The following is a 72,089-nucleotide window of genomic DNA, read 5'->3' as shown; positions in this document are numbered from 1 at the left end:
TTTCAGCTTTTTAAAAATCTGTTTCATGGGATATGGGTGCCAGCATTTATTGCCCATCCCTAATTGCCCTTATTCAGAGGGCATTTAAGATCTGGAGTCACATGTAGGCCTGACCAAGTCTCCTTCCCTAAAAGGCATTAGTGAACCAGATGGGTTTTTAACCACAATCAGCAATGGTTTTGTGGTAATTATCAGACTTTTAATCCCTAGATTTTTGTTGAATTCAAATTTGCTGAGATCCAAACCCAGGTCCTCAGAGCATTACCCTGGGTCTCAGGAATACTAATTCAGTAACAATACCACTATGCCACCACCTCTCCATAATGATACTGTAGCAGGTTGTCTTATCTCACTAAATCTGTTAAGGTCTGATCAATCTAAAAACAATTTAACAATCTTGTCCATAATTTGTTAAACAGGAGCTCAAAAAGAAATATCTCAGAAGACCTCATGAAGGCAGAAAAGATTTTGTCAGGTTAGAGCAAATAAACCTCAAACAAGTCTTTCAGATACGTTAACGCAGAAGGACACAGGAGTGTTATGAAGGATAAATTTAGGACAGAACTCAAAAGATTCTTTGTTTACAGCAAACAGTACAGCAATTAGCAAAATGGACAGGCCAGGACAGTGAACCATAGAATAATTACAGCACAGAAAGAAGCCATTCGGTCCACCATGTCGTTGCCGGCTCACTGCAAGAGCAACTCAGCTACTCCCACTACTCCTGCCCTTTCCCAGTAGCCCTGCAAATTTGGTGTCTTCAAGTGCTTGTCTTTAGAAAGAGAGGATTGAATCTGCCTTCACCACACTACCAGGCCATTCATTCATGATCCCAACCACTCACCTGCATAAAAAAAAGCTTTTCCTCGTTTCGCCATTGCTTCTTTCGTCAATCACCTTAAATCCACATCCTCTGGTTTTCTACCTATTCTTTCCAGACCCCTCATGATTTTGAACACCTGTATCAAATCTCCTCTCAACATGCTCTTCTCTAAGGAGAAGAGCATCAGCTTCTCCAATCTATCCTTGTAACGGTGGTAACTATGGTTTTATCTAATGTGTAGTATACCTTTAAGAAGAATGTTACAAAGGAAGATCACATGATCTTGTGTAACCAATAGTGGAGTAGCGCAGGCTAACTCTGTAGTTAGTTGGAAGTCAGTAGTCTGCAAGTGAGCAATGGAAGAATATAGATAGAGATTGGTGTAGAAACACACATGTAGCAGTTGTAAATATGTTGAACACATATGAATGTGTTTCACCTAGAAGTGTCTGCAGAACCACTCTATCTAAACTACCAACTCAGTCACCTCACAACAAGCACGCAATTGGAACTCACAAGTCACAACAGTAACTGTAATCCATCATCTCCTGGAACCACTCTCATCAATCTTTTCTGCACCCCCTGGCTTTCACATCCTTCCTAAAGAATGGTGCACAGATTTGGACACAATATTCCAGTTGAGGCTGAGCCAGTGTTTAATAAATGTTCATGACTTTTGTTCTGGAAGATGAGGTCAAACCGCCTGAAGGACTTTTTTAAATCTCAACCCATCTTGTGATTAAAAATAACAAAATCCAAAAATGGCTTTTACCCCTATCTTAAGGTTGTTCCAATTAGTTTCTTTTGATGTACAGTCATTGTTATAATGTAGGAAACAAATGCCATGGGACTGCTTATTTGATAATCCATCTCCCCCAACATTAAGTAGTTTACTTTTGTTATCTTAGGATAATGATGTATTGGTTCTTCTATCCATGATTTGTATAATATAAGCTTCACAGTGATAGGATTTGCCACCAACTCGGACTCAAGCAGCTATTTTGAGAGTCTGGTGTTGATGCTGCCCCAAGGAGACAATGTTGAATATATCGGTAACAAGACTGTATCTCTGCAAAATGCCATTCAGCCATTCAGCTATCATTGAAACACAATAACTTAATTTGCACTACTCACTACACCTATTAGGTTCTGATAAATTTAGAAAAACATCTAAAACATAACTTGATAAACTAGGACTCTTCAGCCTTGGAAAGATGTTTCAGAGGAGACCTTATACAGGTTTGGAATATACTTAGTAGGATAAAAAAAAGTGCACAGCAAACAATACTTTTAGGTACAGAAGACTAAGGAGCACAGTGTTGGGGTAAATTTAGGGCAACATTCAATCCATAAGATCCACGGAACAAGATCTCCCTCCCATGGACCAGATGGGCATATGTTGCTAGAGGCTGAGAAGGAATTTGCCTCTGGAAGTCCATTCTGCTCTCTACCTCTTGCCAAGTTTTGTGCTCTCTTCTCCTATATGGAGAGAAAGCAGAGGTGTGAAAGCTGGTAAAGGCTTGTGTACAGAGGAAGGAAGGAGAGTGATTGTGAGGCAAGGGAGCGAGAGGACAACAGGCTGAGGATAAGTATGAGTGCTGGCTGCTCAGATGGGGGTGTAAGGTGTCTGCAGAGAGAGGAATGAGTGGAGCTGCAAGGTGTGTTTACGTGAGGCATGCTATGTAGGAAAATGCTGGGCAAGTCTGAATGTGGCACTTGGAACCTGAAATTGTTATACCACTCAACTATCCTGCTCTCCTCAGGTGCTGACCCTCTTGGTGCACAGTCTCCAGGTTGGAGAAAGCACAGTTGCTCAGTCACTTCCATCCACGCAAGCTTGGCTGGAGAGGCCGTCCTCCTCCTCCCGTTCTTAGGAGGCCTCAGCTCACTGCAGCCCCTCAGTTGGACCCTCAGATAAGTGAGACACTTTGGGAGGGTGGGGAGAATGGGATGTTTCCCCCTAGGTCTCCTCTCCATTCCTGTGGCTGCTGCAACCTGAAAAAGCCAATTGCTGCTAAGATTTTCTGAAACATGCCAGGATTGCTTCAAACAAAAATCCTGCCTCTGACAGAATATCATCCCACCCACCCTCCTGCATGCTCACCCGCCCGCCCTCCTGCCTGCTTGCCCTAATTTGTCGAGAAGCCCAGAGCAGGCTCTCAATTGGTTTGCTCTGGTAAAGAGTAAATCAGAAGCCCGTTAATCAGTAGTGTTAGCATCTAATAGATTCTGTTTAATGAATGTTAAATACCCAGTTTTTGAAGGTAATAAGGTGAATATGCACTGGGTGTTGGTTTGTTAACTATGCTCAATTGTATATAAGAAAGAGTCAGCCAGCACTGGCTGTCTCCCTTTAAGGGGCTGCATCTTATGTCCCTTGTTTTTCCTCATTTAGTTTAATTGGGTTCAGCAAAAGAAAAGCACTGGCTGTCTCCTTCTATGCTCGGTGGGCACTGCAGAGACTGGGGTGCTTTGTAGATCCTTTTGATCACGTTTTGGTTTGATGTTTATATGGTTCCTTTAACATTTGACTTTTTGTTTGCAGTATCCCTTTAAGAGACTGCATCTTGTTTTGTCCTGCATTTTTTCCTAATTTAGTTAAATCGATTTTCTCAAAAGAAAAGCATTGGTTGCTGGTGTGTTAAGAGGGAAGAAGTTTGCTCTGTAGTAGGCAATAAAACTCTCTACTTAAGCATTCTAGTCTTTGTGTATCCTTCACATCCAGGCTTGGGAGATAACCAACATTGGTAGCAGAGGATGGTTGCCTGAAAGTGAAAATTAGAGACTGAGATTTACTTCCAGACAGTAGGTTAGACTTACAGTTATTTTTTGTTGAGAGAATTCAGTAATTGAAGGCTATTTGAAGGAAGATGACTGAAACCAGGTGTAAGGTGGCAGGATATGATTTTCCAACACTGTTTTGTGAAACAGAACCTTATGATATATGGAAAAATGAGGGTGAGGCATGTACACGGGTTACATCTCTGCCAAATAGTCAGCAAGGGATAGCTCTGGCTTTCTCGCTTCTCTTTAGCTCTTTAGCTCTGAAGAAGGGTCATACGGACTCGACATATTAACTCTGTTTCTCCCTGAACAGATATTGCCAGACCTGCTGAGCTTTTCTTGCATTTTCAGTTTTTATTTCAGATTTCCAGCATCTACAATATTTTGCTTTCATATATGCCAGATTGCAGTGATTTCACATGGAAATTACTAAATCAGTACATGGCTTTAACTTATTGGATTGTGCTAGGATACCAAACATGGACAGGCTCTTGGTTTTAACTGGAGTTAGATTCAAAGAGAGATAAATGTTTATGGGTAAGTGTCCAAAGCTGTAAAAAAAAATTATCCCAGAAAGCATTCATTTCCAGCCACATTTATGACGAACGTGGGCTCTGCAGGTGTGACGCCAAAGATGGAGGATACAATGCTAGCAGCAATTTGGGATCGCTCGAATATAGGGCCCAAACATCAGTACGACAGAAGAATTACAAACAATGGCAATGAGGATAGAGACCCTTTTGGGAGCTATAGCAGCTGGCGGAAATTGGGCAATAATGGAAGGAGGATGAACCCCAGAAATAACCAAGGGGTGGTCAACAATGTGAATCTAAGTTATGCACTGTATTGCCTGGAAATGAAAGTCAGAGTTTTTGATCCGACACATGGCATACGGAAGGCGAGGAGGACGGTACTGACTAATCAGAAGGAATTGTATTAGTTACCAAAAGCTTCAGTCTGGTATTGAGTATCCTAGTTGCAGATTCGTTCAAATGCACAGTTCCAGATAGTGGGTGTACATCCACGGTATGTGGAGTGGACTGGCCAAACTTTAAATGGATTCTCTAAGTAAGGAAGACCGGAGTAAAGTCAAAGAATATGACAGTTCTACTTGTTTTGCCAATGGTAATACTTTGAAATCACTAAAAAGAATTGTAATTCCGTGTAAAATAGCAGGGGTAAATCACTTTGTCTGTACTGATGTATCGAGTGAAAAACCTGTACTGTTAAGTAAGCCTTCAATGAAAAAGGCTCAAATGAAGTTAGACATGGAGCAAGGTAAAGCCATTGTCTTTGGAAAATCTGTAGGTTTGCAATTCTCACAGTCGGGACATTATTGTAATCTGTTAAGGCCTACTGTCTCTAGACAAAATATTAACGAGGTATTAATGGCAGCAGGGGATAAGGATTTAAGGGAAAAGAAGCAAATTATTGCCAAACTACATCAACAACTGGCGCATCCCTCTGGCCATGTGTTGAAGATTCTGTTAAATGATATGGGGGTACTTGTTGAGGATATTAGTGAAAAATGTGATATTTGTAAAAAGCACAGGAGAACACCATCACAACCAATAGTAAGCCTTCCGTCAGCGGAATATTTTTCTTCTACATTTTGTAGATGTAGCGACTAGATTTAGTGTCAATGGAAATTTTTAGCAAAGACAAAAAAGTAATTATCGATAAAATAATGGAAAGATGGATAAGAACAGGATGGGAGTGTCAGCTAAATTCTTAATGGACAATGGAGGATAATGTGCCAGTGAGGAATTCAGGAGAGGAGAGGCCAGCGAGAGTGGTATAAAAGGGCGTGAAGAACAGAAGCTGAGACTGGAGAGGAAAGGCGTATCTTCAGGACCTTCAGTCGGTGGAATTCAAAGTGACGTCGTGATTCAAAAAGTGACACGACACAGGGGAAGCAGCTGATTTGTAAGTAGGGTCAGGTGAGTACTTCTACTTCTATTAATTAAACTGCTGCTATCCATTAGCTTAAACAAAATAAGGTGAGGACTTTGAACTTTAGTGGAATGTTTGGAGTGGAATAAGGCCCCTAGCATAATTAGCATTCTTTAAAGGGAGTAACTAACGAGCTTAATCTAAAGGGAAGTCATGGCAGCAGAGCCCACACCCACGATATGCTCCTCTTGCACTATGTGGAAAGTTGTGGACACTTCCAGTATCCCTGGCGACCATGTGTGTAGGAAGTGTGTCCAGCTGCAGCTACTGGCTAACCGCATTTTGGAGCTGGAGCTGCGGGTGGATTCACTGTGGAGCATCCACGATGCTGAGATTATCATGGACCGCACATTCAGTGAGGTGGTCACACCACAGGTAAAGACTGAACAGGCAGAAAGGGGATGGGTGACCACCAGGCACAGTAGAGGAAGGCAGGTAGTGCAGGAGTCCCCTGTGGCCAACCTCCTCTCTAACAGATATACCATTTTGGATACTGTTGGGGGAGATGACTTCTCAGGGGAAAGCAGCAGGAGCCAAGTCCATGGCACCACTGGTGGCTCTGCTGCACAAGAGTGGAGGAAGATGAATGAAAGGGCTATAGTGATAAGGGATTCAATAGTAAGGGGAACAGACAGGCGTTTCTGCGGCCGCAAAAGAGACTCCTGGATGGTATGTTGCCTCCTTGGTGCCAAGGTCAAGGATGTCTTGGAGAGGCTGCAGGGCATTCTGATGTGGGAGGGTGAACAGCCAGTGGTCATAGTACATATTGGTACCAACGACATAGGTAAAAAAAGGGATGAGGTCCTACAAGCTGAATATAGGGAGTTAGGACGTAAATTAAAAATAAGGACCTCAAAGGTAGTAATCTCAGGATTACTACCAGTGCCACATGCTAGCAATAGTAGAAATAACAGGATAAATCAGATGAATATGTGGCTGAAGAAATGGTGTAGGGGGAAGGATTCAGATTCCGGGGACATTGGGACCAGTTCTGGGGCAGGTGAGACCAATTCAAACAGGACAGGTTGCACCTGGGCAGGACCAGGACCAATGTCCTCAGTGGTGGGGGTGTGGGGGTGGGGGGGTGGGGGGGTTTGTGGGGGTGGTAGTGGTGTTTGCTAGTGCAGTCAGGAAGGGTATAAGCTAGAATGACAGGGGGATGGGAACCTGAGCAGGGAGACAAAGGAGAGGGAAACAAGGATAGAAACGAGAGACAGAAAAGCAAGAAGCAAAAGTGGAAGGCAGAAAAAACAAGGACGAGAAACAAATGGGGTCATAAAGCAAAATAAAGCTAAGATGACTAACAAGGTTAAAAAGGCAAGTCTAAAGGCATTGTATCTTAATATGCAGAGCATTCGCAATAAGGTAGATGAATTAACAGTGCAAATAGATATAAACGGTTATGATATAGTTGCAATTACGGAGACATGGCTGCAAGGTGACCAAAGATGGGAACTGATCATCCAGGGGTATTCAACATTTAGGAAGGACAAACAAATAGGGAAAGGAGGTGGGATGGCATTGTTAGTAAAGGAGGAAATCAATGCAATAGTGAGGAAGGATAGTGGCTCGGAAAATCGTGATACGGAATCTGTTTGGATGGAGATAAGAAACACCAAGGGGCAGAAAACATTGGAAGGGGTTGTCAATAGGCCCCAAACAGTAACAGAGATGTAAGGAAAGGCACTAATCTAGAAATTAGAGACGCATGCAATAAGGGTACAACTGTAATCATGGGTGACTTTAATCTTGGACAAACCAAACTAGCAATAATACTGTGGAGGGTTTCCTGGAATGAGTACATGATGCTTTTTTAGACCAATACATTGAGGAACCAACTAAAGAGCAGGCTATCCTACTCTGGGTATTGTGCAATGAGAAAGGATTAATTAACAATCTTATTGTGCGGGGTCCCTTGGGGAAGAGTGGCCATAAAATGATAGAATTTTTCATTGGGATGGAGAGTGAAAAAGTTGAATCCGAAACTAGGGTCCTGAATATAAATAAAGGGAACTACGAGGGTATGAGGTGCGAGTTGGCAATGATGCATTGGGGAACCTTCCTAAAAGGATTGATGTTGGATAGGCAATGGCTAATATTTAAGGAACATATGCATGAATTACAACAATTATTCAATCCTGTCTGGCACAAAAATAAATCAGGAAAGGTGGCTCAACCATGGCTTACAAAAGAAATTAGGTATAGTATTAGATCCAAAGAGGAGACATATAAAATTGCCAGAAAAAGCTGCAAGCCTGAGGATTCGGAGCAGTTTAGAATTCAGCAAAAGTGAACTAAAAAATTGATCAAGTATGGGAAAATGGAGCATGAGAGTAAACTTGCAAGGAACATAAAAACTGATTGTAAAAGCTTCTATAAATATGTGAAGAGAAAAAGTTTAGCGAAGACAAATGTAGGTCCCTTACGGTCAGAAACAGGGGAAATTATAATGGGGAACAAAGAAAAAATAGGAGAATTGAACACATATTTTGGTTCTGTCTTCACAAAAGAGGACACAAATAATTTCCCAGAAATATAGGGGAACCAAGAGTCTAGTGAGAGGGAAGAATTAACGAACATCAGTATCAGTAAAAAAAATGGTGCTAGAGAAATTAATGGGGTTAAAGGCTGAAAAATCCCCAGGGCCTGATAATCTACATCCCAGGGTATTAAAAGAAGTGGCCCTGGAAATATTGGATGCATTGGTGGTAATCTTCCAAAATTCTATAGACCCTGGAGCAGTTCCTACAGATTGGAGGGTGGCAAATGTAACCCCACTATTTAAAAAAAGAGGAAGAGAAAAAAACAGAGAATTACAGACCAGTTAGCCTAACATCAGTAGGAGGTAAAATGCTAGAGCCTATTATAAAAGACGTGATAACAGAACACTTGGAAAGCATTAACAGGATTAGACGAAGTCAGCATGGGTTTATGAAAGGGAAATCATGCTTAACTAATTTACTAGAGTTTTTTTGACGATGTAACTAGTAGAATAGATAAGGTGGGTGTGGTGTATTTGGATTTCAGAAAAGCTTTTGATAAGGCCCCACATAAGAGGCTAGTGGGCAAAATTAAAGCACATGGGATTGGGGGTAATACACTGGCATGGACTGAGAATTGGTTGACAGACAGGAAACAGAGAGTGGGAATAAATAAGTCATTTTCTGGGTGGCAGTTGGTGACTAATGGTGTACCGCAGGGATCAGTACTTGGGCCCCAGCTATTCATGATATAAATAAATGACTTGGATGAAGGAATCAAATGCAATATTTCCAAGTTTGCTGATGACATAATACTGGATGGGATTGAGAGTTGTTAGGAAGATGCAAGGAGGCTTCATGGTGATTTAGACAAGTTGTATTTGTGGGCAAACACATGGCAGAAGCAGTATAATGTGGATAAATGTGAAGTTATATGCTTCAGTGTGAAAAACAGAAAGGCAGACTATTATTTAAATGGTGATATATTGGGAAATGTGGATGTACAAAGGGATCTGGGTGTCCTTGTACATCAGTCAACGAAAGTAAACAGGCAGGTGCAGCAAGCAATTAGGAAGGCAAATGGTATGTTGGCCTTCATTGCAAGAGGAATTGAGTTCAGAAGTAGGGATGTCTTACTGCAGTTATACAGGGCCTTGGTGAGACCACCCATAGAGTATTGCGTGCAGTTTTGGTCTTCTTACCTAAGAAAGAATATACTTGCCATAGAGGGAGTGCAGCAAAGGTTAACTAGGCTGATACTTGGGATGGCATGACTGATGTATGAGAAGAGATTGGTTCGACTGGGCCTGTATTCACTAGAGTTGAGAAGAATGAGAGGGTGTCTGATTGAAATGTATAAAATTCTAACAGGGCTAGACAGACTAGATGGAGGGAGGATGTTTCCCCTGGTTGGGGGCTCTAGAACCAGCGGTCACAGTCTCAGGATACAGGGCAGGCCATTTAGGACTGAGATGAGAAAATATTTCTTCACTCAGAGGGCGGTTAACCTATGGATTCTCTACCACAGAAGGCTATGGATGCCGGGTCGCTGAGTATATTCAAGAAATAAATTGCTAAATTTTTGGATATTAGGGGCATCAAGGGGTATGGAAAGAAAGCGGGAGTATGGCATTGAGATAGAGGATCAGCCATGATCATATTGAATGATGGAGCAGGCTTCAAGGGCTGAATGGCCTATTCCTGCTTCTGTTTCTATGTGTCTAAGTGTGTGCGAAAATATGAATATAGTAGTAATGCATACAGCAGCAGAAAGCTCGCTTAGTAATTGGTTATGTGAGAGAAATCGGCCATGATTAACAAAATGCTTTGAAAAATTTTGGCAGACCAACCAAATTGTAAATTGTCACTGCTTTAGCGTTGGAAGTTCATGCAAAAAAACATGCTTCAGATAGTTAGGGGCTACAGCCATTATCAGTTAGTTTATGGCAGGAATCTGAAGATACCTTCAATAATGTGGGATCGTCCCCCAGCTTTGAAGGGAACTACCATTAGTTCCATTTTTGCAAAACATTTGAATGTTCTGCTGCTATGATGCGACAGATGATGTGTGCCAGGCAGACCGAATCCATTTGGGAAACTTGGTGGTGCTATTACAATTTTTCAATTTGTATTTATTACAAGATGTGTGCACTGAATTCAGAAGCAATAAGTCTACCAAGACCTTTAGAGGTGTTAAAATTTAAATTAAAATATTTATTAATGAAATAAAAGACATCAAGCACATACATAATTACTACATAATAACTCCTAAAATTCCTAATTAACCTGACTCCCAGTTACACTCTCTTTAAGGTAACTGTCCAAAATAGAACTTAGATTTAAAACAAACTCAGCAAGTTAACACGATACCCTGGACAGCAAAATTCCAAATGGCTTTTCTTCAGCTTCAGTTCCATTAAGACAGCAGATTTGTGCACAAATGGTGGAGGCTTCATTAAGGCTTTTCGCACACTCCTGTTAGATCTTACATGGCCTTCTGCTGACACATAGCTTTCATTTTTTTCTCTTTTTAACATGGTAAATTCTATTGTACCAGTATTTTGTTTTTACGTTATGATATTTTAAAGTTAGGTCCGTTCTATTAAAAGTTGGTTGTGTTCAGCTAAAAGTAGATCCAGCAATGTTTTAAGGGTACTATGAAGGAAAGCTAGCAGGCATCTTATTGATGCACATGGATGATTTCCTGTGGGCGGGGGATCTGAGATATTTGAGAAATTTGTAATGGGTAAAATTATAAAGGAATTCAAAATTGGAAGTCAGGCTTCTGGAGTTTTTAAGTATATATGGTTGGATACGAGGCAGACTAAGTTGGAAATAAACTTGACTCAACGGTCTTACCTAGAGAATGTTAATAGGATCCTGTCATGAAAATATAATAATTTTCATAATACTATTGTGATTTATTGGAGAGATGGGTTAATAGTGGGGTTTGGATTAATTTCTCTGTGTGGATGTGTGCAAGGTGGGGAGGAGGTGATTTAATTAAGTTGTAGGCAGCTGGTCGGAGCTTTTGAGTTATCAAGAGGGAAATTAGGTTTGAAAGATGTAAACATGGCTGAAGTTTTAGCATCCGAGGTGTGAGGAATATTTGCACGTTTAGATAAATTAAGCTAGTTTGAATTTCAAAGAGATGGTAAGAGGATACACCTAGCTATAAGAAACTAAACCAAACAGTGTGTTTATTTTTCCCAAAGGTTACTGATAATATGATTACTATGACAGATTTATACTATGAGACAAATAAAGTTGCAAATACATATTGGAACAATGGAATTTACATTAAAAAGGGAGAAACATGTATAAAGTAGATGAGGTTATGTGTAAGGAGAAGGAATTCTAAGATCTAAAAAGTGTGAAAAGCCTCCAGCCTCTATGCATCAAGTTGCTGTCTACAGGAATTGAAGCTAAGAAAACTCACTGTGAATATCACTGTCCAGGCTATTATGTGCTTTGCCTGGGTCTGTTGAAATGTATTTGTTTTTACTGTTGCCTTAATAGAGGTATAACTCAGAATCAGATTAATAGAGGTTTTAGGAGTTATTATAGTAGTAATTAGTAGACTCATGTATGTGCTTAAAATCTTTTCTTCTATTAATAAATGTTTAATTTAGTTTTGTAAAAAAACCTCTTAAGAATTGTTGGAGTTATTATTACTAAATTCAAGGCATGCATCTCGAAATAAAATACAAATTGCAAAACAGTTGTGGCAGCTGTTTCAGGTTTTCCTCTGGGATTTGAGCAGCTCGGCATTTACCATTCTTTGTGTCATAACAATCTCGATAAATTGGGCCAGATCCTTACAAAAGGAAGACTTTGCAACTAGGGAAGAAGTAAATTAGTTTAGAAGTTAAAATGGATAATTAAACTGGTTATGCATGCAAACTAGACTGGCCATATGCTATGATGTATTAGAATTGAGCACCATAGTAAAATATGCTACTGTTGGAGAAGTGCTAAAAGCAAATAAGACATTGAAGAAATTAAGTTCAGAGGAATGTACGATCAGGTTTCGAGACCTGGGTGACCCAGAAGAAATAAAATTAGTTATTTTTAGTGACGCCTCACATTCTAACCTTCCCAATGGTTATTCGAGTACAGTGAGATTAATTATATTTTTAGTGAGAAGTAACGATAAATGTTGCCCACTAGCTTGGGAATCAAAGGTGATAAAGAGAGAGTTAAAAGCACCTTAGCTGCGGAGATACTTGCGCTGGTAGAGGCAACAGATATGGTGATATATTTATCAAGTATTTTAAAGGAACTCCTGTACAAGGAGCAATCAGGGAAAATTGTCCCCTTAGAATGCTACATAGATAATCTTTAGCTTTAGGACAATGTCCATTTAACAAAGAATGTTGCAGAAAAGAGGTTGAGGATTGATCTTGCGAGTATAAAAGAGATGTTGGAAAAGAAGGAAATTTCCAAAATTAAATGAGTTGATGCAAGTCACCAGTTATCTGATTGTTTCACAACAAGAACTGCTTGTCCCAAGAAATTGTTGAATATCCTCAAAGATGAATGCCTTGTATTGTAATTGATTGTGACAACATGATATTATGATCCCAGCTGGTGTTACTACTGGACAAGTCAGATCCCAGGGTGGAACCCATCTTAACTTTTTATTTTTCATTTATAAATGTGGAGAGTAGCTACTGAACAGAGTCACAAGAGTCAGCAGATGAACTTTTAACAAAAGAGTACAACAGTTAATAAACAAGAAAAGATGAACTATATTACAATACTCTTCCATCCACAACTATACCTTTGCAGATATACACAGATTTGTAAGGATAGCACAAGTTACAAAAGCTATCGTATATTCTTGTGCTCACAGTAAATACACAGTCCATGTAAACCAGGAGCACCAAACTCTGAAACCAAGTGACAGATGCCACCCCAAACAGATGCCCTGGATCTCTCATCAATTCCGCACCCCTCTAACCCCGCAGACGTTTATCACACCATGAGCCTACTGGTCTCATTGAACTCCGTCTTTCACATGAGGATTTTCAATCCCCACTCTCAAAGAACCTGTTTTGGGATCTTCTCCCAAATGAAGCTTTCTCTTGAACGCCTTCCACAGGGTCCACCTCCAGGGTTTTGAACTCTCCTTCCGATGTTCCTCTCCCTTGAATGGCCATGTGTATTTAAGCTTCACCTTCCACACACTGTCTCTCAGCTACTCAGCTGTTTCAACATAACACGACTGTCTCACATGCTCATAATAAGGGGTCACCAATCTTGACTGTCTCCTCAGATCTTCTGGCTTCTCACAAGCCTACTTTGATTAAAGTCTGCATCCTGCAGCTTTCTCCTTTTAAACTTGGAGCCTTCATCTCTGCTCCTTACTTTCACTTCTACTGAATAGCGTCTTGTTCCACATTCCAGCTCTTGTCATTTGACTTAACTTAAAGGGCTTTTTTGGACCTATCTTTTTATAATTTAGGACCTGCTCCCTGCAGTTCCCTCTCCCCACAGACTGCTGACAACTTGGTATCCCATTTGAGATCCAGAACTCACTTGACATTTACTGTTACTTTAACTTTAGAGCAACTCATCTAAGAATCTTAAAATTAATTTCCTCAGCAATCTGCTAGTATGTCCAGCTAGAGAGAGACTTAAACAGCTTCCTCCACCTTAGGGCATAATCACCAACTGAACTTAAAACTGCTTTCAGTTTCTGTGTCTGTGGGTCCCTGTGGAGGGATGGAGGAGGAGGAGGAAGAGGAGGGGGAGGAGGGAAGGGAAGGAGGAGATAGTGGGGAGGAGGGGAGGAGGACTGCCTCACGAACCTGGGCCTAGCCAAACTGGCCATCAACAGGTCTGTCCTGACTGCCCTTCTACTGCGGCTGGGTGTCCCTGGAGAGGGAGCACAGGGTGTCTACCAGCACCATTCGAGGCCTTCCATACTCCTGTAGTTTCAATTACAGATAAAACCACTTCTGATCATTTCCACATATTGCTCACTACCCACACCGTCCTTCCACGGTGACTGAGTCGCTTCATAGACCCCTTTAATCACATCTTGGTTTAATGTTTGTAAGTTTCCTTTATCATTTGACACTCTGTTTGCAGTGTCCTTTTAAGGGGCTGCATCTTATTTTGTCCCTCGTTTTTCTCAATTTATTTTAATTGATTTCATCAAAAGAAAAGCATTGGCTGTTTGTTGTGTTAGAGGGAATAAGTTTGCTCTGTAGTGGGCAATAAAACTCTCTACTTAAGCATCCTAGCCTCTGTGTAACCTTCACATCCAGGCTTGGGGAGGTAATCAACATGTAGGTTGGGTTTGTGAGCTGAAAATGGTGTCATCATTGCAGCAGGGACTAAGGCAGTAAAATTCTATAAGTAACAGTTATGAATTGATTCTGTCCTTTGCTTTTTTATTGTGTTTTTTTTTCTCTCCTCCATGCCGTCAGTTAGCTGCAAACACTCTTTAATGATATTTTTAAAGTCAGTTTTTTTGACTGATTTAAAAACCACAGGGTTTTCAGTTTATTTTACTTTTATTAGCAAAAACATGAAAAATCAGAAGGGGAAAATTAGAGCCAAAAATACTTGGGTAAAATCAGAGAAATTAATAAAAATAATTTATTTCAGTCATCAAACCTCAACAAGGCGCACATAAGCTAAATGACAGACCACAATTACAGTTCTATAGCCTCAATGGCAGTTCCAAAGCGCAGTTGTAAGTGATTTGGAAAATAACTTTTTCCAGGGAGTGATACAGATGGAGGTAGAGCTGGGTCATGGAAGGACGACGTAGGTAGTGAGCAATACGAGGAAATGATCAGAAGTGGCTTTATCTGTAATCAAAACTGCAGGAGTAGTGAGACTACATGAGATGGCAAGGTCAGGGAGGTGGCCATGAATTTGGGTTAGGGAGGGAAGGGATTTACAGAGGATAAGGGGGAAGTAAACGCAATGAGAGAAAATATGATGCGTTGAGGTGGAGGTTGAAATCATTGAGGACGAGAAGTCATTCAGCGCAGACGGCTGAGGGAGGAAAGCTGTGAAAAAAAATCACAGGGAATATTTTTATCAGTATCTGAAAGAGCAGTACAGAATAATTATTTTAAGTGAGAGGTGTGCAATAATGCGAGATGCTAGGGGTCAGGACAAGGTGTGATCTTGTGATAAGTACCACACTGCCACCACGACAGCTTTAACAGGGCAAGTGGTGGAAAATGTAGCTAGGTGAGGAGGCTTTTCTAAAAATTCATTTACGGGATGTGGGCATCGCTGGCTAGGATAGCATCTATTATCCATCCCTAATTGACCTGGAGGAGGTGGTGATGAGCTGCTTTCTTGAACCGCTGCAGTCCTTGTGGTGTAGGTACACCCACAGTGTTATTAGGGAGGGAGTTCCAGGATTTTGACCCAGCAACAATGAAGGAACGGCGGGCGATATATTTCCAAGTTAGGATGGTGAGTGACTTGGAGGGGAACTTCCAGGCGGTGGTGTTCCTATCTATTTGCTGTCCTTGTCCTTTTAGATGGTAGTGCTCATGGGTTTGGAAGATGCTGCCTAAGGAGCCTTGGTGAGTTTCTGCAGTGCATCTTGTAGATGGTAAACACTGCTGCTACTGTGCATCAGTGGAGGAGGGAATGAATGTTTGTGGAAGGTGTGCCAATCAAGTGGGCTGCTTGTCTTGGATGGTGTCGAGCTTCTTGAGTGTTGTTGGAGTTACACTCATCTAGGCAAGTGGAGAGTATTACATCACACCCCTGACTTATGCCTTGTAGATGGTGGATAGGCTTTGGGGAATCAGGAGGTGAGTTACTCGCTGCAGGAATCCTAGCCTCTGACCTGCACTTGTAGCTACAGTATTTGTATGGCTAGTCCAGTCCAGTTTCTAGACAACAGTAACCCTAGGATGTTGATGGTAGGGAATTCAGCGATGGTAATAAAATTGAATGTCAAGGGGTGATAGTTAGATTCTCTGTTATTGGAGATGGTCATTGCCTGGAGCTTGTGTGGCATGAATGTCACTTGCCACTTGTCAGCCCAAGCCTTGATATTGTCCAGGCCTTGCTGCATTTGGACATGGACTTCTTCAGTATCTGAGGAGTCCCAAATGGTACTGAACAATGTGCAATTATTAAGGGGGAAAGTTGATTGGGAGTGTTAGAGAGAAGGGTGAGGCAGGGGGAGGAATTTATGAAATGTGTTCAGGTGAACCTCCTTCAACGGTCCAACTAGAAATAGACATTGTTGGATCTGATGCTGGGAAATTAGATGGGGCAACTTTTGGGAAATGGGAAAACTTTATGAAGAAGGGTAAAGTCCGAAGAATTTTTATGCTGACGCACTGGTGTTCCTGTATGCAAAGATGGATTGCTGGTCACAGTAGTTGTCTGGAAGTTCTTTCCAATGGAGCTTCAGTGTGGAGAAGAACAGAGTGGGATCAATGTCCTTTGGATCTCTCTGTCATTTCAGCTTGTCAGGTTTCCAAATACAGATGAGTTATACTGAGATAAGCCAGATACTGAAAACCATAGTTCTTATCTCCTCAGGTGCCTTGCTGATCAGTTAGCTAAAGCCACGTGACTTCTTCGAAAAGGCAGTTTTGTCACAGTCCAAAGTGAACTTTATAACCTTTTTTTCTGAAAAGGACCCAGGTCAGTTCCCAAGAAAGTATCTAAATTATTCAATGTCCTTCCAATTTCTTAAAAAAAACATAGGTTTGAATATTGCCGTCAGCGCACAGAGGCGGGCCCGACATACCGATATGCAAAGTGACGTGCTATGATGTCGGGCATGCATCCCGACGTTACCGCGTGTCAGTTAGGTATTTCGCTTGGCAGGTGTGTGCCGGAGGCGGCTGCGCACCCGCTGAACTGTCAATGGCCTATTAAGGCCATTAAAAAACCAATTAAAGTTGTTACCAATGCTGCCCATCCAATGTTAAGGTTGGCCCACCCACGTAAATTGTCAGCGCGATCAGCTCCACTCCTGTCCCAGCCCGCTCCCGCTGGCCCACCCGACATAGGTAAGTTTCTGGCCATATAGTTCTTGGAGATATGTATTGATAACATGCCTCCACCCTTAGGAATGAAATGCCGTTTCAAAATGCATTTCCTTAAAAAACGTACAGGAAAAAGATATACAATATATGAAAAAAATAAACATGCACTCATTCTCATTCACTCCTTATACAGAGCCTGTATAGTTTTCTCTGACCTTTTTGATAATGATAACAAAATTACATTCCTGACAATGCATCAGCAATTATATTACCCTTCCCAGCAATGCAAACAACCTTTAAGTTATAAGGCTGTATTAGCAAGCTCTGTAGGAACAGTGCAGCATTCTGAATCTTAAATTTTTCCATAAAGGCCAAGGGAATAAGGTCAATATGTATTAATGTTTCTTTATAGCCATGATGGACATGTATCTTAAATGTTTAAGTTAGTAATACTGCCAGGCTTTCCTTTTCTGCTGTGGAGTATCTCTTTTGATGCTGATTTAAATTTTTTTCACTAAGTACTTAATTGGCTTCTCTATGCCCAATTCATCTTCTTGCAATAAGATTGCACCCATCCCCAAGCCATGGGCATCGATTGCCACCTTCAGGGTTTAGTGAAGTTAAAGGTGACCACCAGTTCCCCCAAGCCATGGGCATCGATTGCCACCTTCAAGGGTTTAGTGAAGTTAGAGGTGACCAACACCAGTTCATTAGTTAGGATTGCTTTCAGCTTCTCAAAAGCTGTTAAGCACTCTCTTAACCATACTACCTTCGCCTTCTTTTGCAACAATTCTGTTGGTGGACCAGCTATTGTGTAGAGGTTTGGCAGAAACTTATGATAGAAGCTGCACATCCCCAAAAATCTCATGATTTCCTTTTTAGTTTTAACATATTGATATGACACAACTAATTCTTTCTCCTGCGATCTGGGGTTTTTATCAAATAATTTACTTCATCAACCCTCCTAGTTACTTTTTATGGACCACTGAATTGTGCTTTCAGAGGTACCTCTTGTAAAGGCAATAACACTAACACTTCATCCCCCAGTTGAAATGTTTGGGTCTCAGATTGATTATCTGCCCATTCCTTCATCTTTGTTTATGAAACTTCAAGATGTTCTTCAGTCACTTTGTAGGCTCTCATGGTCCGTTCCTGGAACACGGACACAGAGCAGGATTTTTGGGTCAGCAGGCGAGCCAGGTGGGTGGGCCCAGGAGTGGTTGGAAATGGGGCATCTGTCCATGATCGGACCCCAACCACAATTTCACGTTCGCTGGCCAATTAATGGCCAGCCAGTGTGAAACATGCACTGAAAGGCTCAGCGCTTCTGGGTTGGGGCTGGAGGACAGCAAGTGCTGAAGTCAGTGTGGGCGCGGTGGAGTGTGCAATGAAAGCTCCCTGAAGGCAGAGAGCTGGTTCAGGGAGCTGAAGAATTTTAAACCATGAAATAAAGATTTGGAAATGCTGGAAAAATGTCCACACATCAGACTCCCTCACATGAACAAATGAATTATAAAAATTCTGTCAAAACATTTTTTTTAAATTAATATCGGAAACCTCATCCCACCCATGGATGAGGTTTCCTCAAGAATCCAAAGGTTGCCTGGCCAATTCGCCTGTCCGCTAATCATAATGTTGGTCGGGCAGTGAAAAATCGCACTGAATTAATACATTAATGGCCTTAATAGGCCTCTTAATTGTCGGTGGTCACACTGCTGACTCTCGCGTGCCCGCTGACCAAAATATCGCACAAGTGCATGTTGACATCGGGACACTTAACCCCACATCATTGCACACAATTTTATGCTCGATTGGGTCGGGCACATGCCTGCCCACGGGACATAAATTTCTGCCTATAATCTAACAAAAAGGATATGTCCCTCTGTTCTAAAAACTTTTCTTTAATTAATTTCAGAGGACCTCTTACCTCATGTCTATAAATTAATTCAAAAGGTCTAAAACCAGTAGATTAATTTGCTACCCAAGATTCACCAAATAAAAAGAAAGTCCAGTCCTTTGTCCCAATCATGGGGATATTTATGACAATATGCTTTCTTCATTGTTTTGAGTTTGATGGTACCTCTCCAAAACTCTGTCTGTGGATGATATGCTGTGGACTAATTGTTTATACCCAAACTACTCATCCAACTGGATCTCCTTCAGTAATCCATATCGAGTAAAAAATTAGGTTAATTTCTCTATTGCTACCTTTCTGTAATTGTTCTCAAAGGGATGGCCTTTGGAAATTGAGTTATCATATCCATAATAGGAAGGACACACTGGTGTCCCACTTTCATTTTTGGTAACGATCCCCCACAGTCTACTAAATGGTTTTCCAAAAGCTGGTATGGGAAATAAAGGTGCTGGTTTAATTGCATGTTGTAGTTTTCCCACCATCTGCCATATATGGGACATTCTACAAAACTGCACACGTCCTTGTGAAGACCTGGCCAGTAAAAATGTTGGTTTATCTGCGCTTGAGTTTTCCATATCCCTAAGTGTCCTGCTATTGGAATTTTATATGTGATCCATAAAATCTCTTTATGAGATTTGGGCGGTACCACTGTCTGATGTACAACTGTCCACTCTTCTTCTACAGGTCTGTGAGGAGGGCTCCACTTTCTCATCAGAATATTTTTTAACATATTAACATTCCAGAACTCCCTCAGCTTCAGTTTGGGCTGATTGTACTACCTTACTTAACTATGGATCAGTTTGATGAGCCTCAATTAGAGAAGATTTACTAAACATTTCATTCAGATTATCCAAGTCTCTAAAGAAAGTTTTAGCTGACCAAATATCTGTCTGTAGTATCACTTTGACCTCCAGTGGTGGACTTGGCTCAGGTCACCATGCATGAGGGAAAAATTCCTGGAACCTTTACCCGTAACTGTTCCGTCTCTTTAACCTCACTTAGGCCTTTCAAAATTAGGGGAGAAGCTACTACCTTCTTTCCTGCTAAATCATTTCCTAGGGATAAGTTAAATCCGCCTACAGGTAACTTCTGGATAACCCCTACTCTCGCTATCCCAGACATTAGGTCACACTCCAAGTGCAGCTGCTAAAAAGCCATGGGTATATACTCCCTGCCAATACCATTTATTAAAAATTTGGCTTTGAAAGCACTCTCTGGTGGATAAGTTATGCCTTTCCCCAGCAAAAGTTTTTGAGCGGTTCCCATATTTCATAGGTTTAGCTGCCTCGTTTGAGGAATAAAGTGTTACTTTTCCTCTCAACAAAATTCTTTATAACCCTCATGTATCTTAGTCACCGCCCCTGAACTCAGCAGTGTTCACACTTGGTTTCACAGCTGTGATTAACGCTACTTGATCTATTGTATTCTCAGTCAGTACTTTTTTTGCTGCATCGCCCTTATGTAACACAATAAGTCCCATGGATTTCTCACGCAACTTCTAGCAGTGTGCACAAAGATGACCTTGTTACAATAGAAATACTTAGTCCTTTGAATATCACTTCCACCCTCAGCACCTTCCTTTCTGGTCTGAGTTCCCAGGGCATTCCCAGCTGTGCCTTCTGTCCCCCAGCTACTTGCCTACTTTTCACCTACGCACCTTCTATCCTTCTTGGGCTTGTTGGGGTGATGGAAAAAGGGTTTGCATTTACAGACTAGCTCAAAATTGTCAGCCATCTCGGCTGCATGTCTAGCTGTTGCAACCCTCTGGTCTTCGATGTGCATTCCAACAGCTGAAGGAAGTGAATTTTTAAATTCTTCCGGGAGAATTATTTCCCTAAGAGCTTCATATGTAGCATCTCCCCTTAACACCTGTAGCCAATGGTCAAAATTACTTTGCTTTACCCTCTCGAATTCAATATAGGTCTGCCCAGGCTGTTCCCTTATGTTTCAAAATTTCTGCCTGTACGCCTGACTCATACACACTAAGAATAACCTTTTTGACTACACCATTATTCATAGAAACCTTTTCTGAGAGTGATGCATAAACCACAGGAGCTCTGTCCGTCAATCCCCTTTGCACAAGCAGCGTCCAGTTTTTTTCTGGCCAATTCATTTGCTTAGCTACTTTCTCTAATGAAATGAAGAATGTCTCTACATCCCTTTCCTCAAACTTTGGATGGGCTTGCACAAATTTAAACATTTCCCTACTGGGCTTTGGGTAAGAGGTAGTTTATTAATCATCATAATTTCTCTCCACACCTGAGGCCTTTTTTATTAATACCAGCCTCTAAGCTGATATTCCCTTTCTCGTTCCTTCGCTCTCTCCTTTGCCTCTTTCTTTACCCATCTCCCTTGCCTGAAACTCCAGTTCTAACGGCTTAAATGCTCTTTCACAGAACATGCAAAATAGGAGCAGAAGTAGGCCAGTCAGCCCCTCAAGCCTGCTGCGCCATTCAATAAGATCATGGCTGATCGGTTTGTGTCTTGAGTTTCACATTGCCATCTACCCCTGATAACCTTAGATTCTTGTAGTTTGATTTCCCTGCCTAACATCTATCTTAAAAAATATTCAATGAACCCACCTTCACTGCCTTCTGAAGCAGAGTTCCAAAGTCGAACAACCCTCAGAAAAAATTTCTCTTCACCTCTGTGCTATAAAGGCACCTTAATTTTAAAACAGTGCCCCCTAGTTCTGGTCTCACCCACAAGAGGAAACATTCTTTCCACGTCCACCTTGTCAAGATTATTCAGGATCTTATATACTTCAATCAAGTCACCATTCACTCTTCTAAACACCAGTGGAAATAAGCCCAGCCTGTCCAACCTTTCCGCACACGACAACTCACTCATTCCAGGTATCAATCTAGTAAACCTCCTCTAAACCACCTCCAACGCATTTACATCCTTCCTTAAATGTGACCTATACTGCACACAGTATTCGAGATGCAGTCTCACCAAAGCCCTGTATAACTGAAGTATAACATCCTTACTGCTCTACCTTTATTTTCCCCTCTCAAGCTTTTTCAGTTCTAATTCCCTTTCATATCCAAGCTGCTTTTTCAACTGAATCCTCACTAACTCAATTGATTCACCCCTTGGAGAACGTGGTCTCTTTGTATCCCCTCCAATTTCAAATGATGCACTATTTCCTCAATTACATCTGCTTTCCTCATCCCTATGGTTAATTCTAACTTCAACTTATCTGCCAATTCCATTAACTTTGCCTTGGTTACTTTTTGTAAACCAGACAGAGATAAAGCTTCCATCTTTAGAAGTCTTAGAAACTTCCAACACCATTTAGGTTTACTAATGTATAAGGAACTTGTCATCTGTCCTTTTATCCTATACAAATTGTTATTCCCAGTCCAATTATTTGTTGTCTGCATTTGATTTCCTGGACGAGCTCCCAGTCTATGTAACAACCAGGATGAGAGGAGTGCCTTCTTGAAACGCTGCAGTCCACGTGGTGTAGGTACACCCACAGTGCTGTTAGGGAGGCAGTTCCAAGATTTTGACCCAGCGACAGTGAAGGAACGGTGATATATTTCCAAGTCACGATGGTGAGTGGCTTGGAGGGAAACTTCCAGGTGGCGATGTTCTCATCTGCTGCTACCCTTGTCCTTCTAGATGGTAGGAGTTGTGGGTTTTGGAAGGTGATGCCTAAGGGGATTTGGTGAGTTCTTGCAGTGCATCGTGTAGATGGTACACACTGGTGCCACTGTGCATGGTGGTGGGAGTGAGTATGTTTGTGGATGGGGTGCCAATCAAGCAGGCTGCTTTGACCTGGATGGTGTCAAGCTTGAGTGTTGTTGGAGCTGCACTCATCCAGGCAAATAGAGAGTATTCCATTACACTCCTGACTTGTGCCTTGTAGATGCTGTTCAGGCTTTGGGGAGTCAGGAGCTGAGTTACTCACTGCAGGAATCCTAGCCTCTGACCTCAGAAAAATCCTAGTCTAACTCCTAGGTAACTATGCAACTGACCACTTAATCATGCACTGACCCACCCTCGACTTCCCTCTCGACCATCCTACCCCTTTTGAACACCCCCGACTTAATCTAACTAGCCCCCACCGCCTGACTACCCTGATCCACCTGCCACCCTATCACTTATCTCACCCATTTACCCAGTCATTTACTCATCTACTCACCTGTTTAATAATACACACTGGACATTTAAACTTACCTTATGGCAGCTAGTGCTTCTGTGCCGATTCTCTTCACCGCTCTCTTTGTGGATTTCCACACTGAGGGAATTCTTCTGCATCGTGTATCAGAAGTCTGGCCTTTTTAAACAGAATCAGGTAAATGGATAGTTTTTGGTCTGATCAGCGCTGGACTAAGCAGATCAGATTTGGGCCAAAGCACCTCAAAAATTTGAACAGGTTACAGAAGCCATTTCACGCTGCTACTATGGAGTGGCATACAAGTGGTATTTTCAATTAACAGGTGCTGCTGTCAGTCCAATAAGATATTGTGTCGACCACACAATTCAGCAACATCTTGCAAGATGATTAGTGCTGGTGCGATGCTAATTATGTAGGCCATATGCCCTAGCGATTGGCTGATCACATCAAACAGCATGTTCCTTCAGTTGTTCGTATTAAACAGAGTGCAGAGCACGCTCAGCCAGCTCACGCTTGCAAAACCCAAAACAGATTACTGTCGATGACATTCATATGCAGGGACCTGTTTTCTGCAAACTAAAGGAATATGTTCAACCCTTGGGCCTTTTTTGAATTGACTGGAAGCTTGGGGAGCCCATAGTTTCTCCATTGCACCAGAGTTAATTTGCCAACCAATCAGCACCTTTATTCTACTAAATTGTTGAGATTTTAAAAAAATGTGTCATTTTTGCCTTTGTCCTGATGGGTGCAAGATGACAGCTTCAGCAACACATCTCTTTCCAGCCATATTCAGTTTTTTTTTTGACATGGTGAATAGTAATGCTGCCCACAAAGAATGGACACTCAAAAGAAACAAACTTGTGGGCTTACAGGGATGGAGAGAGGGGAAATGGAATAACTGGCTTCCTCTACGGAGAGCCAGCATGGACGTCATAGGCTCAATAACCTCCTTTTCTGCTGTAAATTACTCTATGACTATCTCTGGATTTGACAAGGAAAAAATGTGAATTGGCTTTTAAAAATTCAGCACCCAAACTGTGGTGGAAATAACTATTTATTACTAAAAACTTTCTCAGAAACTTTATTTACTCGTCAAGATTAGTTCATCAATCACTAATGAATCTGCTCATTTAAATGCAGAATTGTCTATCACCTTTGCGCCCTAGAGCTTCTCTTGCTGTTATTGCAGTGATTCATGAACAGATCATGATGAGCCAATATTCAGTTTATGCAAGTGAAAAATTTCCTCTCCTAAAATATTCTCCCTTCTATCCTGAACATAATTCGTACTGCTCTGATGGCAAATAAACAAGTGGTGCTTGTCAGAAGCTTGTGTGACTGGAACAAGGAAAGCAAGGGATGGTAGCAGAAGGGATTAATACAGTGCATCCCAATATTAACCTTATGAGCCATCTACCAATCTCACCACCCACCCACACAGTAAGAGGGGGCACTGTATACTGATCAGGAGCCAAAACAACCTTCTTGAAGGATGCTTCAGTCAATTTCTGTGTTCTCACTTCTATCCCAGCTGATATAAAAGGCCTGCATTTGTGCAGCACTTTTCACAACTTCAGGATGTTTCAAATTGCTTTGCAGCAAAAGATCACTTTTTTGAGTGTAGTCTCTGTTGTAGAGAAATAAACTGATTTGCCAATTAGTGCACAGAAGGATTCCACATACAGCAATGAAATAGTGAGCAGATAAACTGTTTTAGTGAAGTTGGTTAAGGTATAAACATTGGTCAAGACACCAGGGAGGACTCCTCTTCTTTGGAATAGTGCCATGAGATTTGTCACAACCATCTGAGAAAGATGACAGGGTCATGGTTTCACATCTCATCGAAAATACAGTCCAGCACTCACTCTGTACTTAACTGCAGATCAGCCTAGATTTTGTACTCAAGTTTCTGGAGTGGGTTATGAACCACAAGCTTCTAACTCAGAGGCAGAGTACGATCACTGAGCCATGGCTGACACTGTAGAGAAAAGATATGTTCCTTAGCCATACGGTTTATTACCACTTGTTGCTGGGAACTTAATGGAGAAGTCAAACCATTTGAAGCATGCAATATCCTCAATACAATTCAGAAGTAATTGGAATTTCTATAAAATGTTACGACTTCTACTGTATACGTACAACAGAAATGGGAAGTCCGGAGCGCAACTAATGTTCAAACGTTTAAGTATTTGGGGCAAATTCAGGATTGAAAGCAAATCAACACTTTGATAGGGAAACTAATTCTACATTTATTGTGCACGAGGAGAGTAAAAGTACAAAAATTGTCAAGGGTCACAGATTTTTCAACAAATCTTGTGCGGTCTAACTAAGTATGTAGTTGAAGCAAAGGCAAAATAAAGACAGTTTAAAACAGACACTCAAACTACAGAAGTGTGGAAGAGTGCGCTGAGCTCCTGGGTCCATCCTTGCATGAGGTCTGCACACAGTTCAGTTCAGTACAGTTATTTTCGGTCACAATGACAATTAAAGCAGTTTCCCTTATGTTCCTCAACACACGTTGTTATTTTTTTCTAAAAAAAGAAAATGCACAAACATACACAATAAAATATAGTGCCAGAACACACCAAACATACTTTTGTTTTATGGTATTCTAAACATTAACATTTGTTGCACATGTATTAACCTCTAGGTTTCTCCCTATTTTCCCAATAAGTCACCCACACTCAAAGGATGTTCAAGACTGAAATGTATGCAGCATTCAGTTTGACTTAGGGGCAACCTGCAATTTAAAGAATTGTTGGGGTGGGGGAAAATCTTGGAGGGGCATCAAAGTAAACCCAATTTATTAACAAACAAGGTAAAAACAAGTTTTGAACTGCAGCCTTTGTTTCTGTTTACAACAAATTGGCCTATCCAAATAAAATTCGAAGCATTAGGAACTAGTAATAAACGTCACTAATTATCCATTAAATGTTACGGTAAGTGCCAGGTGCCTTTCCAGACAGTTGCCACACACCTTACAAAATGCTTCGCTGAACCATTTTCCATTGTATCATAAAACAAACTAACATTATTTTTTTAACATGTGGGGTATCAGTTTGTAAAGGTTGCTTAAAGTTTTAGGTACAATTATTATTTTTGTGTGATATGCTTATTACCAGTCACACCAGTCCAGAATGGCCATTCAATAATCAAATTCAGCAATGAGACAGATACGGGACGCAAATCAGAGATTTCTAGGGCAGAATTTATGCTGCAATCATATTCATCGCATCTGCATTAGCAATTTCTGAATAAGTGGAACAGGGAATATTCAGGCTTAGTCCCATGTATTAAAAAGTCTGCATCTCAATCACAATTCAGTGCTTCCCCGAGCAGGCAAAGATCAACCAGCTAAAATTCATGTTGCAGAGACACCGTAAAAAGCTGTCAATGTTATCTCATTTAAAAGGGTTAGTGTAAGGTCAACAATCAGATTACGGGACATCTGTGCAATGATTTACAAGTGATGTTTCTCATCTTATCTAGGCTGCAATTCAAAGGCTACCAAACTAGTTATGTGGCAAATATATGCAATTGTTCATCTGTATCAAAGTTTCCTGTCATTCCCTAAAGAATCTACCAATTTAACTGCTGAGTTTAAGAATCAAACAGTAGTAAGAGACAGGGGTGCAAGTTTCTCGGTTCAGTTACCAATGTACTGAGCCAGGTAGGCATGTCCATAGTTAAACAAATGATGAAAAGCACCACTTACTGCTCTAAACATAGTTGTTTTACTCTGTCCTTTCAGCTATTTGCACAAACTTAAAAATTGAAAACAAAACACATTGGGCCCTAGAGCTCAGAATTATGGGCTGTTGTATCAGTAGAAGTGTTTTGCAGAACAGTATGCAGATCCAAACATGAACATGGGCCAATAGGCCTCCACACTGACTGAGTAACATTCACTGACAAGGAGAGCACCATGCCAATATTGTTAAATGACATCATCTTCAAAAAGTTCAAAGCCCCCTTCATCATCTTCTGCAGTAAATTCGTTAGGTTTCAACCTGAGGGGAGGCAAAAGGATAAACAAAGTCAGGTGAAAGCTTAAGTCAAGCTCAGGCAGCCAATCTCGAGCATATAGCAAAAATGCTTTTAGAACTATTCCTGCAAAAAGTATCAGGCACATTTCCTCCTCATCTACTACCCCAAGTGGCAAATTTAAATGGATATTAAAACAATATAATGATCCAGTTAAAAAAGACAGATCGAGTAACAAGAAAAAAAACTGACCACCTGATATCAAAGTAAACACAGAGCAATAAAAATGAAAGCAGCATCACGGCCACAGTGGTAAAAGTTCTTACTTTTCTTACTTATATTTTTTTCTATTTCCGAAAGAAGTATAGTTTTTGGTATGAGCAGAAAAGCAAGAAGGTGGTGATAAATTAGTGTCCAAACATAGAGCATGTAGCCAGCAAGCATGTGCACTCTCTCTACTTTACTGATTTTCAAAACATCTCAAAAAGGAAATATTAGCTTCTTTCCTGTCCATGATTAATTAAAATATTGCTGTAACTGTGCTGGGAAGAAGTACTGACATCATTGCCTCCTTTAGTAATTCAAGTTTATTACTGTCAGAATCTATTTGGTTAGGGTTAAGGAGAAGAGCAGTTGCTATGCTGCTACAGGTGCATTATACAGGTCACCAAATATAAGAGGTAGAGGGACAAATTGCAGAAATAAATAAAACAATAGCGTAGTGATAATGGGGGAGACTTCAATAATCCTATTAGATTGGAGAAAAAAGTGTAAAGGGCAAAGAGTGTGAGGAAATCCTGACTGGATGCAAGAAAACTTCCTTGATCAACATATTTTCAACCCACTGAGGAAGGAACACTGGGTCTAGTTCTGGTGAATGAAGTGAGGCAAGAGGAGCGTGTTCCATGGGAGAACATTCGGGAAATACCAATCACAACATCTTTAGGTTTAGAGTAGTTACGGATAAGGAAAGATCAAAAGGTGAAAATACTCATCTGGAAGAGGGTTAATTCCAGTGAATTAAAAAGGAATGTTAAAGTCAAATATTCAAAGAGTGATGGAAGGCCTTCGAAGAGGAGATAGTTTGGATACATACTAGACAGTTCTACAAGGGAAAAGGAAGGGCATTGAAAGTCATAACTCCCTGATGACAAATTAAATTGAGGTTAAGATGAAACAGAAAACAGGTCTTTGATAAATGTCAGGTCCACATTACAGTAGAGAATCAACCTGAATGCAGGAAGTCCAGGCGGGAACAAAAATAGGAAATGAGGAGCGAAAAGAACAAAGAAAAATTAGCAGCCAACATAAAATTAAACTATGTAAAAGAGTAAAAGGATAGACATCTAAGCCAACTGAGGACCAATAAGGAAATCAGCTTGTGAACAGAGGCATGGCTGAAGTACCAAATGAATACTTTTCATCTGTCTTCACCAAAGAGGATACTGTAAATATTCCAATAAAGGAAGTATGGGTGGAGAAATTGGACAGACTAAAACGGATAAAAAGGATTTTCAGAAATCTTTGAATATAGAGGGGCAAGTTGGGAAGGTGATTAAGAAAGCATATGGGGCACTTGCTTTCCTGTATAAAAACAAGGAAGTTATGCTAAACCTTTACAAATCTCTGGCAAGGTCCTGCAGAGGGTACAGATATGGTTTACCAGGATGACACAAGGGTTGAAGAAGTTCAGTTAAGTATAGAGACTGGAAAAGCTGGAATTGTTCTCACTGGAGCACCAAGGTTAAGGGGAAGCCGACTCAAAATACAAATTTAATTCAAAAAGCATTTAAAATGATGGCGGGTGTTGAAAGAGCAAGGAGTAGGAGCTATTTCTTCTGGCTAGTAAATTAGTAAACCAAGGTCACACATTTGAAATAATTGGCAAAGGAACTAGAAGGGGAATGAGGAGAAATTTGTTTAGAGGTTCTTTAATATCTGGAATCTCATGCAATATAAACTTCCCTTTGAGATTTGATATTCTTGCAAATCTGTCCTGATGAACACAAGACAAAAAGTTTTGACAGCATGTCTCTTTTTTTTAGTAATACTCAAGTCTGTACTACCAAGCGATTACTAATACCTAGAATGCACTACCTGTAACAGTGGTGGAATCACATTCCATTGGAACTTTTAAAAAGCAATTAGACATGTAATTGAAAAGAGCTAAATTGCAGGGTTATGAGAAAGTAGGATGTAAAAAGATTCCAAGCAAGTCAGGCCACTGAAGCATTATACTGTAAACTTCAGAAGTTGCAAGCCAAACCTTGCCAGCAAGAAAAACACCGAAGAGGAACTTTTCTATGTAGTGGGCAAATAGGAAAGGCATTAGATGTATCCTAATGCACTTTCTCACTTGTTCTACATCATAAAGAGATCAAAGAAGTGCATCATCTGTTTGTGAGACTTTGAAGTCCTCCCCATACCTTTAAGCCAGTTTGAAGAACACCAGCAAAATGTTATCGTCCTGGCAGAAAAGGTAGATAATTTAATTTTTACTAGCACCCTAGTAGGCAATTAATCCCAGGTCTAAATCCTCATTTGGCATGAAAGGAGAACTTGCTCCTGATAAAACACAATGCTGCCTGGACCCTAGCCTAGCTGAAAAGGGCTCATTGGGATAGCTCACTGGTATTTTATGAAAATGTTTATAAGATCATCACTTTGCCTACAAATCAAAAAACCCTTTACTAGTAGAGCATAATACTGCGGATGCTGGAAATCTGAAAATAAAATAGAAAATGCTGGAAATAATCACCAGGTCTGATAAATTTCCCCTCACATGAATGTCTCCCCCCCTGCCGCCTCCAGTTTTTTAGTTTAAAGCATCACCTAAAACCCCAGTTATACAGTTCATCAGGACACTAGTCCTAGTTCAGTTTAAGCAGAGCCTGTACCAATCAAACAGCTTGTTCTTTTCTCAGTGCTGGCTCCAGTGCCTCATGAATCAAAATCCCTATCTGCCATGCCATTCTTTGAATTATGCAATCAACTCCCTGATCCGTTTGATTCTTTACCAATTTGTGCATAGCTCAGATAGTAATGCAGGGTTTACCTTTGAGGTTCTGTGCTTTAACTCTAACCCTGGCTCCTCAAATTCCTCCACCAGAACTTCATTCTATGTTATTGGTTCCTATGTAGACCACAACAACAGGGTTCGCTCCCTCCTATTTCAAATTCTTCTGCAGCTGTCAGGAAATGTATTTAAACTTGGCATTAGGCAGACAACTTTAAAACTCTCAGTCATGGTTGCAGGGAACAGAATCCAATCCACTGACTATACTGTTCCCTATGAATACGACATTAATTAATTAATACATATTGGAGATGGCAGTGCAGGTGATGTGCTGCGATTGCAGGATGCGGAGCTTCTTGATACTGGTGTGATCCAGGGTGAACACTTCTACAGCAAGTGTCTGCAGCTGCAGGAACTTCAACTCAGTTATTGAGTTAGAGGCATATTGAGGAGAGGGAAAGTTAACTGGACACTTCATTCCAGGAAGCGATCTTCTGATTTGGTCAGTGGTCAGAGACAGGAGGGTGTGACTGCAAATGAGGCAAGTAAGGGAATTCAGAGAGCAGAAGTGAAGGAGCCTCAGCCCTTGCAATTGTCCAACAGGTTTGAGGTTTTTTTCAGCTTGTATGGATGAGTGGGAGCTGCAGGGTGGATGAGCTAACTGGCCAATGGCACCATGGTACATGAATTTAATCAAGCAGGGGGAGTTACAAGGAACGTAGTGGTAGTATAGTCAGAGAGATTGACACGTTCTCTGCAGCAAATAGCCTGGATCCAGACGGCTGTGTTGCCTGCAGTGTCACGGTTCAGGACATCTGCTCGGGGCTAGAGAGGTACTTGCAGTGGGAATGGGAGGGGGAGGACCCAGTCATCATGGTCCATGTTGGCGCCAACGACTTAAGCAGAACAAAGGAAAAGGTTTTGCATAATCAGTATGAGGAATTGGCACCAAATTAGGAAGCAGAACCTCAAGATCATAATCTCTCGATTATTACCCAAGCCATGTGCAAATTAACATCAGACAAATCTAACTAGGGGATGAACGTATGGCTCAAAGCCTGATGTGGGTTCCGGTTCATGGGGCACTGGCCCCAATACTGGGGAAAGTGGGATCTGTACCATTGGGACGGTCTACACCTGAATCTTGCTGGAACCAGTGTACTTGTGAGCTGCATAACTAGGGAAGTAGAGTGAGTTTTAACCTAAGCAGTGGGGGCAAGGGTACAAATTTGGGAAGATGTGGTAAATCAAGGAAGTAGAGACAAAGCAAAAGAGAAAGGTATTATTACAGGAAATGAAAAACAGGCAGTGACAGGAAAGGATAGAGAAAACAAATCTAAGTAAAACTAGAGGTTATAAAAAGAATAAAAGGATAAAACTAAAGGCTCTGTATCTGAATGCACAAAGCAGTCGAAAAACAGATGAACTGAGAGCGCATATAGAAATAAATAAGTACGATTTGATAGCCATTACATGGCTGCAGGAGGACATAGATTGGGACCTGAATATTAAAAGGGTATAGGACATTTAGGAAGGAAAAGAAGCAAGGGAATGGTGGAGGGGTGGCTCTGTTAGTTAATGATGGCGTTAGAACAATAGAGAGGAATGACCCAAGTGCAGGAAACCAGGATGTGGAAACGGTTTGTCTAGAGGTGAGGAATGGTAATGGCAAGAGGTCACCTGTGGAAGTTATGTACAGGCCCCCTAATAGTAACTACATGGTAGGATGGAGCATAAAGAAAGAAATAATGGGAGCCGTCAAAAAGGCACAGCGATAATCATGGGAGATTTTAATCTACATAGAGATTGGAAAAATCAGAGGGGCAAAGGGAGCCTAGATGGGGATTTCATAGAATGTTTCCAAGATAGTTTCTTAAAACAGCGTGCTCTGGAGCCAACCAGAGAGCAGGCTATACCAGACCTGGTATTGTGCAATGAGATGGAATTAATTAATGATCTCACGGTGAAGGCTTCCATGGGTAGCAGTGACCATAATATGATCGACTTTTACATTCAGTCTGAGGAAGAGAGGAGTCTGAGACTGTTTTTAAACTTAAAAAAGGACAATTATGAGAGCATAAAAGCAAAGCTGGCTAAAGTGAATTGGCAAATTAGGTTAAGGGATAGGTCAATAGAGATACAGCGGCAAGCATTAAGGAGATATTTCAGAATACACAGAATTGATACATTCCAACGAGTAAGAAAAGGTCCAATGGATCGACACACCATCCATGGTTAAATAGAAAGGTTAAAGGTAGCATCAAACTTAAAGGAAAAGTATATAATTGTGCAAAGATAGGTGGAAGGCCAGAAGATTGGGCACAGTGTAAGGAACAGCAAAGGATGACTAAAACATTAATAAGGAGGGAAAAACTCGAGTACCAGAGAAAGCTAGCCAGAAATATGAAAACAAATGGTAAGGCTTTCTAAAAATACTTAATGGGTTAATAAAATGAGCGTTGGTCCTATAGAAATTGAGTCTGGAGAATAGAAAGTGAGTCTGGAGAATTGATATTGGAAAACAAGGAAATGGCAGATGAATTGAACAGGTATTTTGCACTAGTCTTCACTATAGAGGATACAAGTAACATCCCAAAAGCAGCTAGAAATCAGGAAATGGAAGGGAGGGAGCAACTCAGGAAAATTACAATAACCAGATAAGTGGTACTGAGTAAATTGCTGGAGCTGCGGACTGACAAATGCCTGGATCCTCATGGGCTCCATCCTAGGGTCCTAAAATAAGTGGCTAGTGAGATAGTTGATGCATTGGTTTTAATTTTCTGAAACTCCCTAGATTTGGGGAAGGTCCCATTAGATTAGAAGATAGCAAATGTAATTCCACTTTTCAAAAAGGCAGGAGACAGAAAGCAGGAAAATACAGGCCAGTTAGCTTAACATCTGTCATAGGGAAAATGTTAGACGTTATTATTAAAGAAGTTATAGCAAGGCACTTGGATAAGCACAAGATAATCGGACAGAGTCAACATGGTTTTGTGGAAAGGAAATTATGTTTAACCAACTTATTGGAGTTTTTTGAGGAAGGAACATGTGCTGTGGATAAAGATGAACTGGTGGATGTACTGTACTTAGAATTCCATTTGATAAAGTATCACATCAAAGGCTACTGCAGAAAATAAAAGCTCATGGTGTAGGGGGTAACATATTGGCAAGGATAGAAGATTGGCTGGAGAGTCAGTATATATGGGTCTTTTTCAGGTCACGAAGATGTACGAGTGGTGTGCCACAGGGAGCAGTGCTGGGGCCTCAACTTAATTTCTTTAAATGACTGCGTTGAAGGGATGGTTGCCAAACTTGCTGATGACACAAAGAAAGGTAGGAAAGGAATTTGTGAAGAGGACATAAGGAGATTACAAAAAGATCTATATAGGTTAAGTGAGTAGGCAAAGATCTGACAAATGGAATATAATATGCGAAAATTGTCCATTTTGGCAAGAATAATAAAAGAGAAGCATATTATCTAAATGGTGAGATTGCAGAGCTTTGAGATGCAGAGGCATCTGGGTGTCTTGGTGTATGAATCACAAAAGGCTAGTATGCAGGTATAAGTAATTAGGAAAGCTAATAGAATGTTATCATTAATTACGAGGGGAATTGAATACAAAAGTAGGGATGTTATGCTTTAGTTATACAGAGCAGTAGCGAGACCACATCTGGAGTACTGTGTACAGTACTGGTCACCTTATTGAAGGAAGGACGTAAATGTGTTGGAATCAGTTCAGAGAACGTTTACCAGACTAATACTTGGAATGGGTGGGCGCTCATATAGTGAAAGGTTGGACAGGCTAGGCTTGTATCTGTTGGAGTTCAGAGTAAGAGGCGACTTGATTGAAACATATAAGATCCTGAGGGATCTCAACAGGGTGGATTAGGAGAGGATGTTTCCTATTGTGGGAGAATCTAGAACTGGGGGTCACTGTTTAAAAATAAGGGGTCGCCCATTTAAAACTGAGATGAGGTGAAAGTTTTATCTCTCGGAAGGTTATGAGTCTTTGGAACACTCTTCCTGAAAAAGTGGTGGAAAAGAGTCTTTCAATATTTTTAGGGCAGAGGTGGATAGATTCTTGGTAAGCAAGGGGGCGATAGGTTATTGGTGGGTAGGCCGGATGCAGATTTGAGTTTTTTTTTAATTCATTCATGGGATCTGGGCTTCGCTGGTGAGTGACTTGGAGGGGAACTTCCAGGTGATGTTCCCATTTATCTGCTGCCCTTGTCCTTCTAGATGGTAGTGGTCGTGGGTTTGGAAGGTGTTGTCAAAGCAGCCTTGGTGAATTGCTGCAGTGCATCATGTAGATGGTACACACTGCTGCTACTGTGCGATGGCGGTGGAGGAAGTGAATGTTTATGGATGTGGTGCCAATCAAGTGGGCTGCTTTGTCCTGGACAGTGTCAAGCTTGAGTGTTGTGGGAGCTGCACTCATCCAGGCAATTGGGAAGTTTTCCATCACACTCCTGACCTGTGCCTTGCAGATGGTGGACAGGCTTTGGGGAGTCAGGAGGCGAGTTACTTGTTACATGATTCCTAGCCTCTGACCTGCTCTTGTAGCCACAGTATTTATATGGCTAGTCCAGTTCAGTTTCTGCCTTTGAACATAGACTGCTTCAGAGCCGGAGGGGTCATGAATGGTGCTGAACATTGTGCAATCATCAGCGAACATCCCCACTTCTGACCTTATGATGGAAGATCACTGATGAAGCAGCTGCTGAAGATGGTTGGGCTGAGGACACTACCTTGAGGGACTCCTACAGTGATGTCCTGGAGCTGAGATGACTGACCTCCCATAACCATAACATTTTCCCTTGTGCTAGGTATGACTCCAACTAGCAGAGACTTTTCCTCAGATTCCCATTAACTCCAGTTTTGCTAGGGTTCCTTGATACCACACTCTGTCAAATGCTTCCTTGATGTCAAGGCAGTCACTCTCACCTCACCTCGGAAGTTCAGCTCTTCTTTCCATGTTTGAACCAAGGCTGTAATGAGGTCAGGAGCTGAGTGGCCCTAGCAGACCCCAACCGGGCATCAGTGAGCAGGTTATTGCTAAGTGCCATTTGATAGCACTGTTGATGAGCCCTTCCATTACTTTACTGATGATTGAGAGCAGACTGATGGGGCAGTAATTAGCCGGTTTGGATTTGTCCTGCTTTTTGTGTAAGGACATACTTGGGCAACATTCCACATAACCGGGTAGATGCCAGTGTTGTAGCTGTACTGGAACAGCTTGGCTAGGGGCATGACAAGGTCTGGAGCACAAGTCTTCAGTACTATTGTCAGAGCCCGTAGCCTTGGTTCCAGTGCCTTCAGCCATTTCTTGTTATCACATGGAGTGAATCGAATTGGCTGAAGACTGGCATCTGTGCTGCTGGGGACCTCCAGAGGAGCCCAAGATGGATCATCCACTCGGCACTTCTGGCTGAAGATTGTAGCAAATGCTTCAGCCTTATCTTTTGCACTAATCTGCTGGGCTCCATCATCATTGAGGATGGGGATATTTATGGAGCCTCCTCCTCCATCGAATTGTTTAATTGTCCACCACCATTCAGGACTGGATGTGGCAGGACTGCAGAGCTTAAATCTGATCCGTTGGTTGCATGATTGCTTAGCCCTGTCTATCACTTGCTGCTCATGCTGTTTGGCACACAAGTAGTCTTATGTGATAGATTCACCAGGTTGAAACCTCATTTTTAGGTTTGCCTGGTGCTGCTCCAGGCATGCCCTCTGCATTCTTCATTGAACCAGGGTTGATCACCAGGCTTGATGGTAATGGAAGAGTGGGGGATATGCCAGGCCATGAGGTGACAGATTGTGCTCAAGTACAATTCTGCTGATGCTGATGGTCCTCAGCGCCTCATGGATGCCCAGTCTTGAGTTGCTAGATCGGTTCAAAATCTGTCCCATTCAGCACAGTGGCAGTGACACACAACACGATGGAAGGTATCCTCTGTGAAGGCAGGACTTCGTCTCCACAACCATTGTGTGGTGGTCACTCCTACCGATACTGTCATGGACAGATGCATCTGCGACAGGTAGGTTGGTGAGGATGAGATCAAGTATGTTTTTCCCTCTTGTAGGTTCTCTCACCACCTGCTGCAGACCCAGTTTAGTAACTATGTGCTTTCGGACTCGGCCAGCTCAGTCAGTAGTGGTGCTACCAAACCACTCTTTGTGATGGACATTAGTCCCCCACACAGAGTACATTCTATTCTGCACCCTTGCCACCTTCAGTGTTCCTCCAAGTGGTTTTCAACATGGAAGAGCACTGATTCATCAGTTGAGGGAGTGCAGTATGTTGTAATCAACCGGAGGTTTCCTTGTCCATGTTTAACCTGATGCCACGGGACTTCATGGGTTCCAAAGCCAATATTGAGGATTCCCAGGGCAACTCCCTCCCGACTGTATAACACTGAGCCGCCACCTCTGCTGGGTCTGTCCTGCCGGTGGGACAGGCATACCCAGGGCTGGTGATGGAGGAGTCTGGGACATTCTGTCAGGTATGATTCCATGAGGATGACAATGTCAGGCTGTTGCTTGACTAGTCTGTGAGACACCTCACCCAATTTTGGCACAAGCTCCCACATTATTAAGGGTGACTCTGTAGGGTCGACAAAGATCGTTGTCATTTCCAGTGCCTAGACCTGTGCCAGGTAGTCCGTCCGCTTTAATTCCTTTTTTGTGTCTCTGTAGTGGTTTGTTACAACTGATTGGCTTGCTAGGTCACTTCAGAGGGCATTTAAAAGTCAGCCACATTGTTGTGGTTCTGGACTTATGTGTAAGCCAAACCACGTAAGGGCAACAGATTTCCTTCTTTAAAGGGCATAAGTGAAAGAGATGGGTTTTTACAACAATCAATAATAGTTCCATGGTCATATTAGGCTTTTAATTCCAGATTTTCATTGAATTCAAATTCCACCATCTGCTGTAGCGGGATTCGAACCCGGGTCCCCAGAGCATTACTCTGGGTCTCTGGACTATGAGTCAATGATAACACCACTATGTCACCCCCATCCCGACTACACCATCGCCGCCCGATCAGCCACGATCTTAAGTGACGGAGCAGGCTCGAGGGGCCGACCGGCCTACTCCTGCTCCTTGTTCGTATGTTCGACGTTTCTTTTTACTCCTCCCGTTTGAATAGCCATCTGTACCACGATGCCATGGTCAATTTGCTCATCTACCCCGCAGATTTTGCCCTCAACCACACAGGCAACAAGAACCTAGTTAACTGTTGGTTGAGGGCGGCCAAGGCTCCTCCAGCCTTGTATATGGGGTCCCCTTACCTGCCTGACCCTTCATCACAACCTCTTATTCATGATCACTGATCAGACCTGCACCATGTCCTAACCTAAGTGGTGTGCCCAAGTAATTCTCCCCCTCCCTGATGCTCTATGAAGATCTGCACCTCAGATGCAGCTCAACAAATCGGAGCTGAATTTCCTCAAGGTGCAGACACTTACTGCAGATGTAGTTACCCATGATCACAATGCTCTCCACAAAGTTCCACATGCTACAGTTGTGCATGCCAGCTTCAATACCACCCCTTTATAACTTTACTTTATTAGTCTATGTATTTAATCCCCAAATTTCCAACTTCTACACTGTTTGCAATGCACTCTATGCAGACTACTCTTTATTAACTAATTTCATTCTGTAACTTTGAAGAAAAGCTAACACACCTAAAGTAGCCCTGTGAACTAAACTCTTTTAATTCATCCCGCAGTCAACAGTCTACTTCTGAAGCTACTGGAATTTTGCATTGAATGGGAGGTTCCCATTCTTGGCAATTGCTTCCCAAGAAAGAAAAGGATCAGGCAATGAAGGAAAAGTGGTTGATCTTCTTGAAGCTACCTTGGGTCTAGTCACAAGCACATCTGAAGATTAGTAAATCTTCTATTACTGGTTTAGATCCACTGGTCAAAAGATCTGTTTTACTTGCAATCTAATAAATGAACTTGCAAAGTGCTTAAGTAAGCAGACGAACTCTGCGGCCCATCTACACAGCTTGAGACACAGTAACAAAGCTACTGAACTGGTTTGTCATCGGTTTATCCAAATCATTCTGTTGCACAGTAGTGGATTACCACCAAGAAGCAATTCTTGTTAGTATGCACCAAATGAGATGCTAAATCAGCAGCATAGTTCAATTCAGAATATGTTTCCCAAGGCAACACAAAGGGAGACTACCCCCATGTCAACCTTTGCCCCTTTCTTTGATAGAAACAGATTCTTAAATAAAATGCCACCTCAGGTCACGAGGGTGAAACAGATAGATGGACAAGGATCAAACTGCGCCAGGTTTCACTAATGCTCTGTAATTGATGCAACATCCAGAGTGTAAGAAAGGGCCTCCTTCACCTCAATATTGCACACATTATGCTAAAGTTGCCTTTTAGAAAATTCCCTGGTGAAGGTTTCTCGTGAAGTTTCAGGCACTGTTGGCACGGGATCAACACGAGTGCTAAACATGAAGCAACATCTTCCAGTATAATCTCTGACTCAATAAATTTAAATGAAGAGCAGTTAAGGATTACCCTAGTCATGCAAGGGATACAGCAGTAGATTGGTTATGGTATTGGACTTTCAATCCAGAGGTTGAGTTCAGGTAGCACCAAGGCAAGTTCTGAAATTGAATTAATAAGCCTAAAATTTGTAAACTGGCATCAAAAAGAAAGGACCATAGAAGCTGCTGTATGCCCATAAAACACCCCACTAATTCACCAATGCTCAGTTCACCAAAGCTTTTGCAAAGGGTTACTACCACCTCTTCTCAATCTAGCTATGTTATTCCAATCTTCTGTCCATGTAGCTGATTCTTAATATCCCCTGAAGTAGCAATAAATGTAACTCTAATAGCATTGCCACATCTAAGGAACAAATTGTTAGTACAAGGGTTGACACCAGATGAAACAGGACGGGAGGGAGGTGTGACCAAAGGCAGAAGAGGCTGTCTGGAACTGGAAGAACTAAACACCTTCTGCCAACTATCTAAGTCAATGCAGCAAGTGCCTGCCCTAAGCAGTGGAGCACATCGCTAATTCAACACCAGTAAGAGATATGCTTAGTAGTTTATCAGCGGACAGAATATTTATGATAAGAGAACATTATAATAGCAGCTTGGGCCTCCCACACAATGGTGTGAATCAGAGCTACTGATCAGTTGGTAAATTTTGCATGGCGTGCTTTATTATGCAACCATCCTGATTTATGAAGTGAAGTCCCTCAGAAGTATAATATTCTGGCCCAAGCATACAATTTGGGTTATTTTCACAAATACATGGCTCTTTCAATATTTCAGCTATATATATTAGGTCATTGAGGAATTCACAAGACAAGTAAAAAGGACTTCCCCAAAAGCCTTTGTAACTCCATTTTGACTATTACAGATACAACTGAACTAAAGTAGTTCAGTTTTTCTTCCCATAGTCATTTCACCAAGGTGGAACTTAAATGCAAAAGCAAAGATGTATCATTCAGATTTAAATGCAAACCATTCCAACAACAATCCTACACATGCCAGACCACTGATTAACCATGTTAATGTATCAAAATGGCTTTTTGCATCCAAAATAAAGATAATGGCAGCAGGTCCAATGGACTCGTCCCTGACTCAAGTCAAGCTAAGTTTCTATGTTATTTTTGTCTTCCCTATGTAGATTGCTATGTGATGCTAAGAACAGGATAATTTTTATAGTTTTGCTTTAAAAAAAACAGGTAGGTGTACTTACTGGTTCTGGTGTTTGGTTCCCTGGATGTGTGCCTGATACTGTTCTATTGAGTTCAGAACAATGTTACAGGTGTTACAGGGGTAGCCTTTAGCAGCAGCAGCTGTGAAAGATTATAATTTAGTTACCTGCCATAATAAACAACGGTTGAATAATGCAATTACCTGCCTATAAGAATGCACTTATCAAAGTTGAAATTTCAAGGACACTTATTTAATAACTATTTGCTTAGCTATTCGGTTTCCTTTCCTCATGCTTCCCAATTTTATCACTTAATAGTAAGAGTTTTTACCCACGTTTTATACAGCATGAAAACTAAAGTCTTTTTTCTAAAAAGAACAGGATTTAGGGGCAAGAGACAGTCCAAAGTTATGGTCAACTGTATTCATTACACACAGATCAGTCAGCATCTATGAAGAGAATAAGGTAGGCTGTTTATGTTTGGGTGTAGACCCTTAATCCAAACTGAGGCCTCAAAAAGCATGCATTTTCATATGGTTAGGAAAAAAAATGGGGCTTAAGGGAAGGATCTATAAGTAAACCAGTCATAGAGGGAATTAAAAACTTTCATGTCATTGAACTTTCATGTTGCTATCATGTATTAATGGTGTTAACATGAAACCTTTCTAAACCACAATTACAGAACTGTGTGCGGCTTTCAGCTTCACACTAAAGCGATACAGAAGGTGCTGCACAGATTCCAAAAGGTGCCACCCGATATGAGGAAATACAAATGCGAAGAAAGACTTTAAAAATTGTGACTGCTTGCATCAGAAAGGAGGATATTAGAGGGTAATTTGATAAGAGTTGTTTAAAACTATGAAAGAACGAGACAGGATAAAACCCAAATTTATCAATAATTAATGAGCTGCCTTTATTTTCATGCGATTTCAGAATGGATGAATGCTGGGATTTTTTTTTATTCATTCACATGATGTGGGCATTGCCAGTAAAGCCAGCATTTACTGTCCATCCCAATTGTCCTTGATGTACAACTGAGTGGCTTGCTAGACCATTTCCAAGTTAACCATAATGCTGTGGGCCAGGATTCACTTGTAAGTTTACTTCCCTAAATGACATTAGTGGACAGCCCAGATGGGCTTTTATGACAATAAGATAGTTTAATGGTCACCATTACTAGCTTTAAAAAAAACCATTTATTAATTAATTGAACTTTAATTCCCCACTGCCATAGTGGGATTGAACTCATGTCCTCAGATCATTACTCAGGATTCTGAATTTCTAATCTAGTAACATAACCATTTTGATACCATATGCCATAACCACTAATGCTAAAATTTGCTAAGTAGCAAATGTGATTGGGAATACATACTCCAGGCTGTAGGATCTTACAGGGACAGGAAAATTGGGAAAGGAGGAGAATTAGCTATATTGAGAAACCTTCCAATTACAGCAGTACAGAAACAGGATTCCAACAAAAGCGATCAGGCAGTGGAAGCCTGCAAAGAATGCTAGACTCAGTTGGAATTGTCTACAGACCTCATGATAGTGATGATGTAGTGGGGTTAGGGAATGTATAAATAGAGGTCAGCGAAGCATATATTAAAATCAATGTGGTTATCGTGGGAGACTCAATTTTCACATAGATTACAAGGGCAACTCAAGTTGTAATGGTAATGAATTGCTAGAATGGATCTGGGACAGTTTTCTAGAACAATGCAAGAATGAAAGCAGGCCATTCAGCCTTTGAGCTTGTTGAGCATTCACTTGGATCGTGCCTGAGCTGTATCGCAACTCTATTTGCCCATTGCTTGGTTTTATATTTAATATCCTTATACTACTTCTAAGGAGCATCATCAACCCGAACTAGTTGGAACCAATGGCCTATTTCCATGTTTTAATTTATATGTAGTTTATATATAATTTGCAGATAATTAACCTTTCCACTCCCTCTTTGTGACTGGTTTATCGACTGATTCTCTTCCCTCTCAATTTTTTTCCAACCGCAACAAAATCTTCATTTACCTTGCAGGCTTCAGTTCCAATGAAAGATTTTGCATCTAAAAAACTTTGTAGCCTGTCTTTTCTTTTACAGATGCTGCAGGACCTGCTGTGCATTTCCATATTTTCTGTTTTTATTTCACATTTCTAGCATTTGCAGATCTCCTTTATCGTTTACAATTTAAGACAAACTAGTTTATTTTCTTCCTTTGGTAATGTAGCTTTTTCGAATCTTTACTTGCTTCAGTAAAATATGAAGTTAACTAACAACCTAATTATTTTAATGACTGTTAATACTATGGGAAGGGGAAGCAAATCAGCATTTTTTTTAGATGGAGGATATTTTACATCTCTCTAACTTTACAGTTAATCTATAGCTTTAGTGACATCTGGTGAGCTAGGCACTTTATGTCAGCCTGATGTAAAATAGGATATTCCAGTTTCTGGTGTAGACTTCCCTCACCCTGATAACTGATGTGTTTTCCGCTATGTATACTGCAAGATCGGCTACCTTCTAAATCTTAGCAATTAGCATTCCGAAGTCAGCGGAGAAGCCAATAAAGCTATTTTGGAAGAGTAGCCTATGCAAATATAGCTTTGCACAGACTTTTTTTTAAAGCAGCACACAAAAGATCTCTTATCGCCACAGCAGCATTTAATAGCAAATTTTCACCCACAGAAAGGCACAAGAGACCAGTGATTTAATCTCAACTATGTTTATTACCATGCAGCCAAAAGATTAGCCCTGGACTTAGTAGCACTTATCTATTCATGTTTCCTGATGCAACTGTCAGGTAGAAAGCTGAGGCCTGTATGTGTTGCAGGGAACTTAGAGAATACTTTTTCCTTAGTGAGAATGCATCTCCAAGTTCCCACCCTGTCACTTCATATTTCCATATGGAATCTTTTGGCTAAATTCTGCTTTTGCATTGAGTATCAAAGCTACCTAGGCCTCCTAGTGAAATAAGTTGCACCTCTGTTCCCTAAAATGATAAACTGATTTTCCATGAGGTAGACTTAGCTAGAAGAAAGATACAAAAAAGCAACAATAAAAGTGATGAACAGGGAATTAGGAGGTCTGAATCAGTTACATAAAGAAGAAATGAGTTGATGATTTTGCTATTTTTGTTCCCTGAACCACATGAGTTTTAAGCTCATGCTTGAACTCAGCTTTGAGATAATGTAAAATCTTTTGACATCCACTCATAATTCAAGCAAGCAACAGTAATTTGGGCATATGAAATCTAAATACTTGCAAAAGGAGACATTTTCCAGAAGGAAAAATTGGGCTTTGCAGTAGGGAAGAAAACAGTTTGTTAAGAGTACCTCATAGGTATGCTACTATATCAAAACAACTCAATAAAAAACTAGCCAGTATCTCACCACAGCCAACAGAACAAGAAACTGATACATGTATGACTATACATTTTTAAACTTAAATAAACTGTATTGTCCCCAGTGGTTCAACTAGATCAAAACAGTGACTAGCCAAGCCTTCCGGTCCACCAATATTCTAGGTTCAGTCAATATAAGTTGATATCAGCTCTACCTGTGGGAGTAGTGTACGTACATGCACAAGAAACAAAAATAAGCCACAATCATTACCAATTCCTAGTGGGAATGCAAACAGTGTAGGGCTCAACTATTATGTCCTTCATGGAAAACAACACATCAACATTCACTGTCTAGCTTCATCAATGATCAATTGGGAAAGATATTACAGCTACCCGTGAACTAGATCCCAGCAAAAGGGCTGATGCTCAGAAACAGTGCAAATTGCACACACAAGTGCCACAGTACAAGTACAAGTATGTTTTTTTCTGGATTTGTAGGATATTTCAGCCATGTGCCAATGGCAATAACATGATGGCAAACCAACAGTATGTCATTAGAAGTTTGCCTATTTCCAAATAGAAAAATGCCATTCACTCCTTGGATGCAACAATTTGTTCAAAATTAGCAGAAAATATTTCCAAAGGGTCAGACTGCAATGAACAAATAGCCAACAAAACAAGTTGGACCATAATGGTTTTCAATCGCCTAGCAAGTAGTGCAAGGTCACAAATGACTAGATAGCTAATGTATGAGCAACACAAATAGTTTGTTTTAACTGCAGCATTTCATGAAAAAAGTTGAACTGGGGATTTTAATTTTGAGTTTTATTCATGGATAAATACATAAACACACAATAATGCAAGATCCATCAGTTTTGAAAATAAATGGCGATATTCCTTTTACAAACAATGCCAATATAAAGCAAGTAATATCTAACCTACATATTAATTAGTTGTATTAGACTCCATCTAATTTTTTCACTAAATAAGATGTATCAGGATTCTTTTAATTGTGGCTTTGATAATGCATTTATTTTCTAATATTCTCCACAGAAAAAAGAACTACAAATTACTGAATTTCATATGTTTGCTCAAATCCAGAAGCATTTTTCTTATTTCACATTATATTCTGTGCATAAAAATGGCAATTACACTTTCCTAAACTGAACACTGCAGTTCAAATGTTAACACTGAAGGCACATATATTTTACAAAAGTAACGGAAGTTTCCATGAGATGTTTACAATTTCCTCAGCTGGTTTCAGTGAGCAGGTTTTGTTTTTATATATAGGATCAGCTTTTGGGGTATAGAATTACAACATTTTACCCAGAAATAAAAACTCACAAACATTGATAATCTGACATAAAACAGAAAATGGCAGAAATACACAGCAAATTTGTCAGAATAAGAAAGAAAAAGAATGATGGATCGATGTTTTGGATACAGATTCTTCCCCAAGTTCTAACGTAGGATCTCTAATTGCCTTGCACTTTATTTTAGCAAATGCTGAGGCCTAAAGTGTATTTCCAATATTTAATCCCTTTTCTAGTCACATGTAGTATACAGTGCACTAGTTTCTGCAGGTTGAATACTCACAGTTATTACCAGCTTGTCCCAGTTGTTCCAACAACTTTGCTTTTGTCTCACGTTTCTTGTGTCTTTTGCCCACATAGTGTTGTTTGGCAATAGCAGGATGGTTAAAAAAAGCTTGACACAGGCTACAGTACTTGTCAGGGTCATTGCTCCCAGGTTCAACATTGGACTGCACAGCAGAAGTTGGGGCAATTTCTTTCTTTGCCTTAGGGGCAGCTGCTACAAAAAAAAAAATCCAAGATGTTCATACTGCAACTGATCTGGAGAGAGTAAAATTTATCTTTATGTTTAAAGCAAATTGGCTTCCATTCAGGCAACTATAAATTAAAGAACTTATTATATCATTTATTACTTTTCATGCCAAAATCCTTGAAGCAACAAAGACAAAGATCTTCAACAAGAGTTACTATAATCACAACTATTTTGTGAAATTTTCCCACTGATCATTTTAAAGTTTTGAAATAGTGTTGCGGAGAACCAAATGCCTGTTGTTGGTAGCTTTTAGTTTTGCAACCAAAATACTGCTAACAAACGACTTCAAATATTGACAAGATAAACAATCTAAAAAATAAAGCCTCAGCTTACATGACATTATCTCCAAAAACATTAAGAGATACAAGTACACAATCATTCCCAATTTCAAGACGACTGGAAATGTCATTACTAATTTGTAGAAGATTCCTTGAAGTGCAAAGGCAAGTTCCAGGACAGAAAAAAGTGTTGGTCCTCTAACTAATTTAAAAATAGGTTGCACTTACAATCTTTGCTATCTTTACTAAGTATGCAAATTTCCTTCTAGCCTGTGTCCAAACGGGAGAAAGTTCACAAGTTCCTTCAGCCGTGTAAAAGGGAAACTACTAAAGGTACTTATACAGGTCAAGTGTCCTTTATCCAAAACCTTGAGGCCAATTGCGTTTCAGATTATTTCAGTTTTTGAATACCGCATATAAGCCTAGGCCTACCTGAGTTACAGTGGCCGAAGCCTAGGCTAACTGTTGTCTAAAGTAAATAAGATGGCTAGAAAAATAAGCTGTACCGCTGAATAATAGAGTGTACCTGTAATAAGTTCCCACCCATGGCGCAACCTGCTTGTAGGAGAGGGTTCGCAAAGTAAACAGTGCAGACAAAAACTGCAAGGTAAACATTCAAACAAACTACTAGACTTCCGACGATAAAGATCGAGTGTGGTCAGCAAGGTTTGTGTTGGCTCGTGTCAGAGACTTCCTAGGCTAAAGGTTGATGGGGTTCAAAAAAAGTGCGGATTTTGGATTTACGGATAAAGGATACTCAACCTGTATATCGCTCTGTTGTCTTCAGGATGACAGCACTATGTCATTTTCTCAGTGCTGCTCTTCCTCATTTACATTCCTATCTGGTCCCAATCTCCATTAGACCCACCCAGAACCACAGCTTATGAAACTGGTGCCAGTTTACAAGACCCAAAATAGTGTCCGTCTTTTACCATCAAACAAATTGAGAGTCAGTTTATAAGTGCAGCTAATGGAGAGAAAACAATTTATTTGCCAAGAGCTAATTTAGGAAAATACAAACTCACTTTATTTCTAGGGTGTCCAGCTCCCTAAGCACAGGGCAATGACTCAGTGTGGCTCAGTTTGCAGAATTTTCACATCAAGGCAAAAATTGTGGGTTCAAACCCTACTCCAGGACTGGATATTGATATGTTAACTGTATTCGAAACGTTAACTGTATTCCTCTGCGCAGATGCTGTCAGACCTGCTGAGTTTTTCCAGCTATTTTTATTTTTGTTACTCTTGACATCCTGGTAAACATTTCTTTCTCAACCAGCATAATCAAAAACAGGAAAATTGATCATTCTGAGAGTGGATATTGCTGCAATAAACATAGCTGCCATATTTTCCCACAAAAATCTTGAAAATAATCATACATGAAATTTTAGGGGGCATTTGAGATTAAGTGCTAAATAAAAGCAAGACTTTAAGTCTTTGTAAAGATATTTTAACACTGGTGCTATTTTAGTTTGGATTACAAGACACTGGTTTTGATAATCCTGCTCCCAGTTCTTAACCTACTATATCCTTGATGACCAGATTTTAGATCAATTTTATTTTTCTGGGTCTGTAACTCTTGCTGGGATGAGAGAGTCAAATTTAGCAGTGCAAATGTTGAACCCCTAGAACCTGAATCAAAACAATGGCAGTATAAAAGCAGTTTGAATATCTTCATGTTGCTCCAAATCTTTAACAACAGCTTTTCAGTATAACAAAACTTGTGTTCTCAAAATGCCAGCAACTTAATCAGCAATTTAAATTTGAAACCTAGTCATTATAGTTAGGCACTTGATCCTGTATTCTGCTAACTTGCTCAATCTCAACTACTAGCACTATTTGTCCAAAGAACAGCTGGGTTCAGTCCTTACTCTCTATATTTGTTTCAAATTAATTGGACAAAGGCATGAGTTGAGCTGTCTCACTAACACTTAAATACTTAATTCGAATTTTGCTCAACTGCACCAAACTAATCGCCAGTTTTTGTCATCTTAACCATTTTTGAGGTTAGTCTGTTTTCTACAACAATGCAAAGCACACAAAAGACTGATTTTTATCCTTGGAGCTTCACAGTGAGTAAACTTCTCCATGTTACTCGTTACCTTTGCTTTAATTCATTGCAGCTGCATAGAATGGCTGCAGCACAGAAGGTGGCCATTCAGCCTGTTATGACTGTACCAGTTCTCTATAAGAGGAACTCACCTAGTCCCACTCCCATCCTTTTCATCTCTTCAGGACTCATCCAATTTCCATCTGAAAGCCACGAATGAATCTACCTTCACCATACACTCAGGCAATGAATTCTACATCCTAATCACTCACTGCATAAAAATGATTTCCCTCATGGTTTCCATTGGTTCTTTTGCTTATCACCTTAAATCAGTGTCCTCTGATTCTCAATGGGTACTGTTCCTTTCTGTGCTCTCTGTCTAAACTTGTCATGATTTTGAACGCCTTTTTCAAATCTCCTCTCAAGTTTCTCTTCTCTAAAAGAACAACCCCAACTTCTCCAAACTATCCACATAACTGCAGTCCCCTATCCCTAGAACTATTCTCATAAATCCTTTGTGTACCCTCCCTAAAACATTTACATCCTTCCTAATGTGCAGTGTTCAGAATTGGACACAATACTCCAACTGAATTCGAACCAGTAACTTATAAAAGTTAACGGTAACTTCCTTGCTTTTGTACTCTATGCCTATATTTATAAAGCCAGGACTCCATATGCCTTATTAACTCAACTTGCCCAGCCACCTTCAACAATTTATGCACATATACCGCGATGTGTCTCTGTTCCTGCACCCATTTCAAAACCATGTTCTTTATTTTATATTGCCTCCCTTTGTCCTTCCCACCAAAACATCACTTCACACTTCTATAAGGTTCATCTGTCATGTGCCCATGCATTCCATCAGCTTGCTCATGTCCTCTTGAAGTCAGGTGCTATCATCCTCACATTTCACAATACTCCAAATTTTGTGTCATTGGCAAATTTTGAAATTGTGCCCTATACACCCAAGTCTAGGTCATTACATAGATATCAAAAAAAGCAGCAGTCCTAGTCCCGACCCCAGGGAAACCTCATTGGCTACATTCTTCCAGTCCAAAACATAACCATTCACTCTTTCCTGTCACTCAGCCAACTTCACATGTGTGCTTACCCTGTCCCTTTTAATTCATGTGCTTCAAATTTACTGGGAAACTTTATGTGACACTTTATTAAAAGTATTTTCATAGTCCATGTATACCACATCAATTTAATTACTGCCATGAATCCTCTCTGTTACCTCAAAAAATTCAATCAAGTTAGTTAAATATGATTTGCCCTAGACAAATCCATGCTGGCTTTCCTTAATTAGTCTAACTACTTAATTTTGCCAGGGATTATTGTTTCTGAAAGCTTCGCGTTTAAACTGACTGGCCTGTAGGTTTGTCCTTGCACCTCTTTTCGAACATTTGCAATCTCTAATCCTCTGGCACCACGTCTGTATCTCAAGAGTACTGGAAAATTATGGTCAGTACCTCCGCAATTTCCACCCCTTACTTCCCTCAGCATTCTTTTGTGTGTCCCATCTGGCTCTGGTGACTTATCAACTTTAAGTACAGCTAGCCTTTCTGATACCTCGTTATCAATTTTTAGCACTTCCAGTATCTTAGCTACCTCACTTTTCTTTATAATTTTGACAGCATCTTTTTCCTTGTAAGGTCAGAGGCTAAATACTCATTTATTACCTCAGCCTTGCCCTCTGACTCCATGTATAGATCACCTTTTTGGTCCCTAATTAGCCCTAGCCCTCCTCTTATTACTTTTTTTACTATTTGTATAAGAATCACAGAATTTTAACAGCCCATCGTGTCTGCACCAGCTCTCCAAATGAGCATTACGACCTATTGCCTTTGCCCTGCACTCTAGCACTTTGTTTCTATTCAAATAATCATCTAATGCCCACTTGAATGCCTCGATTGAACCTGCCTCCACCACACTTCCAGGCACTGCACTCCAGAACTTAACCACTGTGTGAAAAAGTTTTTTTCACGTCACTTTTGCTTCTTTTGCAAAAGACTTTTGGATTCCCTTTTATGTTAGCTGCTAGTCTCTTCTCGTACTCTCTCTTTGGTGTTCTTTGTCAATTTATATTTTTTCAGTTACAACATTTACAATTAGACAAAACTTTAAACTAAAAGACAATTTCCCTTGGGAACATTGTAAGGGCAGAATGCAGTTCCTAATTTAGAAGGGTGCAGCAATTTCATATTTTCAGGTTCATATGAACATGATCAAACATAGCCCTGAAGCAGTTTTTTTTTTCTTACCATGTGCCACTTCATCAGTGGGAAGTTCCTGCAGTCATTTGGCCACTTTTTTAAATGCAATAGGACAGGTTGTTGAATACCAGCTAATACAACTGGATGTATAGAAATCATGCACACAACCTTAACTATCTAGCACTGACAATATACTAAGATCACTTACCAGAGGATGCTGGGGTAGTTTCATCTTGCTTCTGCTTCAGTTTCAGAGTTTTTGCATGGTTTTTTCCCTGGTAATGCGACTGGGCAACAACTGGTGATGTAAAGGTCATATTACACAGTGGACAATACTTATTTCGATCCACTTCTCCATTGCTGCTGTCCTGTTGGAAAGTTCAAAAATTACTGATCACATTAACTCTAATGTTAACGTTCTTGTGTTAAGTAAATCACATCTCAGAAGTTGATCTGAATTGGGTTAATCTGTTAAACAAGCAAATACATACATTTACACACACACACACTCTTATTTATTTTACATTTAAACACATACACACAAATACATACATTATAGATAGATTTGACTTTAAAGCAAAATAATGGACCAGCTGAGATCCATTGACAGTAACTGCTGTGCCACATGTGCCAAGAAGTTATATTAAAGGGTTATACCTTTCAGCAAACACACTAATTACAACTGGTCAATTAACATTCAGTCTTAATAACTAACACCTAGTCAGGGACATACAGCTGATCAACTGTTAACTACCATTAACCTGCTTTCTCTCAAAGAAAACAAAATTTTATTTCAGTTTGATAAAACACTTTCTAAGCAAACTGCCAACAGGAATTTTGAGATAAAATTCTGTTTTTGTTTTGGAATTTTGAGAAACTGGAAATTTACAGGCAACTAGGGGATAAGCTATAAATACACAAAAGGAAATGAATGGGTCCCAGCTGGTCCATCATTTTGCAACTATTTACAATGTATATATGTCTCATGTTTTGTGTATCAAGTGTTTGTGGATATCAATGGGTCAATATGTTTGATTGTATATACTTAAGTAATGGTTTTAGTTTTATCCCCTTATTCTTAATTTATTAAGAGCAGATAGAGTCCTTCAAAGAGAAGATAGTGCAGGTACAAACAAGGCACATTCTGATGAGGAGGAAAGGAAGATAAATCCAAAGCTAGAGCTTCCTGTACAACTAAAGATATATAAATTAAGGAGGTTTATGATAAATAACTGCTTTATAATTTAGTAGAGAACCAAGCTGATTATAAAAAATACCATAAAGAACTGCAAAAGGAAGTAAGAGGGGCAAGGAGAAAATATGAGATAGATTAATGGATAATATAAATGGAAACCCAAAGAGGTATTTTAAAAACATACAAATAAGGATGGGACTGATTAAGGACCAAAAGGAGATCTTGGTGAGGCAAAGGGCATTGATGAGGTATTAAATGAATATTTGAAATCTGCCTTCATTAAACAGGATGCTTCCAACGTCACAGTAAAGGAGGAGACAGTAGGGGAATGCGTAGAAAAATAAGGCCAAGGTACTTAAAAGATTGGTAGTGCCCAATGTAGAAAAATAATCCAGTCTCAAAAGTCATGCACCCTGGAATGCCAAGGGAAGGGAGGGTGAACATTGCAGAGGATCTGGCCACATTTTTCCAGTCCTCCTTTGATACAAAAGTGGTACCAGAGGATTGCCAATGTCGGATAAACCCAGCAACTATAGGCCAGGAAGCAGTACCAACAGGAAAGAAATTAAAATACAGACGTGAGACAGACAAGAGGAAAGGGGGCAACTGAAGAGCGAAGGTTGTCAACAATCTGAATTGGACAGTTGGTTTCCTGAGCAGTTGGAAAGCATGTTCAGGACTGCTGCCGTTATTTATTTTATTTCCGAGTGATTGAATGCCCAGTCAGCTGTACCATGCGAAGGTTGGTGATTCACATTCATCCACACTACTACAACCAGCGTGAAATGAGAGTTGAGAAGGTTCCAGTAAAAAGTGTGCCACTGTGTAGAAAATTGCATGAGCAGAACCCTATTTACGTGGAAACTGTTGCATAGAGTCATAGAAGTCTACAGCAGAGAAAAAGGCCCTTCCGCCCATCGAGTCTGCCCTGGTCAAACAAGTACCTAACTATTCTTATCCCATTTTCCAGCACTAGACCCATAGCCTTGTATGCCATTGCATCCAAGTGTACATCCAAATACTTCTTAGGCATTATGAGGATTTCTGCCTCTACCATCCTTTCAGGCAATGAGTTCCAGATTCCCACCACCCTCTGGGTGAAAAAATTCTTCTTCACATCCCCTCTAAACCTCCTATCCCTTACCTTAAACCTATGCCCCCTGGTTACTGATCCCTCCACCAAGGGGAAAAGTTCCTTACTGTCTATCCTATCTATGCCCCTCATAATTTTATACACCACAATCATGTCCCCCCTCAATCTCCTCTGCTCCAGAGAAAATAACCCCAGTCTATCCAATCTCTCCTCATAACCAAAACTCCCCAGCCCAGGCAACATCCTGGTAAATCTCCTCTGTACTCTCTCTAGTGCAATCACATTCTTCCAATAATGCACATTCCAGAACTGCACACAATACTCTGGCTGTTGCCTAACCAGCGTAACCTCCCTGCTCTTATATTCTATGCCTTGGCTAATAAAAGGCAAGTATCCCATATGCCGTCTTAACCACCTTATCTACCTGTCCTGCTACCTTAAGGGACCAGTGGACGTGCACTCCAAGGTCCCTCTGATCCTCGGCACTTCCTGGGGTCCGACCATTGGTCGTGTATTCCCATGCCTTGTTTGTCCTGCCCAAGTGTTGCCTATGAAGAATAGGCTAAGTCCTTGAAGGAAAGGAACTGGTATTCTTCCCAACGAAAACCCATGCTTCAAAGAACTTTATGACTAAAACTGGGGCCATACAGGCAGAGTGGATCGTCTAATAAAATCTGAGATTTATCTTTGTTGTATCTGCTATTCCATGTGCAATTTATAGTTCACACTGACAGTGATTTACTTGTTAATTTATGTTTAATTTATATTGATTCTGATACATGGTAAAAGGAAAAGTTACAAAAAGTGAAATCTTGTTCGTTAATTGTTTAATTTGAGTGTCATTCAATAAATCTGGTTCTTTTGGTTTTATGGATCCCTTTGGGGATCGTTGTAGTAGGAAGAACAGAAAAACAACATAGTATTTAAACGGAGGGAGACTACAGAATGCTGTGGTATAAAGTGATCTGGTGGTCCTCATTCATGAATCACAAATGTTAGCACACAGGTACAGCAAGAAACCAGAAAGGCAAATGAAATGTTGGTCTTTATTGCAAGGGGGTTAGAGTATGAAAGTAAAGTCTTGTTACAACTACATAGTATGTTGATGAGACCACACCTAGAATATTGCATACAGTTTTGGTCTCCTTATTTAAAGGAGGGATATACATACATTGGAGGCAGTTCAGAGGAGGATCATTAGGTCAATTCCTGGGATGAAGGGGTTGTCTTACAAAGAAAGGTTGAGCAGGTTGGGCCTATACCTATTGGAGTTTAGAAGAACGAGGGATGATCTTATTGAAACATATATTCTGAAGGGGATTGACAGGTTAGGTGCCGAGAGGATGGGGCATCTAGAACTTGGGGCACAGCTCCAGAATAAAGGGTCTCCCATTTAAGATGAAGATGAGGAATTTCTTCTCTGAGGGTCATTGGTGGGTGGGGGGGGGGGCCAGCAGGCAGGAAAATGGAGTGGGGGCCATGATCAAGTCAGCCATGATCTTATTGAAATGGTGAAGCTGGTATGAAGGGTCAAATAGCCACCCATAGATGAAATTTAATACATAGAAGTGTAAAGTGATTTACTTTGATGAGTTTAAATGTAGGGCCAGAAACCAGCAAATCTGAGGTACATATACACAAATCTTTGAAGATGACAGAACAAGATGTAAAGGCTGTTAAAAAGGCATATGATATCCCTGGTTTTGTGGAGGCATTGAGTACAAAAGCAAGGAATTTATGCTAAACCTTTATAACTGGTTAGACCCCATTTGGAGTATTATGTTCAATTCTGGGCATTACGCTTTGTCAAGGCAAAAGAGACTGCAAAGGGCCAACAAATGCACGATGGTCAGAAGGCCTCCCCTGTGTTCTATCATTCTATGATTAATAGATACTTACAGTGGAATCCTTTTTTATTATTTTGGCAACTGGTTCACCATCTTGATGGAGCTCCTCATAGCGACGTACTTTATTAGCATGTTTCTTGCTCTGTGGATCATAGCAGAACTAGTGATTGACACAAAGATTACCCACAACTCTGAACTATTAATACATTGTAAATAACGAAATGGTGGAAAAAGTTGTTTGTATAAAAAACACGTAGTTATTGCCCAAATTTAACATGCTATGCTCAGTGCAAAAGCTGAGACACAGCCTTCATGGCAATGATGCTCACTGCAATGAAATGGCTGCAACTAAGTTATACTCTTTTATACCAATTCAAGCAAAAGGATCTCATGCCTTCCTTTTTATTAATTCTATCTTTAAAAAGTTTGTTTCTTTTGGGATATTTCAACATTGTGCTATAACCCACTGTCATAATGTATTGACATATCAATATTAAATTTCAATTTAGCAGCCCAGATTCTCCACACAGCAAGTTCCAGCATTTGTCTAAATCACTGTCTCACATGCAACATTTTTACTTAAAAAAAAGCTTGCAGCAACTTTGCTAATTCTTCTAGTAACTAGTTAAGAGTAACAAAAATGAAGAGGAGGAAGAAGCAGGAACATAGATCAATGATAGAACCTGAGATTTTCATAGCCCTGAATGCCTCAGTACTATACCAGGTAGTACAATTACTCAATAACCAATAAGGAACTGCCTGCTGTGGATTTTTGAACAGATCTTTCATCGGCATTCATGCTCAGCATGCACTAATCACACCTGATATAGCAAATAGCCAAACTCATGTTGACACATGGTCTGCTATTTTATTACCTGGTAATGTGCTAGTCTCTGGGACTCTGAAATCAGCACAGCGTTACACACTTTGCAGTGAGTGTCCGTGAAGAGTTCACTATTTCCTTCGATGATCTTTTGTACTGTAAAAACAACCAAAAGAGTTAAAGCGAAACAGTAGAAATTCTGACATCTTACAGTAATTGTCTCCTTTAAACACGTCCATTAGATTTCACTATTTTCCCTAGTCTGTCAACATCTTTAGAAACAATAAACTTTTTATAATTACTTAGATACTGTAATAAAGCACAGCACACCTTCTCACCTTCATACTATTTTTTTTGGTTTTAAAATAAAAATTATTCTGTTTCCTGTTCGTCAATCCTCTATCCAAACTAACATATCACCCCAACACCATGAGCTCCCATCTTGTGCAGTAATCTTTTGTGTGGCAACTGATCACTGCCTTTTGGAAATCCAAATACACTACATCTACTAGAACCGCTGCTCGTTACATCCTCAAAAATCTCTAATAAATTTGTCAAACACAATTTCCCTTTCACAAAACCATCTTGGCTCTGCTTGATTGCATTATGATTTTCTAAATGTCCTTCTACTAGTTCATAATAATGGATTCTAGCATTTGTATTAGAGGGATGGTACTTGGGGAAGGAACCAGACGATAGCCAGCACTCATGCTATGCTGCTTAAATGTTAGTCAGTGCCCATAAACTGCAACATTAAAATAAATACAAAAATCTTCCAAACCCAACTCAGAAAGTGCAAATCTTTTATTCCAAAGTAATTTTACTACTAAGCCCTTTGCTGTCTTCTTCCTCCAGTAACTCAGGTCTAAAGCTCTTCAGATCTGTTTCCCTCCACAAGGTGACGGTGTTTGCTTCAATTCTACAGGTTACAGTAACCCTCTGGTTCCTCACCAAAGTGGCCAATGCATTTATCTACTAAGCCCTCAAAGAATCATATTTCTTTTTTGATTAGTCAGATACATGACACTATACTGTGCAGACAGCAAGAATCATATTATAAGTGATGCTTCTCACTATCTGCACAAGCAAGTATGATTTTCCTGACAAGTTTTTGACAGAAAGCAGAGGACTTTAAACTCCTGTGCAACATCCAGGTGACCCATAGTACACAAGTTTTAAAGTGCAGCCTAGAGTACTTTCTAACCTTTGATGTTGATTTTTTGTTGATTCTATGTAGTAATCTGTACATTTAACTTACCCCTTTTTAAATAAAAAAAAATTACTATTTTCACAATGGTTTGCAAAATTGCTGTACTCGTGGAGTAAATCACCCTATTCACAGCATGTGTAAAAATTCACAGGTTTGATCTCAATGTTACATCAAGCCAAATCACTTGCCTTAAATCATGATGTGTCTCAAGCTGATCAGAAAGGTTTTGCCCAACAATCTTTCCCCAACTACTGACCTCCTCCCCCTACCCCATTATGGGGAATTAAGAAACAAAATTGTCTATATTTTCCCGCAGTGCATAAATGAATCAATCTATCAAGCAAAACAGCAGTTTGTTATGGGAAAACAAGTTATGCAGCATCTGTGGAGAGAAAAATGGTGTTAATATTTCAGGACTATGACCTTGCGTCACAACTGGACATTAGAGATTTAATAATTTATAAGCAAGTACAAAGTCAAGGAAAGAAGGGGGCAGAGTGGGGAGATAGAAGAGGGTACGAAAAAACAAAAGTGATAGGATGGAAGGCAGGAGATTTTAAATGGGATGATGTGAAGGGCAAAAGGGTAATTAATTGGAGAAGTAAAAGATAGATCTAGAGGAACTATAAATGACATCAGCAGAACCACTACAAGCATCTGTTGTCCAAATAAATGGGAATAGTGTTACAATCTAAAGTTGTTTAACTTTTTCAGTCTGAAGAGAGCAGTCACCATAGCTTCTTTAGTGTCGCCCCCGAAAAACTCTCCCAATTCACCTACAACTGCGCCTTCGAAATCCCAAATGCCTAACTCTTACCCTTCCATACAGCATTTCTACAGCTACCAAGCTGTTCAACCAGACCTTCACCTCTACCTTTGATTCCCTGATTCCCCCAGGTAGTGTCCTCTTCATATTTGCGATTATTAGCCTTCACTGCAAAAAATCAACCATCCTTGTGCACCATCTCCAACCTCTCTTCTCTCTAAAGTCCTTGAATGTGTTGTCACTTCCCAAATCTGTGCCCATCATTCCCTGAATTCCAAGTTTGAATCCCCAATCATGTTTCTACTTCTACCAAAATTTTGAAGCAGTCCACATGCCAATGCAAATAACACCCCACGTGCTAGTGACAAAGGTAAACTATCCACCACCTATCTGCACGATTGACCAAACCATTCTCCCTCAATGCCTCTCCATTATCATCCAGCTAAGTTGGACTGCACTCAACAGAGTATCACTTGCAATGGCTTTTCTTCCTGCTTCCACATGTTATTTCTGGAGTCACCCCCCCACCCACCCACCCCACACCCCAAGAATCATTCCAACAGACTCCTGGCCAGCCTCCTATACTCTATCCTTCGTAAACTTGAGGTTGCCAAAATCTCTACTGCCTGTGTCCTAAATACAAAGTCGTACTCATTCATCATGCATGTTCATTGAACTACACTGATGTTAAACAACATCAATTTTAAAATTTTCATCCTTGTTTTATTCCTCCATGGCCTCACCGTCACCTAGCTCTGTAATCTCAGCCAGCCCTACAACTCTCCCAAGATATTTTCACTCCCCCAATTCTAGCCTCTTGAGTATCCTGATTTTAATCACTCCACCACTGGCGGCCATCACTTCAGCTGCCAAGTCTCAATGATCTGGATTTCCCTCCCTAAATCTCCTCATCTCTCTTTTCTCCTTTAAGGCGCTCCGTAAAACCTACCTCTTTGACCAAATTTTCGGTCATCTGCCCTAATATAGCAAGAGGATCTGTGTAAATATTGATTCATAATGCTCCTGTGAAGCACCTTGGGACATTTCACTATGTTAAAGGCATGATAAATAGAAGTAGTTGCTCTTTTTGTAAAGAAGGGTATCTAAGTAGGGCTGGAACAAGGAATGTGCTAAGCATTCCACAAAAAGGCATACGAGTTCCCATTGAGACACCTTTCTGAGCACCTCTTTTCAGTCCAAAAATGTGACTTGCAGCCTCCAGTCATTTACCATTTTAGTTATCTGTCCCCAGCCTCCTACACTGTTCGAATGAAGTTCAGTAGAAACTCAAGGAACAGCACCTGACTAGCCACTTCACAGCCATCTAAACTCAACATTTACATAAACTTCAGATCATAACCCCTGCACTGAATTTTTCAGACTACAGGTAATGGGTCTGTTGTTGCCACTTACACCTCCTTTTGACCCATTTTTGTTTACTTGTCCCATTACCGCCCCCTTTTGCCTGACACCAGCATTCCTTTTGTCACTTAATGAGCTCTATCTCACATCATATCATAAAACTTAACTTTCGCTCTTTCCTCCTCTTCTGTTACCTTTCTTCCCTGATACAAAAACAATATACTGCAGCTACTGGAGATCTGAAAACACAAAATGCTGGCACGCACTTCTGCTCTCACCCCTTACCATTACCACTGCTCCCTCCCAGAACCATGATAGAGATGCCCTTGTCCTCACTTTTCATCCCACCAGCCTGTATTCAATGGATGATCCTCCAACACCTCCAGCATGATGTCACCACCAAACATCTTCCCCTGCTCTCCCCTTTCAGCATTCCAAAGGGGCCATTCTCTCTGAAACACCCTTCCTCTCCTCTGTCACATCCATCCTTTCCTACGGCATCTTGCCATGCATGTGCAGGAGATGCAACACCTACCATTCTACCTCCTCCCTTCTCATTACCTAAGGCCCCAAACAATCCTTCCAAATGAATTAGCAATTTACTTGTTTTTAGTATACTGTATTTGCTGCTCACAATATAGTTTCCTCTAAATTGAGGAGGCCAAACACAGAGTGGGGGACCGCCTTGTGGAACACCTCTATGTAGACCACAAGCATAACTCCAAGCTTCCTGTTGCTTGTCATTTCAACTCTCCACTTTGCTCCCACTCTGACTTTTCTGTCCTTGGCCTACTAAAATGTGCCAATAAAGCTCAACACAAGCTTCAGGAACAGCACTCCTTTGGGTCTTGCACCATGAAATTCTTTAACCTCTCCTGCCCTCCACCCTAACATAGACTTTTCCTTTTGTTCCTCCTCTCCCCTTTCATTTGCTCAAAATCCATTAGATTTCTACATTTCTCAATTCTGAAGAGTGATCTGAACTCGAAACATTAACTCTTTCTCTCCACAATTGCTTTAATATCTGCTGAGTTGTTCCAGCAATTTTTGTTTCAGATTTCCAGCATCCACAGTATTTTACTTTTATCTTAGATTTCTACATTTGTTCAATTCTGATGAAGGGTTATTGATCTGGTGTTCATCAATCTCCAGATGCTGCCTTACCTGCTGAGTATTTCCAGCATTTTCTATTTTATTTGAGATTTCCAGCATCTGTAGTACTTTGCTTTTATAAACGCTGGAAATAACAGCATGTCGGCAGCACCGTGGAGATAGTTAACATCTGATACAGTAGTTCTAATGAAAGGCCACCGACCTGAAACATTATCTCTTTTTTTTCCCAGTGCACAAATGCTGCTTGAGCGTTTTCCAGCATTCTTTTCTAATGCCCTGGTTCTGTACAGGCTTATAAAACGTTAACTTTTCTCCCCCAGATCTCACGAAAGACTATCGACCTTAATAATATACTAGCTGCGTTTCTCTGTCCACAGATGTTGCTGATCATTTCCAACAGCCTCAGTTTTATGTTTGTAATGGAAGCTAGTGGGTGCTTCATTTACACCCTCCACCCGCCCCCCCCCCCCCCAAATCGTCATCTCTGCATGGAAAGGGACGGGAAGTTTCCAACTGGAGGTCAGGTGCTGATGCGCTGCTTTGCAGATCTCGATCACTGTGGGTGAGGGCCTAAAGCAAGAGCTTGTAGCCGGGGTGGGGGCGGGGAAATTAATCTTCGCTGTTAACCCCCTCAATAAACCAAATGCGCGACCCTCCTCCTCCCCCCCCCATCACTGATTGGAGCTGCCGCCACCACACCCCCACCGTGTACTGTGTTCAATACTGGTACGGTTGGGCCGTGCTTACCAGCCCCGTTGCCGGTGGAGTTGTCCCCGGCACCGGCCGGCTTGAAGCTTTCCATCAGTTGAGGAATCGGTCGCTCCGCCGCCATTGCTCCTACTCCGAGGCCCGCACTCACTCAGACAGAGGGTGAGCTTGGAGATCTCGCGTGAGCACAGCCGGGCGGCGCGAGACCTCCCCCCAACCCCGCCGCTTCCAGAAGGTTCGTGGCCGCGTCGTCAGGTGGGGTTGCCATGGGAACCGGCAAGCGCCGCGCCTGCCACGTGACTGGGACGGAGCCGTCCAGGTGAGAAATGTTCAGAGTGGGGAGACTGTCCCCCTTTCACAAACACAGAGATAGGGATACCTTCCCCACCATAGCAGCCATGCAATTTCTTTGAGAGGGACTAAATAAAAATAACACAAGGTCGATTTTTTTTTGCAAAAATATACTTTATTCATAAAATAGCTTCAAGAACATTCCAAACCGTTTCAAAATCACCATCACAAAAGTACAATCAGGTTCAACTTTTACAACACGTATAACAAGGTGCATCAATACAAACAATGAATATTACAATCATTTGCAGACATTCATTTTGAGCTGTACATCCCGAGGGGCTCTACACAGTTCCCAGCCCCTCGGTGCACTGTGGCAGAAAGGTCTTAGACAGCGACCCTTCCCCATTACGCCTTTGCGGCAGCTGCCTCAAGCTTCAGTGTATCCCTCAGGCACGTAGTCCTGGACCTTGGAATGTGCCAGTCTGCAACACTCGGTCAGGGACAACTCTTTGCATTGGAAGACCAACAAGTTTCGGGCAGACCAAAGAGCATCTTTCACTGAGTTGATGATCCTCCAGCTGCAGTTGATGTTTGTCTCGGTGTGTGTCCCTGGGAACAGCCCATAGAGCACAGAGTCCTGTGTCACAGAACTGCTCAGGATGAACCTCAACAAAAACCACTGCATCTCTCTCCAGACCTTCTTTGCAAAGGCACAATCCACAAGGAGGTGAACAATGGTCTCGTTCCCACCACAGCCACCTCGAGGGCAACGTGCCGAGTGGGTGAGACTCCTGGCGTGTAGGAAGGATCTGAGGGGGAGGGCCTTTCTCACCACCAGCCAAGCTACGTCTTGGTGCTTGTTGGAAAGTTCTGGCGATGAGGCATTCCGCCAAATGACTTTGACAGTCTGCTCGGGGAACCATCCCACAGGATCCACCCTCTCCTTTTCCCCCAGAGCCTCTAAGACGTTATGTGCCGACCACTGCCTGATGAACTTGTGGTCAAAGCTGTTTCTCTGCATAAATTTTTCCACGAGGTACAGGTGGTACGGCACGGTCCATCTACTTGGAGCATTCTGCGGTAGCGTGGCCAGACCCATCCTTCGCAACACCGGGGACAGGTAGAACCTCAGCACGTAGTGACACTTGGTGTTTGCGTACTGAGGGTCTACGCACCGCTTGATGCAGCCACACACAAAGGTGGCCATTAGTATGAGGGCGATGTTGGGTATGTTTTCTCCCCCTTTATTTAGAGGCTTGTACATTGCGTCCCTCCTTGACATCGACCCCCATTGACTGCAGCCGGAGCAGATTCTGCATGTTTTTCTGGACATTTCCCTCTGTTCCTTTCTAGCTTTCTGGGTGCCTTTGAGGATGAAAAACTTCTTGATGTTTTCCACCAGTGTGTCAGGGACTCAAAGAGGGGTTTCACGGTTCTCCAACCTTTGTAATCCCTCTTGAGCTCCTTTTTGTTCTCTGGGGTCAGCAGTTGCACGTTTAGCTTCCATGCCCCCCTGCCCACCCTCTGGTCTTTCTCTAAGTGGCAGTCAGCCAGAAGGAGGCAGTGGTCAGAGAAGAACACCGGCTTGACATTGGTGGATCTGACTGCGAGCGCTCGGGACACAAACAGGAGAAGGTCGATTAAGAGAGGAAAGGATCTGGAAAATTCCTCTGATGTTTAAAAGTTCAGCAGACTCTGTTCACCACACTTAGCGGCCCACCCACATTTCATCTGCTGTGATCTCCACCCCAAACAAGAATTGGTCCAGCTCTTTTTTTTTTGACAATTTGCATGCAAATTACAAAGGTAATTTGCTGCAAAGGTCAACTCATCTATTCAAGCTGGTTCTCATCCCTATGGCACCTTGCACCTTATTCAAAGCGCCTGAAATACCCCGCTTGTGATGGGACCACAGCTGGACACATTGAGGCTAACCAACTTCTTCGACAAGGACAAAATGGTGCTTATTGTCTGATACAACAACTTGCATTTGTATAGTGTGTTTAATGGAGTAAAACGTCCAAAGGTGTTTCATAGTATCAACAAACAAAATTTGGCAAATTTGGCACAATAAGACTACATTCACCATGATTTGTATTACTTATCAGTCCAACTACAGGGATGAGACAGAAATGGTTTAAGAAGATTGCTCGCTCACTTTCTCAAGAGCAATTAGGAATGAGCAATAAATGCTGGGCTCCCAAAAGCTTGGTCAAAAAGGTAAGTTTTAGCAGTACTATGAAGGACGAAAGGGAGGTGAGAGACAGAAAGGTTTAGGGAGGGAATTCTAGAGCTTGGGCCTTGTCAGCTGAAAACATAGCTACCAGTGGAATAGCAGTTAAAATCAGGGATGTTTAAATGCCAGAATTGAGTAATGGCACTGATATGTGGTTGGAAGCTCATTTTGGGAGCACATATGACATCGAGATTGTGAACAGTTTCATTCAGCCTCAGGGAGTAACCAAGGAAAGGGGTGACTGCAGAATGGAATTTGTTGTGGGAGGGAATAGAAGCCAATGGTTTTGGTCATCTCAACATATTGAGTCGGCTGCACGCCCGCCAAACTGTCAAAGGCCTATTCAAGCCATTTAAATACAAATTAAAAAAATTAATATAGCTGCCCGTCCAACCTTAAGGTTGGCGGGCAGGCGAAGAGCCCAAGCAGCCTTTGCATTTATCATGAAACCTCATCCACAGGTGGGATGAGGTTTCATGAAGGTTTCATAAATCAAATGAAAATTTTTATTAAAAATCAGTGCCACGTCCCAGCTCATGTGACACTGTCACATTTGGGGACATGTTTGTATTTTTTAAAATTTCAAACAATAATCAAACTAATCTCCCTGACGCAGGTCTGTGCCTCAGGGAGATTTCTGCACTCTTTTGCACACATACGTGAAAGAGCACAGGCCCCCACTCAGCCTCCTCCCCCCGCCCTCACAAGGAGCGCTCAGCTCAGTGCTTCCAGGTGTGCGTCATGCTGGGCAGGCCTTAATTGGCCAGGAGTTGAGTTGAAGCCCATCCAACTGCAATCGTCAGGGGCAATTTCTTTTTAATGTGTAATCTGTCTCTTCCAGAAGTTGTTAGCTTTTGCACCTGAGGCTCCATGCTGGATTTTTTTAAACTGTAAGAGATTGGGTCTTAACTTGGGAGAGGAGGAAAGGGAGCTCTTTACTGCTTTATTGACAGCTTTTCCAGACTACTCACTGCTTCTGTCTTTAGCAGTGGTATTAAAGAGATTTCAAAATGGCTACTTTGGTCACATGACCTCTCTCTCCCCATAATGATTTCAGAAGGGGTTTATTTAGCTAATACCTGAACTGATGGTTGCTTTTGTTTCATGGCCAGGTGGGGTGAGTATAATCTGTAATGTCCCAGCCATTAACCCCCTGAATGAGTCATTATCCATCTTGAAGAGATAGGAAGTTTTATCTCCACATAACCATTGTTCTAACAGGCTTTCTGTCTCTGCTGGAGAGGTAATCTTATAGAAATGCTATGTCCAGTAGATTTTAGTAAGTCCCTTTGAAGTGGTTCTTGATATCCTTAAGTATGAAATTCCAGAGAAGGATGTCGTGGCATGTCTGAATTACAATTCACAGTGGAATTTTCCAGAAGCTGGTCAACTTGCAATACCAGACATCAGGTGATTTGTGGCAACCGCCTTTAGTCAATATCTTTTGTCTTTTAAAAAGTCCTTTTTGAACCATTCAGTATATGTATGGTCAGCTGGTGAAATTACAGATTGATGTCATTCATGAACAAGTCACATCATCATGACAGTATACCAAACGTTAGAATTCCTCACTTGCAAAACACTATCTTACCAAATAAATTCGTTTTGCCAAAAACATGGCAAATCTCCAATCACATCAAATTATGCTTGCAATAGTTTATTCTCAAATACAGCCATGGGATTTTGTAGAATGTCCTATTATGATTTACCTTAAAACAGCCCAATATCTTTGTTCTTACATGTTTTATATCAGTATAATTCCTTGTTATAAGTTTCCAGATATTCAAACTAAGATTCTTTAAATCTATATAAGCTTTGATTTTTTTTCTTTAACATTACTCAATCAAAGGAAGTAATCTTTAATTTGATGGTCTATAGATGAAGTTTATTCGATAACTTAATTAACATTTTACACTTAGTTCATATTCTAAAATGTTGGAATGCCACTCAAAAATTAGCTGAAAATTAAAATTCTTTTCAACAAATGTAACAATACAATGAAATCTGAATAATCGAGAGGTATAGGAGGACATGATAATGGAACAGCTCCAAAGAAGAATCATATTGGACTCGTAACTTAACTCTGTTTCTGTCTCCACAGATGCTGCCAGACCAGCTGAGTTTATCAGCACATTCTGTTTTTATTGTACTACAACCACTTGTGTTGCTTTGGAGTCTTACAAACATACTAACAATGAGCAGGAGCAGGAGTACGCCATTCGGCCCCTTGAGCCTGCTTTGCCAATATTTAAGATCATGGCTGATCTGATAGTAACCTCAAATCTGCATCCCCCCTACGCCCGATAACCTACCACCCGCTTGCTTACCAAGAATCTATCCACCTCTGCTTTAAAAATATTCAAAGACTCTGCTTCTATCTCCTTTTAAGGAAAAGACTCATGACCCTCTGAGTTAAAAAACTTTGCCTCATCTCTGTTTTAAGTGAGCAACACCTTATTTTTAAACAGTGGCTCCTAGTTCTAGATTCTCCCACAAGAAAACATCCTCTCCACATCCACCCCGTCATGACACCTCAGGCTCTTATATGTTTCAATCAAGTCGCCTCTTACTCTTCTAAACTCTAACGGATATAAGCCTATCCTGTCCAACCTTTCCTCATAAGACAGCCTGCCCATTCCAGGTATCAGTCTAGTAAACCTCTGAACTGCTTCCAATGCATTTACATCCTTCCTTAAATAAGGTGACCGATATTGTACACAGTACTCAAGATGTGGTCTCACTAGTGCTCTGTATAACTGAAGCATAGCCTCCCTACTTTTGCATTCAATTCCCCTTGTAATAAATGATGACATTCTATTAGCTTTCCTAATTACCTGCTGTACCTGCATACTAGCCTTTTGCGAATCATGCACTAAGATACCCAGATCTCTGTGTATCTTAGAGCTCTACAATCTCTCACCATTTAGATTATATGCTTCTCTTTTATTCTTCCTACCAAAATGGGCAATTTCACATTTCTCTACGTTGTACTCCATTTGCCAGATCTTTGCCCACTCACAACCTATATAGATCTTTTTGTAGCCTCCTTATGTCCTCTACACAACTTACTTTCCTATCTATCTTTGTGTCATCCCATCCATCCCTTCATCTAAGTCATTTATACAAATTGTAAACAGTTGAGCTCCGAGCACTGATCCCTGTGGCACACCACTCGTCATATTCTGCCAACCTGAAAAAGACCCATTTATGCCGAATCTCTGCTTCCCGTTAGCCAGCCAATCTTCTATCCATGCCAATATGTTACCCCCAATACCAAGAGCTTTTATTTTCCGCAGTAACCTTTGATGTGGCACTTTATCAAATGCCTTCTGGAAATCTAAGTACAGTATATCCACCAGTTCCCCTTTATCCACAGCACATATTACTTCTTCAAAGAACTCCCTTTCACAAAACCATGTTGAATCTGTCTGATTACCCTGAACTTATCAAAGTGCCCTGCTATAGCTTCTTTAATAATAGCTTCTAACATTTTCTCTATGACAGATGTTAAGATAACTGGCCTGTATTTTCCCATTTTCTGTCTCCCTCCCTTTTTGGAATAATGGAGTTACATTTGCTATCTTCCACTCCAATGGGACCTTCCCTGAATCTAGGGAGTTTCAGAAAATTAAAACCAATGCATCAACCATCTCACTAGCCACTTATTTTAGGACCCTAGGATGGAGCCCATGAGGATCCAGGCATTTGTCAGCCTGCAGCTCCAGCAATTTACTCAGTACCACTTCTCTGGTTATTATAATTTTCCCGAGTTGCTCCCTCCCTTCCATTTCCTGATTTCTAGCTGCTTTTGGGATGTTACTTGTATCCTCTGTGGTCTTTAATATTGCAAAAAAGCCCAAGGCACTTTGCACGAGTTACAACAAAAAAAATTGACACCAAGTCACGTAAGGAGTTATTAGGGCAACTTATTCAAAGAGGATAGAGAGTTAAGAGGCAGAGAAATTCAGGGAGGGGCCCCCAAAGCTTACAGCCCAGTCAGATGAAGGTACAGCCTGATGGAGGAGTGTAGATATCTTTGCGGGTTGTAGGGCAAGAGGCGACTGCAGAGGTAGGGAGGGGTGATGCCATGGAGTGATTAAAAAATAAACAACAAGAATTTTTAAATCGAGGCATTGTTTAAACAGATGGCAGTATAGGTCAGCAAGAACAGGGGAGATGGGTGAATGGAACTTGATAAGAGCTAGGACATGGGCAGCAGATTTTTGGATGATATTAAGTTTACAGGCAGTAGGATGTGGGAGCTCAGCCAGGAGTGCATTAAAATAGTCAAGTCTAGAGATAACAAAAGGCATGGATGAAGATTCAGCAGCTGATGAGCTAAGACAGGGATATGGTCAAGAGGTGTTATGGAGGTAGAAATAGGCAATCTGAGTGATGGCCCAGATTTGTGGTTGGAAGCTCATTTCATGGTCAGATATGGTGCCAAGGTTGTGAACAGTCTGGTTCATCTTCAGACAGTTGCCAGGGAGAAGGCTGGAGTCAATGGCTAAGGAATGGATTTTGTTGGGGTGGAACCAAAGACAATGGGCAGAAATAATGCCCTCCCCCATGGCGAGTTTGGTAGCAGGGAGGCATTTAATTTGATGGAGGAACATAGGAGTATAGGAGCAGGATTAGGCCATTCAGCCCTTTGAACTTTCTCTGCCATTCAACTAGATCATGGCTCATCTAGCTCAACAACATTTTCCTACGCTATCCCCATATCCCTTGATGTCATTTGCAACTGCAAATCTATCGACCTCTGACTTGAATATACTCAATGACGAGCCTCCACAGCTCCCTGGGGTAGGGTATTCTAAATGGTTTTCCCTATTCTGAGACAGTGTCCCCTGGTTCTAGATTCCGCCACCACCACCCCGCCCCCCCCAATCCCCAAACCCCCACCCCCCACCCCCCGACTCTCCACTCCCCACTCCTGGTCAGGGGAAGCATCCTTTCTGTGTCTTGACCTTTAAGAATTTTGTAAGTTTCAGTGAGATCACCTTCTCATTCCTTTAAACTATAGCTGATACATGCCCAGTCTCCTCAATCTCTCCTCCTAGGAGAGTCTGCCATCCCAGGAATTAACTATACAATAAACTTTCCCTCTGGCAAATATTAGACTAACTGGTCTATAGTTTCCTGCTTTCTGCCTCTCTCCCTTCTTGAATAAAGGTGTTACATTAGCTATTTTCCAATCCGCTGGGACCCTTCCAGAAATGAAGATTAATATTCAAATTTATGGAGACATCAGATAATAATGGACTGTGAGAAGGATTGTGCTACAACAGTTTGCATTTTTATAGCATTGTTAGTGTGTTAGAATGCCCTCAGGTGCTTCACAGGAGTGTTAGCAAACAAACTTTGACACCAAAGGGATTTTAGGACAGATATCCTCCCGGTATCCACCCTGTCCAGTCCCCTCAAGATCTTATATATTTCAGTAGGGTCACCTCTCATTCTTCTAAACTCCAATGGGTATAGGCCTAAGCTGTTCACCTTTTCTTCTTAAGGTAAGCCCTGGATCCCAGGATTGATACAAGTGAACTGTTTCTGAATTGCTTCTAAAACACTCATATCTTTTTTCAAATAAGGAGACTAAACATCTCTAGATGTGGGCTCACCAAGGCCCTGTACAGCTGCAGTAAAACTTCCCCACTTTTATATTCCATTCTCCTTACAATAAATGCTAACATTCCATTTGACTTCCTAATCACTTGCTGTACCTGCATACTAACTTAGTGATTAATTACCTGGACACCCAGGTCCCTCTGTACCACTGAGTTCTGCAGTCTCTCTCCATTTAAATAGTATACTGCTTTTACATTCTTCCTGCCAAAGGGGACAAGTTCACACTTACCCACATTATACTCCAACTGCCAAATTTTTGCCCACTCACTTAACCTGTCTATATCCCTTTGCAGACTCTCTACGCCCTTTTGACAACTTACTTTCCTACCCATGTTGGTGTCTTCGGCAAAATTAGCTGCCACACATTTGGTCCCTTCATCCAAGTCATTGATTTGGATTGTAAATAGTTGAGGACCTGGCACTGATCCCTGTGGCACTCCAGTAGTCACAGTTTATTAATCTGAAAAAGACCCATTTATCTGTACACTGCTTTCTGTTAGCTAGCCAATCCTTTGTCCATGCTAATATGTTATCCTCTACACCATATGCTTTTACCTTGAGTGTGGCATCTTTGATGTGGCACCTTAGCAAATGCCTTTTGGAAATACAAGTATACCACATCTATCAGTTCTCTTTTATCCACCTTGAATCTTACTTCATCAAAAAACTCTAATAGGTTAGTTAAACACAATATCCCTTTCACAAAGCTATGTTGGCTCCGTCTGATCACGTCGTGATCCTGCTAAGTATCCTCCTTAATAATGGATTCCAGCACTTTCCCTCTGACAGATGTTAGACTAACTGGCCCATAGTTTCCTGCTTTGCACCTCCCTCCCTTCTTGAATAAAGGTGTTACATTGGCTATTTTCCAATCCATTGGGACCCTTCCAGAATTTAAGAAATTTTGAAAGATTATAACGAATGCAGCCACTATCTGTGCCGTCACTTTTAAGACCCTAGGTTGCAAGCTATCTGGTCTGGAGGACTTGTCATTCTGCATCTTAGGGTCTTAAAAGAAGTGATGGCACACTTCAAACTACAAATGGATTATTACCCAGTGACTCTGTCTGATAGTTTTTCTAGCACGTTTTCCCTGGTGATGCTGATTGTTTTAAGTTCATCCCCCCATCACCTCTTGATTTTCAATTATCTTTGGGAAGTTTTCTAAGTCTTCTACCATGAAGGCAGACACAAAATACCCAGTCAATGCCTCCGCATTTCTTTGTTTTCCATTATCAGTTCCCCAGACTCGCTTCATAGAGGAACAACACTAGTTTTAGTTACTCTTTTCCTATTCAAATACTTGTAGAAATTATTATCTGTTCTTTATTATGAGCTAGCTTTCTCTCATACACTGCGTTCTGCCTCTTCATTATCATTTTAGTCATTCTTTGCTGGTTCTTAAAGTCTGTCCAATCCTCTGACCTACCACTAATCTTTGCAGATTTGCAGTGTTTCTTTCAATTTAATGCTATCCTTGACTTCCTTATTTAGCCATGAATCCTTCTCATCCTTTCCTTCCCACTGAGATAAATCTTTGCTGAAAGTTATTAAATATCTCCTTTAAAGTCTGCCACTGCAACTCTACTGTCCTCCTTTTAACCTAGTTTCCTAGTTCACCTGAGTCAGCTCTGCTTTCATACTTTTATAATTATCTTTATTCAGGTATAAAACACTAGTCATGGGCCCAAACTTCTCACTTTCAAACTGAACATGAATTTCTATCATGTTGTGATCGCTGTCACTTAGATACTCCCTTACCGTGAGGATATTGATTAATCCTGTCTCATTGCACATCAGCAGATCTAGGATAGCCTGCTCCCTGGTTGGCTCTAGAATGTACTGGCTCTAAGAAATTGTCCCGAAAATACTCTATGACTCATTTTGCAGGTTACCTTTGCCAATCTGATTCTCCCATAACACATGTAGATTAAAGTCACCCATAATTATTGCAGTACCTTTCTTACATGCCTCATTTTTTACTCCCTGTATGCTCTGTACTGCAGTGTAACTACTGTTAGGGGGCCTATAAACTACTCCCATAAGTGACCTCTTACCTTTACTATTTCTTATCTCTACCTAAACTGATTCTACATTCTGATCTTTCAAGCTAAGGTCATCTCTCTGTACTGAACTAATGTTAACATTACACACAACATTGCAACTGTCTGAATAAATTACTAAATGCATATTCATTCCCCGATCATATCAAGAGCTACTTGTGGTAGTTTATTCTCATTCATAGTCATAGAACTTGGTATCATCTGACAATGTGCAGACTTCTCCCCCCAGCACCTGCTTCCAGTTCACTAATTAAGATAGTAAAAAGCAATACTTATTCTAGTCCACCTCTATTATCTGATCTCCAAGCAGTTCCATAACCATTAATAACAATTTTCTGCTGTGGGAATGCAGCCAATTCTAAACCCACTACAACAACCTCCCACCAATTTCACATGCTTGGATTTGTAGGGTGGCCAATTGGGAGATACGTTAACATAGCCCAATGTTTTTATTTTGCATATTTCAAATGAGTATAATGCCTTGTTATAGTTTCCAGATATTCAAATTAAGATTGTTTAAATCTATATAAGCTTTGATTTTTTTTCCACATTACTCAATCAAGGGATTAATCTTTAATTTGCTGGTCCATAGGTGAAGTGTTTTCTATAACTTCTTTACCTCCAAACAGTTTGCACTTGGAACGCATTCTAAAATGTGAGAATACCACTTAAAAATGGGTGAAGAATTAAAATTCTTTTTAACAAATGTAACAATACAATTAAATTCAAATAGTTAAGAGATATAGGAGGACATGACAATGGAGCTGGATTTTTCACTTGCCCAACAGAGTATCAAAATGCTTCCCTGCTGCCAGATATGTGTAACTACTTCCACATGAGCTTAGAGTGTTTGAACCTATCAATTCATAAATGGAACAAAAACAAAAATACCTGGAAAAATTCAGCAGGTCTGACAGCAAATGCAGAGAGGAACACAGTTAATGTTTCGAGTCCGAATGACCCTTCATCAGAACTAAGGAAAAATGGAAAATAGGTGAAATATGAACTGGTTTAAGGGGAGGGGGGGTGGGATAGAGGGCCAGTGATAGATGGAGATAGCCAAAAGATGTTATAGACAAAGGACAAAGAGGTGTTGATGGTGGTGATATTAGCTAAGAAATGTGCTAATGGGGACATTAATGGTAGAAAGCAGGACAAGCAAGTGACAGATAGCCCTAGTGGGGCGGGGGGGTGGGGGGGGGATCGAAATAGGCTAGAAGGTGACCTCCCTGTCGCTTGCCATTTCAACACTCCACCCTGCTGTCATGCCCATGTGTCCATCCTTGGCCTGCTGCATTGTTCCAGTGAAGCTCAACGCAAACTGGAGGAACAGCATCTCATCTTCCGACTAGGTACTTTACAGCCTTCCAGACTGAATATTGAGTTCAACAACTTTAGATCATGGACTCTCTCCTCCATTCCCTCCCCCTTTCCAATCCCCCTTTTTCCAATAATTTGTATATATTTTTCTTTTCCCACCTATTTCCATTATTTTTAAATGTATTTCCATCCATTGTTTTATCTCTACCTTTCAGCCTATTTCAATCCCCCCACCCTCCCCCCACTAGGGCTATCTGTCCCTTGCTCATCCTGCTTTCTACCCTTAATGTCCTCATTAGCACATTTCTTAGCTAATATCACTACCGTCAACACCTCTTTGTCCTTTTGTCTATAACATCTTTTGGCAATCTCCACCTATCACTGGCCCTCTATCCAGCTCTACCTGTCCCACCCCCCATTAAACCAGCTTATATTTCACCTCTTTCCTATTTTTCCTTAGTTCTGATGAAGAGTCATTCGGACTCGAAACGTTAACTGTATCCCCCTCCGCAGACGCTGTCAGACCTGCTGAGTTTTTCCAGGTATTTTTGTTTTTGTTTTAGATTTCAAGCATCCACAGTATTTTGCTTTTAATTCATAAATGGACTTCTGCAGATTGGTGAATGTGTTTACACTTTATGTCCACAAGTGGGTGCTAACTGATAATGTTTCAGTGAGTCAGGATCAGTATATTGAATCCAGAATTGAGAAATGGCATGGAAGCTTCAACACTGTGAATATCTTCATTTTTCTACTCCACCATTCTGCTTAGTTATACTGCCACAGTGGATGCACCATTGTAGAATCATGACAGCTCATTATTCAGTTGTCAATATCAGTTAGCCTGTGAATTAATAAAGTACAATACAAAGGACTGCTGGAGTGGTGTTGATGTGATATATCAGCTAAAGAGTGGATGCCATGACAGTGTGGTATTTTTAGG

At 40.9% G+C, this 72,089-nt stretch overlaps 1 protein-coding gene across 2 annotated transcripts; it reads right to left on the bottom strand.

Annotated features, from left to right (window-relative positions):
• Positions 1-25,297: 25,297 nt before the first annotated feature.
• On the bottom strand, positions 25,298-59,799 carry LOC121281289 (zinc finger protein 346-like). 2 transcript variants are annotated; one of them, XM_041194157.1, is made up of 7 exons: positions 59,642-59,799; positions 54,496-54,599; positions 53,673-53,762; positions 49,694-49,853; positions 44,696-44,911; positions 39,807-39,906; positions 25,298-27,078 (listed from the first exon to the last, which is right to left on the bottom strand). In XM_041194157.1, exons 1-7 carry the CDS (start codon positions 59,724-59,726, stop codon positions 27,006-27,008), a joined length of 828 nt encoding a protein of 275 aa, XP_041050091.1. In that variant the 5' UTR covers positions 59,727-59,799; the 3' UTR covers positions 25,298-27,005. The 2 variants fall into 2 exon arrangements, with proteins under 2 accessions (XP_041050091.1, XP_041050092.1); XM_041194158.1 differs by having other exon boundaries at positions 44,696-44,908.
• Between the last annotated feature and the right edge of the window lie 12,290 nt (positions 59,800-72,089).

The sequence above is a fragment of the Carcharodon carcharias genome, chromosome 8, assembly GCF_017639515.1.
Source record: "Carcharodon carcharias isolate sCarCar2 chromosome 8, sCarCar2.pri, whole genome shotgun sequence".
In the NCBI taxonomy this organism is placed as follows: domain Eukaryota; kingdom Metazoa; phylum Chordata; class Chondrichthyes; order Lamniformes; family Lamnidae; genus Carcharodon; species Carcharodon carcharias.
The sequence above is the reverse complement of the archived record's forward strand: the minus strand, read 5'-3'. Positions and strand labels throughout refer to the sequence as shown.

Excerpts from the sequence above, each read along its gene's own strand:
- LOC121281289 (XM_041194157.1), bottom strand. The coding sequence starts at position 59,726 with ATGGCGGCGGAGCGACCGATTCCTCAACTGATGGAAAGCTTCAAGCCG. Across the intron at positions 39,907-44,695 it reads GGGACAAGCTGGTAATAACT|CTGCTGCTGCTAAAGGCTAC; the intron begins GTGAGTATTCAA and ends AATCTTTCACAG. Across the intron at positions 27,079-39,806 it reads GGAACCAAACACCAGAACCA|GTTGAAACCTAACGAATTTA; the intron begins GTAAGTACACCT and ends GCCTCCCCTCAG.